Consider the following 72089-nt stretch of genomic DNA (forward strand, 5'->3'; position numbering starts at 1 on the left):
GCTTAAAGCCTGCATCACTCACAGTAGCACTTGTGCTTTTGTCTTTTTTTGTTCTCCCCTAGCAGTTTGCTTGACCCAAATATAGCTCAGCTAAGAAGCAGCATTTGATTTTTTTTTCTCTTAGTGAGATCTCCTTTTTGCACAGTTTTTACAGATGGGTTAACGGAGGTTTCATGACTAGGTCGTGCACTGAGTCAGTAACTCACAAGGTGTCACTGATGCCATCATATCGTCTCATTCTAACTGCCACATGCACATGGGTATGTTTCTGGGGGGAGGGGAGAGGGAAAGGAACTTAATGTAAAGTAACTCTTTCAGCACGGTAGTTTTTTATCAAGCAATTCAACTGCATGTGTCCTTTTAAAGGACCTCCGGTGTCTAGTTATTTTTTTAGACTACTGGTCCATCAGTGGAACCTTTAGCTTAAAATATCGTAGTGTGTTGCTACAATGTACAAGTCATTGAATAGAAGTATCATCTTGCAGAGAGTTCAGATCCATGGGAATTCAATGTAGAGCATCAAACATTTTCACATAACCATTTACTATAGCCATTTGACTACAAATGGAAATGGGATAACAGTCTCCTTTCTTTAATATTAAATCATGTGGAAGATTGAATTTGGTTACAAACTAAGTTGAGTTCTTTGATAATTGTATTCGTTAGGATCTTTATAAATGTATAGTATATACATTACGTAATCAAATACTGATCCAAACAAGCAATATTAATTTAAAGTTCTACTGATAGACCGGTGCAGCATGAGTAAGATTGTGTTTAAAACCTACCCAAAATTCAATAGGCTTATATAATGGAATGGTATGTTTTTATTATGAGCCTGCTGACTAATAATTGGTGCATTTTCTAGTGAAATTATTGATTTTTCAAGATTGCTCTCCGGAGTCTCATTGAAGTTCTTTTTAAGGCCAGCAGTGTCAAAAATGATGGGCTACAATGAGTTTCAATTTAATGCATTCCTTTGCTTAACTCCCAGGGTACTTTACACTTGAACAGATAGTACAGATCTTCTGGCAACATTTATGTGAATGCAAGATATATTAAATAATATGTAACACTTCAAACCTTCTTTGCTGAGCAGTTTCCATGGAGACCAAAGGCATCCACTGGAAATTAAAAAACAAAGGGTCTCTTCTTATAGGATGGGAATATTTGATACCGGGTTTTGAAATATGGTTGCAGGAGTTAGAAATTCCTCTGCTTTGTTAATTATGGCAGTATTAATTTTCCGTATGAGCTGGTCAAGGGTTAGAAACTAGAATAAGCGAGTTGCTTTATGAAACCTTTCTTTAAAGCTGTGTCGCAGGGCTTGTACACCTCATCCCAGCCCTCCCCCCCCCCCTTTGAGGGGTGGGATCCAGATGTTATGACCCCACAGTTAGGTATAACTTCCCACCCTGCATTTCAGGGCAGTTTTGCCTAGTGGTCAGAGTCAATAGGGTGACTCTGATTCAGAGGGCAACAAGGCCTAGTGGCCAGAATCAATAGAGCAGCCCTTTTTTGATCAGGGTGTCGTGGCCACATTGGGGCACCAATTTTGAGGTGTGTGTCAGACACTCCCTGCTCCTCGGAGCCGCAGCCCAGGCAAGGGCAGGGATGTTCACCGCTGAGTCAGTGGGGATCCTCCCGAAACACACTGACTGGTTCCCTGATTCCCCTACTGTAGCAAAGTTTTAGTCCCTTTCCATGGCGGCAAAGTCCGTAGCTCTCCCGGGTCTGTGGGGTTGTCAGCTGCTGCAGCCCCCAGTGACTCTGTTCCTTCCACACTTCCTTCTGGCAGTGCGGAATCTGCCTGGGTTGCAGTGCTTTTGGTCTGGGGTTCTGGCTGCTCCAGGGCCAAAGCCTGGACAGTGCATCCTCTCTCCTCAGCAGTCCATCCCAACTGAGTTTTTGTACGAGGGCTATAGGTGCAGCATGCCCAGTAAAGCTGAGGGGGTGTGGTTTCCTCCGCCCACAGAGTGCGATTAACCCCAGCCAGACCACTGCAGGGCTTGTAGACCCCATCACACGCAATGTGTTTTTAAGGACAAAATTCACTCCTCCTTGCACCGGGAGCAAGTATTGAGACTTCATGCTGGGAATTGTCCCACCCGTGCACAACCACGCTTTGGGACTATAGCACTAATTCTTTGCCTGTAGAGTGGAATAATGGCTACAGTGCCTACACAGGGATTCCTGGCGGCTGGCTCTGCATCAATGGATGTAGTACTGTCTCATCCTCCCGCTCCCTGTCCACACCAGCCTTGCTACACCTACTACAGGGCACCCTTTGGCAACATGCTAAGCTGCATCTGATCCACCTACACATAGCCTCAACTTAGGGTTTACATTAGAGGTATACAACAGCCCCATGCTTGGGTGAATTTCACTTGCAATAAACCAGGCTTAACATAAGGAAGCTAAAACATGTGTTGCTTCATTCAGATAAAACTATTGACCACTGAGTCTAACTCTCAAAACTTTGCTCCATAGCCTTGGATAAGAACCTGGATGCATATGATTATATGGCTATGCACAGAGTTGCCTTACAGTGGGCATATCTCATCTGCTCTCAGGAGCATGCTTTTCATTGGGCTTCTGAAAATGTAAATCCCGCATCTAATCCCTGATATCCTTGTTTACATTGTTTTGGGTAAATGGTAATTAGCACAGATGTTATGCCACCATCAATAGAAGGCTGGGTGTAGGCTTTTAAAATGCTACCAAATCCTTTTTGACTTTAGCACATAAACACAGCAGAAAATTCCAAGCTATCTTGAAAGAGGAGAAAAGAACCATTAGAAGTGGTTCTTCTGCTTGATTTAGGAGTTGATTTTTGGAGAGTGAGGTGCCTGGCCGCTAATTGATTGATCCCCAGAAAACATGCAATATAATGGACAGCATTTCATAGGAAGACTAGGAGAACAAATGAGGCCATACTGATAGCAGTGGTAATAAGTGATTTGATTCACTTTGACACCACTATTCCAAGGGAAAAAAAACGCAAACTATAAAAACAGATGGCAGAGACTTTTGGAAAGGCCAGGTTTTTCAGAATGAAGCTCTTTATCTCAGTGGAACAGACCCTTGTAACTTAGTTTGAAAGTTGTTGTTGTTGTTGTTTTTTTAAACCACGCACACTTTTATATTCAGAACAAGATGAACAACAGTTTTTTGAAAGGAAACAAACTAAGTATAAATAGCAGGAGATAAAAGGTCAGATAGTAATTAGACGGGGGAGCAAACCTGCTTATTAAACTTCAGGCTGCTTTAGAAAGACCACCATATGTAGGTAAGGTATCTTATAGCAACTTACCACCCGTAGCTATAGCTGACAGATGGGTGGGCAAATATCTCAGGATGCCTCAAATCTGCAGGTTTCTCTTTATAATCAACATTTGCTTTGCATCTTTAAGCCAGTGTAAGGCCTGACGCACTTGCCTTCACATCCCACCAGCCAGCGTTCAGTTTGTCTCTCTTGTTTGGATCCAAAGTCCCCTTGTTTGCAGGCCTCTCCCCCACCTTTGCCTCTCACAGCTGCTGATAGCCCCCTTGCCGGGGACTGGGCAAACTTTCAGTCCCAGCTCCTAAACTGCTGGGGCTTGTTTCCACAACCAGCTCCCTGCCTCCAGCCTACTCAGCCTCTGGTTGTGCTTCCTTTTCTGTTACTCTGGAGAGAATGGGGAGCAGGTAGAAGGACAAGTAGCACCTCCTGAAAGGAAGGACTGTTGCACTCGTTGAGTGGTTCTTTCATTAGTCCTCATGTCACAACCAGCTGTCAGCTGGAGCTCCAAGTAGCTCCTAGTATGTGACAGCAGCCACGTCCTGGGACACAACTTCAACTGTCAGGCTTCACTCGTGAGAGAGAGGAGCCAGGAGGGGGAAAGTCTATCCTCTGTATAGTATGTCTGCTTTGGTGGGATGGGCAGAGGAGACCTCTTGGTCCAATGTTTGGAAAGGCACTGCAGTAACATGTCAGGCTTCATGTATTCCATGACAAAACACAAAAAATGTCAATGGCTATCCATGGCAGGTAACGAAGCTCTTGAATGCAATGATCCTATCACACAGAATTAAGAAAGTTCTGCGGTGACAGGTGTCGGTGAACACAAATGTCTGTTTTTAAGCTGCACAGAGCTGCTCTTCAGATTTATGGAAGGACGCAGAATGTCTGAGCTAAAAAATGAACCTGGCAGGTTCACCGCAACCAGTGTATCATCCATATAACAGTCATTCTGCAAGAAAAAGATGAGAGCCCACTGTGGCAACCTAAGACATACAGACCCTAATGGAAAACGGGGCTAAACATCATGGCAAATCTTCTGCAGTAGGGGCCTCACAGACAAGTGCCCCATTCACACTTACTGTGGAGGCACAAGGAAGACCACCTAGCTATGCCAGAAGCATTAGAAGGACTTTTGAATATCAAGAGTAAGTTATGATCCTGGTCTGTTGCTTTTCTTTTGTATGGCATTTTAAAGATGTGGGAGACTGTACGTTCCTGTGTGACACCTTTTTCTGATAATGATTCTTGCAGATCAGGAGAACACACAAGATACCAAAGGAGCAAACCCGAGATGCCATGATGTTGCCGTACTCCGTTGGAATTATGAAATCCTGAACTTTGCTGGATGTTGACGTGAGTGGTAATATGGTCTAGCAATGAGCCAGCAGGTTCACAGCCATGTGGAATTTTTTGTTAACATTTGTCCAAAGCCTTGAGTTTTTTCTATGCATAATAGATTTGATTTTCCATGAACAGAATACTAACATATGGAGTCATAGCTGTATTTCCAACCCCAGGCATGAGAAAAATCTGAGTCAGGACATGCAGAATCATGTGTGTCCTGTCCCTTTAAATGTTCAGGAGGTTCTGTATTCTCCCCCTTCCCCATTGCAAAACTTCATTTTCCTGTTTGAGTTGTGCAGCCAGAATAAAGTCACCACAAAAGACAGACACAGATGCAGATGGAGCTATCTTTTTCTCTGTGGGCTCCAGAAATAAAACAATGAGATCAGCTTAAATCTTGAAGGACTTTTACAATGAAGTTCTCTTCATGTCCTCTGGTTGCTGAGTCTTTAATTAGCACTCAAATCACATTTTAAAGCTCTTCTCCAGAAGTTCTTCTCCATAACCATTAGGCTTAGGGCTAGGAGAGGACAGGCTTTTTTTGTTTGTTTGTTTTTTGTTAAGTAAAAGCTGAGCTTCTGATGCAGTTTCTTGACTTCCAGAATTTGAAGCTTTAGGAAAAACACCAAAGAGTTTGAGGGTCGCAATAAAATCATGAGTTGGCAACACCAAAATCCTGAGATTTAAAAAAAAAAATATGAAATTTGAGTGTTTTCAACTTCCGATCTTGGAGCCTTTATGTTATATGTAGATCACATTTGCAAGCTTTTCTCCACAGCTATGAAGCATAAGAATTTATTCTTATTTATTTTTAAAATGAAAGTCTGAATGATCTTACACAAAAACACCAAATATCTCAAGACTTGTGATAAAATTGTGACAGTGGCATCACTGTGACAGTCCTTTTTTAGCTATTTATTCCTGATAACAAAATGGTTGCCATCTTTCTCTTTTTCTAAGACAATTCCCCTTTCTGGTCAATACAGTTTAGACATCAAGTGGCTGCATAGCATAACTGCAAGTATGTAACTACAAACAGCACCTTGCATCTTGCTGCTTGATAATGGTGAGATTTAAAAAAAAAAATGTAAAGCTTTTGTTACTGGATATGTCTCATGAAAACCTGCATCAGAGCCCCATTCTGCAAAGTGTGTAGCTTCCCCATGAGGAATTGTCCGAGGGAATGGAAAGCTGTAAAAACCTTGACCAGACATCGCAAAGAAATAAACATTCCAGACATCTTTGAATAATTAACTCACTTATTCAAGGGTCATGATAATGACCATCAAATTCTTTTTACAGTTTGCAAGGACATTGGATTAAAATCTAATATCCATTAGTAGTCTGGGGGTGTGTTTTGAAAGATTAATAACATCATTCAGCGTGATCATATTGATCAATGGAAGCTATTGATTTCAATATTGCCCATTGGCAACTGTGACAACCTCCTTTCCCCCCTTGGAGTTATTCTCTTTGATTATGCTGTCAAGGGGGGGATGACTTTGGATATAGAGCAGCATCAAGGATCAGCGTCCTCTATCCCAGCAGTGGCTCCTGAAACCCAACAATCATAGCAGCTCTTATCCATTTGGAATTCCCTAAAACTGTGTTGTGTTGTGCTGGATTTGGTGCTGTGGTGAAATTTGGTTGGGTTTTTTTGTTGTGTGTGTGTTTTGGTTTTTTTTGGTCTTCCTGATAGGAGTGGGTCTGCTCTTATCTACTGTAAATATGGAATTTTGTAGTAAGCATGAAGAATCAATAAAAATGAAGTCCTACGGTAAAAAGCTCAATCCATTGTTTTATGAACCCTGTTTCCTGAGTAATGCACCTCTGAGACAAAGTGGGGTGCATTTTAGTCCCCCCCCCATAGTGGGCTAAATGTGAGTCCAACAGTTAATGGTAGAGGTGACAATGTGGCTCAAAAGTTTTTTCTTTTTTAGAAGAAATATATCAAACTACACCACTGGTGGAATTTTCCCTTTCATATATAATATGAGAGCTTTATATGGATCCTTATTTTTAATTTATTTAGAAATGCCTTTTTGAAGGAGAAATTGCCTGTGCAATCACAAGCCACAATCCTATAGTGTAAGTTGTTCCAAAATGGCAGTCCTCCGGACCTACATGGAGCTCCCTGCAGGCACAGAGGCTGGCTCAGATGGAATCAGTTGCCCAGAGTAGCTCCTCTGTGTCCACAAGGAACACAGCAATCATCCTTAAACGCACATAGAGCTTCCTTTTATTTTAAATTCCTAACTACAACCATGTGTGTAATGGTGCTGTACACAACACAGATTTACCATGTAATGTCTAAAACAGGTCAAAAAAGACTAAGAAGTAAATCCCAATCTATCCCAAGTTTGGGCAGCAGGAAAAAATACATCCGATTCAATTTAGGCCTATATTTTATTCAAAGGCTGAAAAAAGAACTTACTTTTGTCTAGCAAAGTGACTGGAGAATCCAACAGAGCCATTTATTTGTCAATCTGAACCACTCCACTTCCACTGCAAGCTGAGAAGCTACATATGGTTTTGTTAGAGCTGGTTGAAATCCTTTTTTTTTTTTTTAGCTGAACCATTTTCCATTAAAATACTTTCACAATGAAAACTATTTCTTGTGAACATATTGACTTTGAGGGAAAAATATTCAAAACTATTCAGGATTGAAATGAAATACTCCATTTCAGCTTCTGTTTCCTTTTTTTGTTTTGCTGGTGCTGATGCTTTCAAAATGCTTTGTCATTTTGATGTTTCTAAACTTAAAAAAAAAAGGAGGGGGCATTTCTAATCCACACAAAGACTTTTTGTCCCAAATCAAGATACAAAATGTCAAATTTCCCATGTGACAAATTGTTTTCCAATTAGTTCTAATCCAGTATAAAATCCAGATCAGTCTTGCCTTTTTCCCACAGGAAAGGCTTGCAGAGAGGCCTCTCAGCCCTGGTCTACACTTACCTGGAGATTCGGCAGCAGTCGACAGGAGTTACACAAACTACGCAGAGTAGCTTGCGTAATTCCCATCAACTGCTGTGCTTCCCTTCTGCGCGCTGTCTTCACTGCACTGGCTGATCGGAACTGTGTTCCCATTGACGCCGCGCTACGCTACTTGTGGAGGTGGTCTTAATATGTCTATTTCTGGATCGACTGAGTGGGTCTACAATGACCGCTCAATCAATCCTGAAAGATCGATCTGGCGGTGGCGACTTTTGCCGCCTTCAGTATAGACGTACCCTCAGTCAGTTCCCTGCTTTTCCTTTCAAAGGGAATTGGACCTCTTCACTTTTTAAATGAAAAATGAAGGAGCCCAGTTGCAGGCTACACCTTCAATAAGGCCATATCCGCCTCATTGTCCAAGCAGTTAAACTTGATGATGATTGGATGAGTTCAATGTAGGTTATTGCATCTCCTTCTTACAAAAGAAACTATGAAAGAATAACACTAAACAATCTATTCTTAGCCCAAGGTTTCTGCTCTCTCAATCACAGTGCAGTAAAGCAGTGATTTCTTTTTTTTCTTTTTTTTTTTTTGGTAGTTGTTGTTGTGTCTCCTTCCCTCGCTCTGCAATTAAGTCTGTTATTTTCCTGTTGACTGTTGCTTTTTAAAACAACAATCTCACTTAGAGACAGAGATGGGACCCTGTGGCAAATACTACCTCTCTTAAACATCTATACAGATCGGTTGTCTGTTGTTTAACTTGTACTGTAGCAGTGCCTGAATTCCTCAAGCAGGTTAGGCCCCACGGTGCTGGGCCCTGTATGAACACACATAATTAAATATAGTTCCTGCCATAAAAGACAAAAGGTGGCTGAAACAAAGCAGTGAGTGTTAGGAAGGAGTGTATAATATGTTTTATCAGTGGTGAATTGAGTGCAGAGTTCCTAGCCAATTGTTAGCAGCAATTGTACCTGGCCCCCTGCCCCTGTATGCATAAGAGTAGACAGAGGTGAGTTTTGAGGGGGGACTTCAAAGGGCAATAAGGGAGTTGCTTAATGGATTTTGACAGGGCGTTTCCCACTCATAAGGGGTAGCATCAGAGAATACGTGAAGGTGATAGTGGAAGAAGTGGACAACTGGGTGTTCAAGGCTGGCCTAGTTGGCAGAGTGAAAATGGGAGGTGACCTTGTGATAGGTAGAGCAAAGCAAGACTATGAAGGGCTTTGAAAGTTAGAGAACTCTGTGTTTTGATACAGTTAGAGGAGGAGCTAATGGAGGGATTTAGGGCAGAAGTGATACAGTGAGCGAGACAAGCCAGGATGATAATCATAGTAGAAGCATGTTGAATGGACTTGAAGGGGGAAAGTTTGAAGGCATCAAGGCCTGAGGGAAGGAGATGGTCGAAGAATGGACAAAAGGTTTTTTTGGATGATTCTGGAGTTTGCAGTACAGGAGAAATGGGCATTGATGTGTTAAACGCTGAGACAAACACAATGTGGTGCTCAGTAATCCCAACAAGTGACAAACCACACACCAGCACATGCTTTGCTAATGCATGCATTTGCCTTGTCTTTCACTTTTTCTTTCTTTCAATCTCCCTTCAATTTTCCTTCTTTGAAATACAGTTTCCATAGTAACTAATGTCAATGGTTTGGGCAACAATATGTTAGTGGGACAACATGTGCAGTAAAAAGTCAGCTCAGTAAATGGGTTTTTACAAGTATCAAATGACTTATGAACTTGAGGAGTTTAATGTGATCATGTCCGCACAGGGTCAGACATGAAATCATTAAAATACACTCTGCATATACTGTGGTAAACGAGTCTCTTTAGATTTACACAAGGGCTACAAGAAAAACTAACTGCTGTGTTTGGTACATTCCAAGGGTTTGCTATAAATGGAGCATCAAAATAAGGCTGTGTGAGTAATTCCTACTGCAGACAAACTGCGGAAAATGTGCTTTCATTGTTTCTTGGAAACTCAAGCACCTCTTAGCACAAATTTTGAGACAAACCTATTGGGGCAGGGGAGGATTTGTTTTTAACAGTTGTCATGGGGAGCCCAGCACTAAGCTTGTTGTTGTGAACATGAGGAAATTTTGTGCTAGAAAAAATTCCAGAAAATGTACAGCTTTTTCCCCTTTGCAAATTTGTCATCATCGTTGCAGCCAAAAAAACCCAAAACCTTGCTCACTAGCAAAAGTAATTGTGATGGGGTGACCCCTCCACAAAGGACTAGAAAGGGGTTAAGATGCCCAGGCAGGCCAATTAATTCCAGAGGCTGCATCTGGAGGAAGAGCCAGGGAGCAGGGAACTAAATGGAAGCAGGTTCAGCTGTGCAGAAACAGGAAGGGCAAAAGCCCGGGGATTAGTAAGCAGTAAAAGGGGGCTATTGGGAAAGGCTGTAGGAATCAGTAACCCCCCAGCAAAGAAGGTCTTGGAATGAGGACAGAGCAGACAGATAGAGAACCAGGTGTGGTAGGAAGCAGTCCAGGGAAGGAGCGGTGAGGGATGAGAGAGGAAAGCCCAGAACTGCTGAGCTGAAGGTCCCTGGATTGGAACCAGGAGTAGAGGCCAGGCCAGGCCCAGTTTCCCCTACCTGCTACTGAGGGAGTGGCACTGAGGCAGTGGATGGGAGGACTGCCTTGGACTGCTAGGGAGGTGGGATTTAGCTACTCTGGAAAGGGGGAATACTGACTAAGTTGGCTGGGGGGCTGAGTCCCAAAGAGGATGCTGTGGTTCTGGAATGAGAGAGGGGCTACAGACCAGAAGGAGAGACAGCAAGCCTCTTAAGGTGGTGGTGACCTCAAGAGCTAAGCCCCCCAGTGACAAGGAGGAGGTTCCAGACCAGTGGTGAGTGGTGTGCCCTGAGACAGTAATATTTCCCCATGGTAGAGTATTCAAATCACCAGAAATTCATCTGTAGATGAAAACCCTATATTTGCAGGGAGAAGGATTGGAAGATCTAATAGTTCTTTTCTTTTTTTTTTTTTCCCCCCTCAACTTCTATAATTTTATCAAACATTTTGTTCTGGAAAATCTCAAATTTGTATCTAAAATAATTAGATTTAAAAATATTAAAATATTTGTATGCTTCCTTCATCTCTATAATAAGTCATAGAACTGCATAAAGTCAGGATTTGGAGGACATAATAGCTACAGGCAATGTTTTAATATCTTGCATTCTACATTATGGGTGAAATTCACTTCTGCTCAGAAGGTCTACACAATAGTTATGCACCACTTACATTTACTCCAGAAAACCTCCTATAGAAGTACTGATATGAGATTAAATGGAACTTCAACAGGACCAATGCTGCATGCTTCAAATGCAAAAAATCAAGGCCCAACAACCTCTGTTCTCTGTCTTTTGAAAGATTAAGTATTTTTTGCATATGTAAAATGGCAGGAGATTCATCCATCTGAAGTTTATCAAGAAAAGCAAAGTAGAAATCTTAACAGGATGTTGGGTTGGTTGGTTGGTTTCTTTACTTAGGATATTGCCTTCAGTGCAGACCCAAAAGTTACCTGCTAGAATAATTGAAAATCAGATTTGAATGACACCCAATATACCAACCTAGTTATTTGCTCATTTTAAATGTGAGAAAGTATCTTTTTTCAAAAGTGTAGGATTTTGTTTTTTAGGATTTTTTTTAAACCAATGTTCCTTTATTTGCAATAGCTTCTCAGCACTACGGTATGAAAATATGCATTATTTTCAATGTCAGGCTTTTACACTGGTGGAAACTAATTTTTTTTTTCCCATTTTCTGTTTCTGGAATTGAAATGAATGTACTTTTTTTTTTAACTTGCCTGATTCTGTCTATAACAATGAATAGAGTGGGCCAAATGTTGCTTCTGATACACATAGGTAGTTCCCATTTGAAGTAGATGTGAGCTGTTTGTATGCAGCTGGGACTAAAATTTGGACCAGTGTTTGCTGCTGATAAGTTGGCAGAAAACAGTGCAAAAGAGTATAACATTCTGGGATCAGATGAGAGCAGCTATTTTTGTTTCTTTATAACATTAGTTGATTAAAAATGTGTGTTTAAATCCAAAGCCTTCCCATTAATTTTCCTGCTTAAAAATCTTCTAGCAAGTCTGCTGCAATCAGTTCTCTTCACCAACCCTGCCCGTTTCTCTTATCCTCTTTCCCCTAGTAAGAACAGCAACTAATTTTGGCCATTCCAAGCTTTGTGACTTAAAATATAAACCCCAAAGAAAATGAAATCTGCCTGCTAGCAGTAAAACTTCCCTGACACTCAGCTGCATTCTGATTTGTTTGCCCCTGGCTTGCTGTCCTGCATGCCCACCTACTTCTTATGGAAATGTAAACCATTTATTTTTCTCTCTGAATCCTAGGCTGACTGCCATTTATTGTCTGCTGTTTCTTATTTTCAGAAGTAGCATAATGCCCAAAAATAGCCGCTTTTTTTTTTTAGTGGCTACCAACTAACTGGAAGAAATATTTCCAGTTTGGTGCTGGAAACCTAAACTCCCATCAACAGAAATTGGGGCCAGAATTTCATTCCCTATGATCTAGAGCTATCTTAAAGCCTTGCTCCTCTGAGGGTGACCTACATGTTTGTGCAGAGGGCTTGTGGAAGCTATAGGCATCACTAAAGGGATGAATTACACCCTCTGAAAACCAAATCCTGGAGAAGTGGACACATTGACCAGGTGGAGACTTTTATTATTTTTTAAATACTAATACTGAAGGACAGGGGGTGAATAACAGCGTGTTATTCTTTTGAAAGATAGGATGGGTTTAAAAACCTGTTAGTGACAAAGAAAGGAAAGGCCGTCACTGAAGTTTGCAGAAATTACTGGTTTTGTATAGGAGCTATTTATCTTGCATGTAAATAGGAATCTCCCTTCCCCCTCCCCCCCCAAAAAAAGCCTTGTTTCTCTCTTATACAGATCTAGGTACTCTCAGTCAGAACCAGCCTTCGGGACAGGAGACCAGGGTGAGTGCCAACTTCTGGGGGCACCAAATCATCTGGGAGGGAGGGGGCAGAGTGGCACATCTCTCGGTGGTGTGTCAGTGTTTGTGCTGTGGTGGTTTTTTGCTCTACCCGTGTGCGTGGGGAGGTCGGGAGAGCACCAAAACCATTTTTTCCACCTTGTACAGAAAAACCCTTATGGCTGGCCCCTGCTGACAGTGAAAGCATATTCGCTGATCTCAGCAGCTGCAAGAGGCATAGGAAGGAGAAACTTTCTCAAGGGCCAGGGAACCAATCCATGTAGGTCTTTGTAGATCAATATCAATAAACTAGCAGTAAATAGAACCAGCATATGCTCTGCGTAGCACTGGTATAATAGGTTGTCTGGGACTGACACTATAAAGCAAACAAATGGCTGCATTGTGCGCTATTGCAGCTCCAAGTACTTTTCAGGAGACATAATAAAGTGATGAGCTACCAAAATACAAAATCACAGAAGGCAGTTAAGAACACAGAGCCAAATGGAGTTGTACCTCTTCATCCAAAGTCTGTTTGTGGTCCAAAGTAAAAAGAGAAGGAGAGAGAAGAGTAGGTAACCTGCTGCTATCAAGTTATCCAGTAGCTTGAGATCTTTTTTTGGGGTGTCAGACTAGAAAACTATGTAACTAGCTGTATGGGCTGGGGAAGATAACAAAGTTGCTTCCAGGTGTTTATTAATAGATTACATTTATAACAGAGTATATATGGGAAATCCTGGATCATTGAGAAAGAGTACACTTTTATGCCCATAGTAGATCGAAGGAAAAATTGCCCTGGGTTCCAATGAACATGAGCATTAGGATCATCTTTACCGATTGAAGGAATGTAGCCAGAATATCGTATTTAAATGTGTTACGGAAAAGACAACAGCTTGCATTATTTTGTTTATAACTGGATCAAAATGAATCTCGGAGCCAATAAACAATCGTCCTGTGGAGAAGGCACATTTTGGTAGCCAAGGGGGTGAAGTTACTCTTCCCCGCCTAGAGGTGGATGAGATTCTTGCTGTGGTGTGATAGGCAGATTTAGGGTGGCAAGCTCTAAATGACCAGCCCTCTTCACGTGAGCATTGACTATCCGTGTGAGACTTGTCAAATCTCCACAATGCTAGGCAGAAATAATGAGAATATGAGGATCAAAAACTTCCGCTTTGCCTGTGCTCACCTTCCAGTCCTGACCCTCATATATTTGTACAGAAATGGGTATTGTCCCATAGAGGACAGCTTGTGGTCCAGCCCTACATCGCCATACAGCAGCATAAGAGGGCCTCACTCTTCTGTACAGCTTCTCGGAGAGGCTGTTCTTGGCACAAGTGGACAGTAAACTATAGCTCATGGGACTGTCTTCTCACCTGCCCCTGCTACAGAGAGGAGGGGATGTGTGGAACCTTGACTGTGCAGACAAAGGGAGGGCAGTAACTATACTAGTCAGGACCAGAAGTTGATTCTTTCCACACATTCCGCTTGCTTTTTGAAGGTAGTAAATGTGCCCCTGTGGTTCTTTCCTAGGTAAGCACAGCTATGTACCACCTCTTAGGCAGGGCTAGGAGCTAATGCTCCATCCATCCATAAATGTGGATGGACTATGCTGCACATACCTGGGAAGGCAGTAATCCCTGCGTCTCCCTTGGAGCATTGAAACTGCACAAAAATACACAATGCCACAGTGCTAGGCATAGGGAAGAGATGGTTACAAATACCCCCCCGCTTCCCTCTTTCTACTAGGACATATGCCAGCTGTCAGAAGCCATCCTTATGAGCGCCTGGACTTTTTGTTTTTCATTTGCCATCTAAGTATTTTCCAAAGTACTCTTAATGTATGTATCTTGGCATGCTTCCTTGGGCAGAACTAGCTATCTTGAATCATAAAGTTGATATGGGAAGGGAGCTTGCAGCTAAGACAGATCTTCATTGAGGAGCATGCGGCAGCATAAAAAAGCAGCAGGGCAGGGAGCAAGATATCCATAAAATGGGCTGTTAGAGGAGTCAAGAGTGCTGGTGATTGGCAGTAATTGAAATGAAGGACATGGGTATAATTTTGCCAGTTGTCAGAAATGCCACTAGAATTTATTAAGGAGAACCACAACTACCTAAGAGGAATCTTTTCTATCTATGTATTTCAAATGCACCAATCACCATGGAATTAAAATTGGTAGTGATAATTTAGTAAAAGAGACTTCAGAGGTAAAGATGAAAACATGCCAGCCTTCGAAAGATATGAAAAACATGTATGATGATGAATTTCAAGAGGGCAAACTCAGGGAGTTTGTAGGTAAGATCCCCCGGGAAGCAAGACTAAGGGGAAAAACTGTTCAAGAGAGTTGGCAGTTTTTCAGAGACATTATTAAGAGCACAAGAGAGACTTATCCCTCTGCGTAAGAAAGATAGGAAATATGCCACGAGACCATTTCATTTAACCAAGAGATCTTCAATGAGCTGAAAGTCAGTCCTACAAAAAGTGGAAACTAGATCAAATTACAAAGGATGTGTCTAAACAAACAACACAAGCATGTAGAGATAAAATTAGAATGGTTACTTATTATCCTGTAGCCTTTCTACAAATACATTAGAAGCAAGAGTAAGACCAAGGACAGGGTAGGCCCATTACACATTGAGTGCGTGTAGGGGAGTAACAGAAAATATGGAAATAGTAGAAGTGCTTAACAACTTTTTCTTTCAGTTTTCACCAAAAAGCTTAGTAGTGATTGGATGTTTAATATAGTGAAAGCCAGAGGTAGGATCTGAGCCTAAAATAGGGAAAGAACAAGTTAAAAATTACTTGGACACGTTAAATGTCTTCAAGTCACTAGGACCTGATGAAATACATCCTAGAATACTCAAGGATTTGACTGAAAGATTTGAGCCATTAGCAATTATTCTCAAAAAGTCAAAGACTGGAGAGATTAGAGGGCTGGAAAAAGGCAAATATAGTGCCAATGTATCAAAAGGGGAATTAGGACAACCTGGGAAATTAGGAAAGTCATCTTAGCTTCAGAACCCAGAAAGGTAATGGAGCAAATAATTAATCAATCAATTTGCAAACTCCTAGAAGATAAGGTAATAGTCAGCATGGATTTGTTAAGAACAAATCATATCAAACCAACCTAATAGCTTTCTTTGACACATAACAAGCCTTGTGGATGGGGGAAGGCAGTAGATGTGATATATCATGACTTTTTTGTAAGGCTTTTGATACTGTCTTTCATGATCATCTCATAAACAAATTAGGGAAATACAGCCTAGATGGAGCTACTATAAGGTTGGTGAATAAATGGATGGAAAACCATTCCCAAAGAACAGTTATCAACTATAGTTCAGTCTAGCTGTAATGGCATATCAAGTGGGGTCCCTCAGGGATAGGTCCTGGGTCCAGTGCTGTTCAATATCTTCACCAATGATTTAGACAATGGCATAGAGAGTGCACTTATAAAGTTTGCAGATGATACCAAACTGGCAGGAGTTACAAGTGCTTTGGAGGACAGGATTAAAATTCAAAATGATCTCGGCAAACTGGAGAAATGGTCTGAAGTAAATAGGATGAGATTCAATAAGGACCAATGCAAAGTACTCCACTTGGGAAGGAACCATCAGCTGCGCATATATAAAATAGGAAAGGATACCTAGGAAGGAGTATTGCAGAAGGAGATCTGGGGGTCATAGTGGATCTCAAGCTAAATAGGAGTCAACAGTGTAGCACTGTTGCAAACAACATTCTGGGATGCTTAGCAGTAGGAGTGTTGTAGGTAAGGCACAAGAGATAATTCTTCTGTTCTCCTCTGCACTGATACAGCCTCAACTGGAGCATTGTGTCCAGGGCTGGGTGCAACACTTCAGGAAAGATGTGGACAAATTGGAGAAAGTTCAGAGGAGAACAATAAAAATCATTAAAGTTCTAGAAAACATGATCCATGAGGAAAGATTGGAAAAATTGGATTTGGTCTGGAGAAGAGCAGATTGAGGTGGGACATAAAAGTTTTCAAGTACATAAAGATTGTTACAAGGAGGAGGGAGAAAAATTGTTCTCATTAACCTCTGAGGATAGGACAAGAAACAATGGGCTTAAATTGCAGCAAGGGTAGTTTAGGTTGGACACTAGGAAAAACTTCCTGTTAGGGCAGTCAACACTGGACTAAATTACCTAGGGAGGTTGTGGAATCTCTCATTGGAGGTTTTTAAGAACAGGTTAGATAAACACCTATCAGAAATGGTCTAGACTCTAGATAATACTTAGTCCTGCCTTGAGTACAGGGGACTGGACTAGAAGACCTCTTAAGGTCCCTTCCAGTCCTATGATTTTATGACTGACAGATATGGTTGATTGGTCTTGAAGCAATTTAAAAAAAAATCATTGTATTATTGCAACCTTTCAGAGGTTACTTGCTAAAGCTGTCATGGAGCAGCATTAAAGTGTAAAGATTACCTGGCACTGCAGGTCACTTTGACACTGAATTGGATGACTAGAAAACTACTCCACTAACAAAAACAATGCACAAATGAAATCTGTTCTCTCATGTATGTCTCTACCTACTATTTGGGACATTAAGTATACCCTCAAGCCATGCATCACTGTTACAAGTTAATTGTAATTGCTACAGAAAGTATTTTGCATTCTACAGCTTTTAATACACCTGGCTTTATAACTTTATCTCAGATTAGATATGAGTTTATCTCACTACGTCTCAAATAACTGTATCTGCAACTTCTTTTGAGCAGGGTAAAAAACTAATATTTGTCTTAGGTGTGCGTTTGGACTTCTCATTGTTTGGACATCTTAAAACAAAAATATTGCTAAAGCAATATTAATATATATACATGTACCAGTATTATAGTTGTTACTTATCTATATAGATATAGGTTCCTCCTTCTCACCTGTATGTCCCTTACCTCTTCCATTTCCTTATCTTTCAATTAAGCTAATCGCTCTGACCTAAGACTCCCATGATTTTTTTTGGAAGGAAAATGGGGGAGAAGGAACTAACATGACCTTTGCCACCATCCCATTTTTCTCTGTTTATATGTTCTATCCCTTTTCCCCTACCCATTGTCCATCTAATCTATTTTACTTGTAAGTTATTAGGGTCAGGGACTGTCTACTCTGATTTATATAACACCTAGCACGGGAAGCCTGATCTTGGTTGGTCTGTAGGTTTTAATAGTAATAATACTAAAGTATATTTATAACTCCTTTCTTAAAAATGGTCACAATGTTACCATTCTTTAGGTCACGTGGAATTTTCTCATTAACCCTAATTCTAATTGATGAAGTTTTTGCACAAGTGCTATTCCACCAGCTTTGAAGACCTCCAGAGGGATGCTATCTGAGCCTGCTGACTTGTTGTTTCTAACATGAATGACAGTGAGCCAAACTTCCTTAGAAGATGGGGAGCGGGTTCAGGAAGAGGTTCTGTTACTGGATGCTGAGAAATGGACTCAATGAGACTTCAAATTCACGGTTAAATAGAGTCTCGAAATGCTCCTAACATTGCTTGAGAGCTACTTAGTCCTTAAGAAGGGTGGAGCTGTCCTGGGATCACAAAGGGGTTATGCTGTGTGAACGTGGCTCATAGATGGCTTTTGTTGCTTGAAAAAGCTTTTCATATCATGTTGATCAGCGAAACTCTGGATCTCCATGGCCTTTGCTTGCCACCACTGATTCTTGATGTCATGCCGCATCCTTTGAAATAGAACTTTAAACTGATATGTCTCTCATTTTTGCTTGTTAAAGAGTTCATTTTGCCAAGTGGAGAATGCGTGTCTCTTTTCATGAATAAGTGCTAGGATTTACTCATTGTTCTCATCAAACCAAACTTGATGGTGCTGAATGGAGTATCCAATTGATTCAACACATGCCTTGTGAATAATGGTCTTGAACTCCTCCCAATGTGTTTGGATGTCATTGATATTGTCAGGTTGGTCAGAGAGCCTTTCAATTAGATGTTGTTGTTTAAGAGTCTCCTGACTAGTGTGATTTCCCCACCCAAATATTGGGTAGACTAAGGTGCTCTACCAGCCTGCCACAGCACAAGTTACTCCACTTCTCCCACAAATTGTCATTGGCAGTGAACCTCTGGAAAATATTCAACATTTCCCTTACCTTACCTCTCCCAGACAGCCAATCTTGATTTGGAGATTAAACATAATATCCGTTGTGCCAGCGCATCCTTTGGAAAGTTGCTCCATCATGTCTTTATTGACAGCCCTGTGGATGGAAATTAAGATCCAGATCTATAATGCAGTTGTCATCCCCACTAATCTTTATGGGTGAAGACATGGATGACAGAGTGGAGACTGATTGACTAGGCAGCAGTTCTGCAGAAAAGGACCTAGGGGTTACAGTGGACAAGACGTTGGATATGAGTCAATAGTGTGCCCTTATTGCCAAGAAGGCTAACAGCATATTGGGCTGTATTAGTAAAAGCATTGCCAGCAGATCAAGGGAAGTGATTATTCCCCTCTGTTGGGCACTGGTGAGGACACATTTGAAGTATTGTGTCCAGTTTTGGCCTCCCCCCTACAGGAAGGATGTGGACAAATTGGAGAGAGTCCAGTAGAAGGCAGCAAAAATGATTAGAGGGCTGGAGCACATGACATGTGAGGAGAGGCTGAGGGAACTGGGATTGTTTAGGCTGCAGAAGAGAAGAGTGAGGAGGGATTTGATAGTAGCCTTTAACTACCTGAAAGGGGGTTCCAAGGAGGATGGAGTTAGGCTGTTCTCAGTGGTGGCAGATGACAGAACAAGGAGAAATGATCTCAAGTTGCAGTGGAGGAGGTCTAGGTTGGATATTAGGAAAAACATTTTCACTAGGAGGGTGTTGAAGCACTGGAATGGATTACCTAGGGAGGTGGTGGAATTTCCATCCTTAGAGGTTTTTAAGGTGTGGCTTGATGACACCCTGGTTGGGATGATTTAGTTGGAGTTGGTCCTGCTTTTGAGCAGGGTGTTGGACTAGATGACCTCCTGAGGTCCCTTCCAACTCTAATATTTTATGACATATCAAAGCCATCTTAAGCGTCTGGAGTGGTACCAACAGCACTGCCTCTGGAAGATTCTCCACATCAGATGGGAAAACAGTCACACCAATGTCAGCATTCTCTTTGTAGCTAACATCACCAGTGTTGAGGCAAAGATTATAAACATCAACTTTGTTGGGTTGGTCATTTTGTGTAGATGTCTGATACTCCTCTTCGGAAGCAAGTCCTCTTCTCAACTTACCCATGGGAGGACAGTTAAAATGCTATATGGACACCGTGAAAGTATATCTTAAGAAGGGAGGCTTTCTTTCCATGGATTGGGAAGAGCTGGCTGGCAATAGACTGTAATGGTATCACATCATACATCAAGCCTCATCCTGTTTTGAAGAGAATTGCCTTGCTCAAGAGGCTGAGAAACGGAAGATGAAAGAACTTGTACGGCATCCTGGCCAGCTGTGTTATGTAACAGGGTTGCTTGGAGAGATCACATGTGGAAAACTCTGTAGAGCACAAATTGGACTTCTCAGCCGTCTTAAGCCTCATCAATGACTTTTCCCTGACAGACATCATTGTACCAAGGGATAGCTGATGATATTTATAGCAAGATAGATTGGAGGATTATTTGGGCTGGATAACTGAAATATAGTTAGTATTACTTGGTCTGTTCATGGAATCTTTTTAAAAGAAGCCAAGGGCACTACAAGTAGGGCAATCCTTTTGTATGTCTAATAATCCTGTGATGATGAATTTGAAGCAGTATGCCAAATGAAAATGTACTATTGTACAACTGAAAATTCATTTCACTATCTCTCCATCCCCTTGATATAAGCATGAAATTAGAAATTTTTGTTACTATCTGTAATAGCGTATATGAAATCATTTGGATGGCTCTATCTAGCTCCCAGGGCACAGACATCCACATTTAAAAATCCACCATTGACTGGATCTAATTGGCATAACTGATAGCAGTTTTAGTAAAGGCAAAGGACTAATAAGGATGTAGGGAAAAAACGACATATCCCTAACTTTTTCACATGTGTACTTTCAGACTTAATCAACTCATATAAAGCATTTTTAGATCTTCATAACATTCCTTGGAGGGAAGGAATGATGATTATTCCCATTTTAGAGATAAGAAAACTGAAGAACAGATGTTGAATGATGACCAGGATAGTTGAAATGGGAATATATATGAAGGTTGTGTTTTGTCATGGCCATGCTTCTATGACGTAAGTCATGACAGGTGGCAATTCTCATAACTAGTTCATGATAAAGTTTTCAAATGACCTAAATCCCATTTTAAAAAGTGACTGAGGCATCCTAACAGCCTGTTTCATTTAAAGTCAAAGTGACTCTTTAAAATGGGCTGTCATTGTATAAATTACTTCGGTCTTAAACACTGAGTGGAAATTGGGCTGAAGTGCTTAATGAATTTTTTTTCCTCGTGGTCTTTTGTGAGAACATTTTAGTAGCTTCAGTGTAAAAATGTACATGGTTAAGTAAACTTAACTAAGCATTTATCCATGCCATGTTTCTCAAGAATTTAGTTTACTTCAGCTACACAATATAAAGTTTAAGTGGATAATTTTTACAAATGTGTAAATTATAGTAATCAAAATGGAACTTATTTATCTTTAAGAAATTATAGAAAGTAAAGTGGAGATAGTTATATGGCAATAATTACAAAATTTAAATGAATGAATTTACTTTTTGGTTGTTAAGACCCATTTAAATTCTATTTAGAGATCTTAGGAGGTATGTAAAACCTGTGTTGGCTCTTGGAACAAGGATAAATTTCATTTATGGCCAAACCCATTCCCTCTGTCAATTAATTTTTTTTACCATTGGTTTCAATAAAACTATGATTTAGCCCTATTTAAGTAGGATATTAAAATGTTTTGGGAAAGAATGTCTAATATCCATTATCTTGTGGAAAAGGAATTATAGTCTCTCTCAAAATTCATTTTGTTTTTTTGTATCTTTCTTGATTATATCAAACCACAAATAAATCAAGATAATGATGCTATGGCACTTGAATTAAAATGAAAAATGGCTTGTCTCGATGCTGGCTAAGACATTTGGTTGAATACATCACAGCTGCATTTTTACATTTCCAAACCAATGTTAGAGCAAAAACCTTCAGTAAAACAAACACTAATTGCATCTATTCACTAATAACTTGTAAACCTTATCCCAGACCTTGAAATCAGCTGAAAAGCAATGGATACTCTGCCTTTTTTAGACAAAATAACCAATCACGGGGACAACCCATTAAATCACCCACAATTTACTACTTTGTCATGCTATAGCCATGGCCGTGCCTGAGGAAATCATACCTATTATCTAGAACTCTTCTGCTTATTTTTACCACTACTTCCAGTGCTTTGTACTTGAAAAGTTCTTTTTAGGGAACACTACTATAAGAGTGCAGTACTGGGAAATGTACAGGTCTAGGTCTACAATTTCCAACTTCCAGGTTTTCAGTTGTAACTGCTACAACTAATACTGGGAAGTGTTGTCCATCCAGATAACGAAGCTTTCCTTCAGGTCTGGGTCTGTGTGAGCCCAAAATCTTGTCTCTCTCACTAACAGAAGTTGGTCCAATAAAATATATTACTTCATCCACCTTGTCTCTCTATTTTGGTTGTAGATTTTGGCCTTGGTTGTAGATTAAGGTTCTCATAGGACATGTTGGTCCAGCTGTGACAGATGCTAGTCAGTTTGTTTAATGCACTGCTGGAGAATGCATGGGTATTAGTCATGAGGGCAATATAAGAATTTAAATATAATAGACCTTTCGTACTCCACCACCATGTTCCTCTTACTAGTTAAATTTTCTGGAAGACCAAATCCATAATCAATCGTGTCATCCACCATTTGGAACATCATCTCCCTGAATCTGAAAAAAGCCTTTCACTGCTTCACTTTAGTCAGCTTGGGACTTGTTAACAGCACTAGCTACAAGACCCCCCTTCCTCAAACTGCTTGACAGCGTCACTAGAGCCAAGCCACACAATTGCCTCTACACCCATGACTCTTCTTTAAGGCACCTAGCTCTCATAGAAACAATTATTGATAATTTCTGCGGTGATCTGATTACTCCACACGGCATGATGTTTTCAGTGAAGATGTTAGGTTTGCCAGTTCAGAGCACGGTGGTTAAAGGATCAGGGCCTATGCAGTGTTTAAGGCATAACTGCTGCCTGTTACACTCTTCCCAATCTCTGTTATCCGAGTTCTGATTTGTTATTCTGGAGCAATCCTAATATTGGTACTATCGCGTTAAAGGGAAAAAGAATACAGGCGGTGTTTTTTTTAGTACACCTTCTACCTCTCCCCACCCAGAAATGACACACCCTGAAACATAGCTTTGCTCACTCAGCACTGAACTGCTGGAAATCTTCTTCATTGTGTTCCTCTGAAAGGGCCAGGAGCAACTTGGCTTTCCTCTAATAGACTTGAAGTAAAGTGCAGACTATTTAAACAATCCCTCCTAAAATGCAAGCTTTTCATTTTCAATTGCAGTCAGTTATTGGAACTATGAACCAGCATTCATTACAGTTAGTTCAGGGAAAGTGCACTCACTAGGGGGTGGGATGACATCAAGCAAGTATGCTTTGGAGGACTGAATACTATTTAATCACATTGCTAGGCGTTTCATTCTCATAATGAAAAAAATCACTTGTTCCTCACCTTCATATCTCCACACCCATATTGTCAGTATATTAGTGCTAGTGCTCACCCTATAAGCATCCAGTACTATGCTGCCATTCTCATAGTCCCCATTAGCTACCAGCTGGCCCTTTCTGAAAAAGGGAGGTAGGTAGTCCTTTTATTTCCCACCACCACCATCCAGAACTTGGTGGAATTAGAAGGCGAACTCTCGTCTCCTGAATTCTGGGAATTTGATTTTTAAGACCAGAAGAGACAATTATCATCTAGTCCTGCATAACACAGGCCATATTGCCTCCACCAGCAACTTCTGCATCAAACCCATAACTTCTGTTTGTGCTACACCAAACAAAAGACATCCAGTCTCGAAGGCCTGAATCTCAAGTGATGGAGTCCCATGTCCCTTATTCAGTGAGTTAGTTGCCCTCATAGATTAAACAATCATGCCTTATGTCTATTCTGACATTCTCACTTCAGCTTGCAAGCACTGGATCTCATTATGCCTTTTCTGCTAGCCCACTGCTATCAGAAACCTCTTCCCCATGTAAGTACTTGTAGACTGTGATCAAAGCACCTCTTAACGCTCTCTGGATAAACTAAATAGACTGGGTTTCTTTAGCTTTTTACTACAAGGTATGTTTTAGCTTTGATGGTGCAAAATCAATTTGTTCAGCGCTTATTTCTCTGCCTGACTTTGTACAGGAGATCGGACTTACTCAAAGGAGGGCGCAGGATTATAGACTAACCTCTTGTAAGGTCTACGAACCCCACCCCCTACACCTTTCCATGCTTTCTTCAACCTGCCTGTATTCATAAATAAATCAACAAGTCCACACGCTAGTTAACCCCCAGGGAGAGGAAGGGAGAAAGGTAGGTGACAGATGCTAGCCACAACATTCACTTCAGGCCCTGCAGGTGCTCAAATGCTACAGTGATGAGTGCAGCAGGAGGCCCTCACTAGAATGGAATTGTTTGGGTGGCTTTTCTCCAACAGATATTCCTCCAAAGCCCAAAGGAGTAAAGAACGTCTCAGCCAGAACGTTTCTTCAGGCAATTATATCCTTGTATTGCCCTTTCATTGAGTCTGTCTCTAAACTTCCTCCGGACCTTTCCCACGTGTCAAGATCCCTCCCTCCCCCCCCCCCCCGCCCACCAGGGTCTAATGCAGTGATGCTCAGACTGAGGCGTGGGAGCCACAAGTGGCTCTTTAATGTGTCTTGTGCAGCTCCTTGCAGCACACGATGTAAAAACACTCTGATTTAATTATTAACCAATCAGGATGATTTTACTACGTTATTAACCAATTGCAGTTGAGAAAGTAACACTTGGTCTGAATAGCCAAGAAAAAAGTAGTAAATGAAACAATGAATCCACACTACTGTGGCTCTTTTGGGAAATGTTCATTGCTAATTTTGGCTCTTCAACCACTGAGGTCTGAGTATCAGTGGTCTAATGCAAGGGGGAGGGGAGCAGAGAGTGGAACTCCCTCTCTTTTGCCTTCCTTGGGTGAGAAGAGCGCCCCTCCTGCTCCCCCTCCAATTTGGCTGCAGCTCCCCCTACTGGATCAATCTTCACTTGTTTAGCTGTTTTGTCTTGTTTTAATTTACACTTTCCTTTCCTCCTTTAATTATTTTGTCATTCTGTGTCTTCCTGTTCTATTATTTTTCTTCCCCCATCTTCTCTTTTATACATAGTCTCTTTTAGGCTTTTTATTTTTGTTTCTACCTATGTTTTTCTTGGCCTCTCACTGTTTCCCTATGCACACAAATCCACACACAGCTTCTTCTCTGCTTTGCTTTTTTCCTATTCACTACACTGAGAAATAGGAGAACAAACTCTGTCTGCAATCTATCACTTGTCTTAAAAATACCACAAAAACCCTAATGTTCTGGTCATATTTTTATCCAGGAGAATGGGTGCCCAATGAAAATGGTCAATGTTCTATATCTTGTAGGTCAGAAAGCAGAGTTAATCTCAGTCTGAGCCATCCTTTCTTAAAAGAAGTGTGTGTGTGTGTGTGTGTGTGTGTGTGTGTGTGTGTGTGTGTGTGGAGGATGAGAGAAAAGAAAAGGAATGTGGGCTTGGAGGAGAGAGAGCTGTGGAGGCAGTTCACATGGAGTCAAAATAAACACAAGACTGTTCCATATGTAATTTACGGTGGTGTACTTGTTTTCCAGTCGTTCATAATTTTCATCATTCTCCAATAACAGATGAATGGATTAATAAACAGGATTAGAATAATTTGTTGATCTAATTCTGTGAATGTGATGTAGCAAAATTTCAGTTAAGCAGCCCCCCACCAGAAACATACAGACCTTTATATACTTTTTCTCAAGCCCCAAAGTTTAGCAGTATTTAGGCCACAGCAGTTTGTCATCAGAAATGAAAATATGAGCTAACTTGATAAACTACAGTGGGGTTACAGACTTACCAGCAGTTCCATTTTCTCCTGTTGAAATAACCATTTCATGTTCCAGTAATAATTTGGCATTAATTACAGGTACATGTAGCCGTAATAATTAACAAAAAATAATTTTATTGGGTAAACTGGAATGTGCTCAAGTCCTACTTTCAATGAGACATAAGTGCGTAAATCACTGAGGGATTTTTGAAAATGTTATTCCTAGTTCCTATTTTCTACTGCATTGTAAGTACTTTGCATGAAATTCCATCTCCCTTCCCCCCCACCCCCAAAACCCCCACAGCAGTAGGCCAAGGCTCATGAACCACTAAGTCCTACTAGAGCCTTCAAAACAGAGTTTACATGCTGCTTGGGCTTTTTGCCAGCCTCCTGAAGAGGTCTGGTAAAATAGCTACAGGTTTAAAAGTAACTAACTGTATACAAACTTAGTGCATAAAACAGCCACACAAAAAATCTGTTGACGTGTATTTCCCATTGATGCTGGTGCTGAACTCCTCTCAACTTCTGTTACATCAAAAGTGCACAAAATGTACATGTAAACATAGGTCCTGGTCCTGCATAGGCTGAATTCCCTACTCAAAGATTGCATCCCAGGGCATGTCTGAGTATCTTCACATGCACAGGAATGCCAAAAGGGCTGTCCAAAGATCCTCATTATTCCTGCACAATGACATCTGCTTTAAGCAAAATGTTTTACCCCTGTAGATATGGTCCGTCAGGTATGAATCAAACTTTAGCTGGCATGTAAACATTCTGTTTCTAATTTCACTGGACAGGGCTCTAGGGACATGATCCAATTCCCAGTGAAAGTGGTAGGAATCACCTGCAGACCCCAGCTGAATACAAGGGAGTTCAGTGAGAGCGTAATCAGTCCCTAGGTTCTTATGAGAACCAGGGATGCATTTGCAAACCACTGTTAGGTTTCAGTCACATGTCTCCACTTGATATCACTGAATCAGGCTACTCAATCATAACTCAATGTTTTGAAGATTCTCCATTAATCATCTTGATCGTGACCATTTCTTCCTCTTGTCCATTCAAGGGCCAATTTCGTAATCACAAATGTTAGCATATAAGGAGTTGAGGGGTTTTTCCGCCTTATTCATAAAAAAATATTTTGAGTCAGTTAGGAACAAAGACCATGTTATTTATGCTAAAAAATTGTGAAGTGTTCTTTGTGTGAAGAATATGTTTTCCTGTGGCATAAAGGTGCCTCTTCCAATTATGCAAATGAAGAAACAGCTTCAAAACAAATGAGTCATGCAGTGCCAAAAAGAGGAGTTTTGATATATTTAATGAATATAGCCACATTATGAATAAGTGTGCTGGAAAAGTGTCTTGGATTTTTAAGCAGTATGAATAATTGCCTCACCTACCTTGTTTTTCCTACAGCAATCTTAGACTACTGTACCTGCACTTGTTTCAAAAATTAAATTAAAACCACAGATTTTTTTTAATCACATTTGTTCTAATGAGAAAAGTGTGACTTTTGGAAAGAAAACTGTCCTGAACTGGAGGTCCATAGCTTTCTATCCCTGCTTCTTAAAGCCAGTAACCCTAAGGTCTTGGAGCAGAAATTAAAATTTTCCATAGCTTTCTGCTACTTTAGATTTAGGGCCATATTATTAATGGGCTTCCTTAAATGACTCCACATGGCTTAGAGCTGGGGAATGTGTACTAGGACGTACACACAGCTGTACTCACATGTGCAAATCAGGTTGTTAGACAAGGAAATGCCACTGGAATGCACACATGAGGGTGTTTTCAAGCATTAACAAATTTGCCTGCAAATAGTATAAGTAATCTCTCAGTATGTATTTGAAAATGTAGCCGAAAACATTTAAAGATGCAAAACCAGTAGAGCTGAGAGGCACCAGTGGTGACACTACAACAGTTGTAGGATGTCCCATCCAAAAACAAAATGAAATGTGCGTGACCCTCACGAGGCAAAGGAAATGCAAACGCAGGGAAACTGCAATTTCTCTTGGCCCTGTGACAAACATATTACCTTGGTAATAACCAATTGTCGTAGATTTACTTCAGTAAATAAATGGTATGCTTAGTCATTATTTACTTGCTAATTGAACTAAACAGTTCTAATGCTCGTTACCAGGTTTCTATTTGTACTGAAAAACAGAACACAGGTGAACAATTATACCACATGTTTATGAAGTGCCTGTTTGCTGATAATAGAGAAATATGGTCATTGCGGTAGCACTAGGATTGTTTATTAAGATGTTTTAGGGTAAACATGTTTGACAGCATCTCTTCCACCCTGTCTTTATTCCTATAAAACCTTGTCATTGTAGGCACCAGAGGAAGAACACCCCTATGGAGGCCATCAAATCATCCTGTTTCATTATCCTTTCCTGAATGAAAGTTGAGTGGAAGAATATTACAGGGATCAGGGAGAAAATATTTGAGAATCTGGAAGCGAATTAGACAATGGTGATGAGTTTAATAAACATAGTCCAAGGATAGCCTTAGGAACAGAAGCCTGTATACAAACCCTTACATCAGAGGGCATAAGACCATGTTCCTGATACCCTTGCTTAAGTGGAGTAGACCTTAGTCTTCAAGAAGCCTTATTGATTTGCCAGAAGGTGCTGCTTATCGAGACCAAGGGTATGAGAATTTGGCTTATATTGAAGGATAATTCTTGCCCTTTACCAAATGGCTGGAACTCTGATGAGTTAAGGAAGGTCTGAAGAATTCTGACTTACACTGGGATGTGGATATTACAGATGAATCTCAGTAAGGAACTGTATTTCCAGCCAATGATTCTGACCTCTGCAAAAATCCATTGGTAGTGCCTTCATACAAGGATCTTTGACTCTTGGGGAAAGACAATCTCTTTAGATTATTATTTTTTTAAGCAGTTGTTACAGGAGTTAATTCTGTTTCTAAAGTGATTGAAATGTCTCTTCATGCTGATAAAGTGGACGGAAGTTGAAAATACATGAAGAAAAATGGAAATTTGATTACAATTTGAAATACTTTGATAACTGTAGCTCCATCTATGGTATATTAATTGTGAAAATACTCTACATTAACTGATATTTCTCATAGACACTGTTGTAAAATATTCTCCCTTAAAGAATTAGGCCTTGTCTAAACGAGAAAGTTGTACCACTTTAATTATTCTGGTGGAGCTAAAGTGACACAGCCTCCTCTTGTTTGGATGCAGTTATAGCTATTCAGGTATAAGCATCTTTATACTGCTATTTATGAAGGGGAAGGAAAATAATGATTTATAATGGTATAAAGCACCTTTTACCACTATAACTGCATTTGCACTACGGCTTGAACTGGTAAAAGTAGATTGATTGATTAAAAATGCACCCCTCTAACCATTACATCATAGTGATACCAGCATAACTTTCAAGTGTAGCGTAGGCCTTAGCCTTAAGAAGTGAATTTTTTTCCATCCTATTTCTCCTGAATTTTCATTTTAACCTCACCACATTTTAAAAATGGGCCAATGTCAGAACATTTTTTCCCCTACCACATGCTCTAAACTTTGGTTCCAATAACTTGGAACCTGGATCCAAGTGTGTGTGTGTGTGTGTGTGTGTGTTTTGCAAACTCAAATATCAACCAATGAAATTTTCCAAAGTCAAAACCTTCCCCCACCATCTACAGGACTGTCTTAAACTAGAAAATAAAACTTCTTTCTCTACCAATTTTCTCTTTTTTGTCCAGCTGTGAAGTGGGAATTTTCTTTAATACTTTTATGATTTTGATGCGTGATTCTGTTTCCCTCTGTACTTTGCTACCCAGTGGTTGCAAAGATGATTTAAAAAGCTGCTCTTGAGGCAGAGCAGGAGACGTGAGGTGATTGTGTCACGTAACTGTCTCGGCTTGTTAGAGGACTGGCTGAAACCAGCCAATATCAATGGAGGATTTGGAGAAAATATGGGAGCCCCATGAACCTATCTACTGGAATATCTGGCAGATAGAAAGTGTGAACTCAGCACAGGCCAGGAAGAAGGGAAGAGGCTCAGCAGTTCTCTTGGGATTGACAGAGGGAAAGACTGAAATGGATTCTGTAATAGTATTGTCTGACTGATTCCATGGGCATAGCCAGTAAGTACCATGCCTTAACCTTTGCAATTCTATGCTCACCTAAGATCTACTCAGTGCTGTGTTCCAGTCAACTAATAAACCCTACTTTGTTTTTGAAAAGGCCGCCTGGTGTCACTGCATATACTGCGTTGCACCTGAAGGGGTGTAGTTCAAACCATCTAATGGTGTCTGGCTTGGTTGGATTTGCTACAGGGAGCCGTAAAAAACAGGTTCTCGGATACCCAAAAGTCCTGTTTCAGAATCTTGGAGATCATGGAACTGTGTGGTCCTTGGGATGCAGAACGCTAAAGGGGTCCCTCCCAACTGACTGGCTATAGGCTGTGGCATGTGAATCCAAGACACTAACACGTTCCCGTATGGATCAATTACTCAACCCAATTCAGGCATATAACTGTACTGATTTCAGTAAGAACATAAGAATGGCCATAATTAGGGATATGTTTCTGTCACAAGGGTCACAGATTCTGTGACTTTCCAGGGCCTGCAGGACTTCTTCGGGGGCAGGCCTGGAGCAGATGTCAGCCCGGGGGCTGCTGGAGCTTGAATAGCTGATCAGAGGCTGGCCTCGGGGGCCGCCGGAGTAGTGGTCCCTGGCCTGCTGGAGCAGTGACTGGGGTGGGTCATCTCCCATGGGGCTGGAGCAGTATTGGTCAGCCCTTACCACAGAAGCAGCAGCGGGGCTGGAGCAGCGATAAGCCCCGACAGTGCTTTGTTTGTTCGTCCTCCACCAGGGTGTTTTTAGTAAAAGCCAGGGATAGGTGATGGGCTTCCGTGAAATGTTGTTTATTGCCTATAACCTGTCTCTGACTTTTACTAACATGACAGAATCTTAACCTTAGCCACAACTGATAAGACCAGTGATCCGTGTAACCCAATATCCTGTCTTACAACAGTGGTCAGTGCCTGATGCTTCAGAGGGAATGAACAGAAAGGGGCAAATTATCCAGTGATCCATCCCTTGTCATCTAGGTCCAGTTTCTGGCAGTCAGAGATTTAGGGCTACCCAAAGCATGGGGTTGCATCCCCGATCATCTTGGCTAACAGCCATGGATGGACCTATCCTCCATGAACTTATCTAATTCTTTTTTGAACCCTGTTATGGTTTTGACCTTCACAACATACTCTGGCAAAGAGTTCCACAGGTTGACTATGCATTGCATGAAGTTGTTTGGTTTTAAACATTTCTGCCTATTAATTTCATTGGGTGACCTCAGGTTCTTGTGTTATGTGAATGGGTAAATAAAACCTCTCTATTCATTTTTCTCCACATCATTTATGATTTTATATATATATATCTATCATATTCCCCTTTAGTCATCTCTTTTCTAAGATTGAACAGTCCCAGTCTTTTTAATCTCTCCTCACAGGAAAGCTGTTCCATGTGCCTAACAGTTTTTGTTACCCTTCTCTGTACTTTTTCCAGTTCTAATTTATCTTTTCTTGAGATGGGGTGACCAGAACTTCACGCAGCATTCACGGTGTGGGTATACCATGGACTTATATAGCAGCATTATGATATTTTCTGTCTTATCTATCCCCTTCATAACATTTGATTCGCTTTTTTGCCTGTCACTTCACATTGAGCAGATGTTGTGTATAATTCTCTGAAAACAACTTCAAGATCTCCTTTTTGAGTGGTGTCAGCTAATTTAGATCCATAATCATTGAGGTTTTCAAGTTAAAAAGACCCCATTTCTCTTAAATGTTGGCCATGTAAGGATAAGAAATTAGTGGGGCTTCAAGACTGAGCTGATGTTTGAACAGTGTGTAGCACAATGGAGCCTGATCCTGATCAGGACCTGTTGGTACTGCTGTATTATAAATATTAAATAATCTCTAAATAGAATTAGCATTTTCCCCATTACTGTCACCAATTTGTATGACCTTTGCTTCTCAGCCAAACAAAATTACAACTTTTGCGCATGCAAACTGATGGGCTGCTGCTGCTTCAATGTAATTTGAATTGATTTGTGTTGCTTTAATGTATAGTGTTTAATATTTAATGCATCCTATCTACAATGTCATATCTAAGTTAATTCAGAATGTCCATGTTCTCAGGTATCTAAGCTAATTCTTGTAGTTTTACAATATATATTATCTAAATGGTGTGGGGTTTTTTATTGTGGCATAAATCCTTTTAATTGGTTTTCTGGAAAGTAGGGGGGGGGGGGAAATACAGCTCTTAGATAAGAGCATAAAGATGGTAGCAGTTCATTTCTGCAGGAAACCTAATATTTTCTGTCTTTAAAATCTCACTTTTCCTCTCCCACTAATCTTCATCAAAATCTTTGATTAGTATTTTCTTTTCATTTACATCTAGAACCTCCAAACCCTAACATCATCAGCTTGCCACAAGTGGATTAAGGTGGATGAAGATATTATTCCCCTTTATATGCCTTCTACCAAATTTCATGAAGTGCTTTCATGACCAGAATGGATGAAATTCAGAGATGATATTCCATATTCATGTCAATAATCATGATCTCTTTACTCATAAAGAAGTTAAACAAGTTGAATATAAAACAGGCTCAGCTCTGACCATGACTTTCTGTAATTGTTTTCAGACTTCTAAATTTGAAGATTAGCTTCATTCACAACAATATCATATACATGACATTGGTTTATTTGTGCATGTTCAGATTCACTAAACCATATGACTTCTGAATGATTTATATATAATCATTTGAGATACTGATGCCTTAGGTGAATGACCATTACTGTGATGAGTCAGATCCTCATCTGCTATAAATTATCACAGTTCCATTGGAGTCAATGGAACTATGTACATTTACACTAGCTGAGGAACAATCTGTGAGTACATTTTTTTTTTCTGTATTACAGAATGGGAGGTTGTTTTGCTTTGTCACATGGCCAGGATCAAGGCTAAAAAAATGTACAAATTAATAAGATTCATTTCTGAAGGGGCAGAAGAGTAATAATTTCTGTGACTTTCTAAAATGACGTTCCACAAAGTCCATTTAAGATAACTCAGCTGTCCTTGTTAGAACCTTATCTCTAAGTGTGTTAGCTTGCACTGCCAAAGAAAAGGAAGAATTGAAATCGGTAAATGTTGGAAACTTGTAAATCTCCTTTCTGCTTTAAAAGGATAAAACACTACTTCACAGAAAGGAATTAATATAATATATGACCAACGACAGTCGCATGACTGAGTGTTTGGGGCTGCATCACAGACAAAGTAGCAACCATGTGGTGATTCGGTTGAGAATCTATCAGGTATATAATTTATTTATATAATATAATTTATATCTTTATATATTTAATTTACATAATATTATATATTTATATAATATAATCAGCAGTATAATTTACTAGGAAATGATGCAATCTGCTCTGACTGAAGAATTGTCATGAGAAAGTAATTCCGGTATGAGACACCGTTTGGTTGACTAAATATTTGTCACGATTTCTCTATTGCCTCTATCTGCACAGGAGGTTGGAAAACCCTCCCTCCTTTGGTAAATGTATCTATCTCCTTGAGTGTTCTTAATCTTGATCAGTGGCAGAGCCCATCTGCTCCCAGTCACAGGGGGACTGGACCCTTTAGGAGGAAGGAATTGGTCCAACCCACCTGTGCCTCATTAACAATCTCTGATAGTGGATAGCTGATCTCTACCAAAAGCCAGGGAGAGGAAGCTATGGTAGAGTGAAGCCGCAGAGAGCTAGGCTGTTCCTGTGGAGAGAGGAGGCTGTATGAGAGTCTGAGATTTCACGGACCAAAAGGTTTCAGCCAAGTAGGGCTGGAGGTGGCTGCCAAAAGCAATAGAAGACCCCATGTGTGAAAGCCTGGGAATGCCCATGGGGAAAGGTCGATCCCCTTTTTGGGAGAAGCCTCAAGACTGAGAGTTGTTTCTAACTGTGTATTAAAAAAAAAATTGGACCCAGAAGGGAAATGTTTTAAGGACTCTGTACTGCTGGAATTTATTTAAGGAGCCATGAAGAGGGGAAACTGAGGCAGGATACTGTAGCGCCACCTCAGATCAAAGGGTGCGCAGGTGGTGGTGACTCTGATAAACAATCACCATCCTCAGTGGTTCTGTTGTCTCCATTATGGCTGATGGGCCCTGCCTATTTGGGCTCTTTGGGTTGTTTGTAGGTGTAACCCCTTTACTTACTGGTCGTCTTGAACTATACTTAATAAATCCTTTGTTCTCAACCTGGGATTGCAACCATCCTGCCTTTCTGATATTGCTTAATGAGTAGGGTCCTAGCTAGATCCCAGATGCATAGAAAAGGGAATCCTAGTGTGGAGAAGATTAAGAACAACTGGTATAATATGTGCTGCCTTCATCTCCTGGCTGGATGAATAAATGAATCCACTTCTCCCTATGACATCAATTATTGTACTTTAAAAGAATCCAGGAATAACTGGTTGTAAGAAAAAGTAAATACCTAGTAACCTTTTATAATATCAGTGGCTAATTGTTACAGTTCCTTTGTTAATCAGTATAAACTCACAATTAGTTTGTAGGGTAAGAAAAGATGGTTTTGTGGTCCAGTTGACTTGACAATAGCCAGCTAGATATCAGCAGGAGTTCCCAAAGGTTCTGGACTTTTCAGAATTGCAGTAATATCTTATGCACAAGTGAAAGAAATGAGGCCAGCTTACTCTTAGTTGTGTGTGTCTCTCTTCATCCTCGCACCAAACAGTAAGATAGGCAAACAAATGAATTGGTCAGTCAAAACTTTTACAATATAGTTTTTCAAGGAGAGTTATATTGTGTGACTTTACAGCAATCACTGTATTTCACAGTGACCCGTTCTTGATATAATGCAATAATTGTTTGGTTGATATAAGTCTGTTACATGATTGCTATCATGGGGATCAGAGGAATGGAAGATAGGAAAAGTCCTGGGTTCTGATTTGGCAATCCCATGTGCAGGCAAACCCTGTACTTTTGCAGAATCCCATTGACTTTAGACATCTGAGAGATCAGATTGCCAGGTCAGCGCCATAGTGTATAAGAGTGATAAAAGACTGTTAGATTTACCTTGCTTTTTAGTTTTCACAGCACAATATGAAGGTGGTACCATATATCTGAGCATTCAGAGGTATTCAGAGTACCAGGGTGTGATGGGGTGTATTCACCCTCTACTGGCAGTGAAAGGGTTAACAGGATCCTGAGGGTTTAGTTAGCCCACTATGTGGTACCTGGAGGGTGTGTTTAGGTACAATTTGTTAGCAGACCCAGCTGGGGAGGAGTTGGGTTGTTTTCATAAAAAGTGTTGCTCAGAGCCATGGGGAAGAGATCCAGGAGGGAGAAAGCCTCCAAAGGACAGGAAGGCCTTGGAATCCTCCCCTGGGAAGAGAGCTCTGGCAAAGGGCCTGGGTCAGGATTGTGCTGAAATGCTACACAAGTTGCATTGGGCTTCTGTGGTGGGCCTTGACAAAGGAGCAAGACCTCAGGGAGGCAGCCCTGTGGGTTGGTTTTCCAGAGGAGCGGTGGGGAGCTGAGGAGAACTTAGAGACTAAAAGCTGAAACCTGGGACTTACGTGGTGTTTGGTTCTGTCTAGGGTTTTCTGAGATCTCCTCATCAGCCCCCAACAGAAGTCTGGGAAGCTCCTTCCTGTGCAAGAAGAGTGGGGTGGAAGACATTGTATTGATGACTAGTGTTGTGTGGGAATTGAGAAGGGGTAGCTTATGTGACCTGGCCAGAAGGCTAAGTCACCACACCCAACACGGGTGCCTTGAGGACAAAAGGAGGCAGAAGTGCCACCTCACCAGGTTTTGCAATGCAGGGCCTCTCCAGAACAGTGAATATGTTGCATTAGACTTTGTGGATGTTTAAAAAATACACATCTCAAGGTTTTTATTTGCTTGTGACAAACAGCAAACTCCCACTGGACTGTCTAAGAGACATTGTAATGCGTCATCACCCTAAAAGACAAGGCCAGAACTTTAAAAATACCAGCTTGTTCAATTTTATGTTTGAAAGTTTGTGATCAGGAACAGAATGTGAAAAGTCAAATTTGAATTCAAATAAAGCTTTTTCCTAGATTCACTGAGTTTAGAATAACGCGCTATACAATAGTTATTGTCGTCAGCAAAATGTTCCACTGTGGGAGTTTACAGTACAAAACAAAGTCAAGAGCTGTTAATATTCCTGAGTTTCTTTTACTATATGGAAAATCAAAGCTACGATTGTGTCAAAAATTAATAGAGACATATATGTCTCCATGCATCTGGTTCAGGTAAGGCGTTGGCAGTATGAATAATTAATTTTTGTCTACCTTAAAAACTCTGTTTAAATTGCTGAGTACTCTTTTTCTATGCTCATCACATTTCATCTTCAGTGATGTAATTTGTCACTTTTAAAATGCAGAAAAACAGAAGTCGTGACAAATGAGCTTCTGTTGCTCCAGGTAGTTTGAGGTCTTATTCCTTTATGTAATCAGCAGAGTCACTCTTCTCTTATAGTGTAGTCATGTAAAAGCTATGTGCTTTTCCATAAAAAAGTCCTGATACTGGATAATCATATTATGAAATAATTGCCATAAGTGAACCAGATGAAGAATTAAAACAAATGATTATTAATTTATGTGTGGATTAGGTTTTAAAAAGCCCTCTGTGTGTGTTTGTGTGTGTGTGTGTATACACAGACACAAAATGGCAATTAAAATATTAAACACTCTTTAAATCCTAGTCACCTGGCCAATAAAGGCACCTTATATTACAAAATTTATGTTGTTTGCAGTGGTGTTGCCTTGTTGGTTACAGGATGTTTGAGAGACAAAGTGGGTGAGAAAATCTTTTATTGGACCAACTTCCGTTTGTCAGAGAGACAAGCTTTTGAGCTTACCCGGGTCCTGAAGAAGAGCTCTGTGTAAGGTCAAAAGCTTGTCTCTCTCACCAACAGAAATTGGTCCAATAAAAGATATTACCGCACCCACTTTGTCTTGCTAAGATTTGTTTCAATTATGGGGATCTACTGTGTGTACTAACAGCCCAGATTCTGCATCTACTGAAGGCATTTGCAAAACTCCCTTGATCTCAGTGGTACAGGATCTAATTTTACAGGAGTTTCACAGTACCCTACTGTTAGAGCTGCCTAAAAAGTGTTCTTTAAACTTTTTTCAATGAAAAAACAGCTTTTTTGACCAAAGTGAATGTTTTATTGCAAAAACGTTTTGTTTTTGTTTTTTAAATCCAGATATTACACACACACATGTGCGCAACACACACTGTCTTTATGTGGGTATGGATTTTATCCCTTCTTGGATGAATATTTGCCTCTCCGTGTAGTCTAGGTTAAAGGTTAAGGATCATCATGTGAGTCTTACATCAGTGTAAATCTATTTTCTCCACTATAAAACTGCTATAAATGGAGGATTCGGTCTAATGTACTCTATCGTAGATCATCCAAAATGTAGAATAGCTTGTTTCACAACGGGGGAAAATCCCTGAAAATATGTATAGAGTCCCTGATTCTTCCTACCTCCAGCTCAGATAGAAAGTAACAGGGTCTATTATATGTCATATTTACAGACTTAATTAATGTCCTTTTTTTTATTAGACTATCTTGACTCATTTTTAGAAGAGCAATTCTCGTAGTTTACTCATTTACCTTTTATTTTAAAAACTCCTCATGCTATGGACAGTGTTTCTTATTTCTGTCACAAAACATAGTGCAGACTGTCATAAGGATTGGAGATCCCTTTAGAAAAAATTGGAGTGTGGTACACTCTTTAGAAAAAATCAATCATGTAAGAACTGGATTTCATTATGTCTTGTGGCACTAAGAATAAATGCTGTCTATAAAATGAGAGTTTTAGAAATATATATTGCAATAGTTGGAGGGGGAAGGCGAATCCATCTGGGGAAGTTCAAATTTCACTTTCCAAATACAGGTTTTTACATTTCCTTAGTGTGTAAAGTGACTCAGGGTCAAATTCTGCACTCAGTTACAGTGGTGTAAATGTGGAGAAAGCCCAGTGATTTCACTTGTATCTCATCTTCAGGATAATTGCTCTGGATTTACATCAGTGTAACAGAGCTAAATTAGGCTGTAAATATAGATGTAGAATTTAAGTGACTTCATTGTAAGTTTGCAGCTGTCTTTCATGTTCTGGCATTTCATGACCATTCTATGTATTTTAGAAAGAGTTTTCCACGTAGTTGAATATGAACTTACTGACATATTGCAACACATCTTGCAATCTGTAAATGCCCTTTTTGTCTTCAAGAATCTGCATTTTAAATTTTGCTTGAATCCCATCATCAGTTATTCCCCCTACATGCTCAGATGTTACAGTGATAGGGGCTATATTAGAATCGAGATTGTTTTGTGGTTACTTTTCTCTGAGTTTGTTGTTCAAAGCTGATACTTTGCTTAGTTCAGTTTTAAGGTTGGGGGTTTCTTCTTGCAATTTCCAGTGCTGCCCTAGATGACTAGGTCATCAAGGTACTGTTTCACTTAACCTTTCTAGCATCTGGGACCCTGTTTGATGAAATAGTTCTGGTACTGAACATATTCTCAAAGATAATCTCAAGAAACAATATCTGCTTGAGAGTGTATTGGAAGTGCAAATCTTGCAGCTCACTGTGTCTGTGGGAATTTGCCAAAACCCTGAATCTAATTTGCTGAAGAGTTTAGTTCCTGTCATCTCAGCAAGTGAAAATATTCTGTGGTAGTCTTCAGCTCTTTGGCGTCTATATTCCCCCTTTTTCTTCTACAATTACTAAAGAGTGAACCTAATCTGTAGTATTTCACTGATGACTGAATTGGGTTTTATTTACTTAACAAGAAATAACCTATAGAAAAGAGAGAAAATGCTGCAATTAAAGCTGGTGGAAAATATTCCAGGGAAACACTTTTTCTGATTGGAATGGCCTATTAGTCAAAATCCACACGTTCCACAGGAACATGTCAATTTTGACAAAATTTTGGTTAGAGAAAACTTTGCAAGTTTTGGGACATTTAATTTTTTTTGTTTTGAAATTGCTTTTCATTTTCAAATGTATTTGATATAATATAAATAAAATATAAAACAAATATTAAATGAAATATTAAAAAGTCAAAATCTAAATGAAAGTTTGACTGTATCCAAACTCAATATTCTGATTGACTCCAAATGAGGGGTTTTTTTCCCCCCAAAAAACTCATTCTGCATAAAACTTCAACATTTCAGCTTTTTGTTCCCATTTGGAACATTTTTTTTAAAATGATGGAATTTCATGTGGAACAGAAATTCCAGTTCCCAACAGCTCTAGCTGTAATCTAGCCCGGCTGTATTTTCTGTCTCAGTCTTGGCAAACAGGCCCTCTTTCAGTACATGAGCATGTCAGTATATTATATCACAGTGTGATTCTACATAATATACTGCTAGAGGTTGTGGCAACTTTAGCACTTCAGGATTAAGCTTTATAGCAGAATGAAGTTGTGGCCCTTAACTGCTTCACTGCCCATCTGTGGATGGGGTCTGTACACTCCTAGTACAATCCTACAAATTACATCCTAATAATATTACACCAAATAATATAAAGTTCCTTTTTGACTGTCACAGATGTCCTCAAGAATAGTCAATAACACTTTGAGTAGTATAAGATGAGGTCAAACATGCCTGTCAAATTGGTGGAATTTTCTGTAAGTGGAATAAAAATGCATGATCTGATTTTATTTTTTCATCTTTTTTCCTGATAGAAAGAAAAGGTGAAGTGTAAGAGGATGGGCATCAAGTAAACTGATTTCACCCAGTCAAAACAGTGTGAGTCATTCATTACCAGAGGACTCTTCACTTCTTTGACAAACTAGCATGACTTGGTAGAGATTTTTCCACTCAGCTAATTGGGCATACATTAATCATAGTCAATGGTCAGAACCATAAATACGATAAAAATCTTGTTTAGGTGGATTACATTGGCATGTCTATAAAAGTTTTATCACTACCAACATCTCCTGGAATGTTTATGCTGAAATGTGGAAAGTGCAATATATAGGGATACAGAATAGAAATGACTAGCATCTGAATCATGGTGACATGGTTCTCACATCTGGTACAAAAAGTGTATCACAATCTTTGATTTATGGTAAGCCTTAAGGCTGTGTATTTCTACTACATTTTCTCGATTCTGACTTGGTCTTTAAAGACCAGCTCCTAAGCTTGTGTGAACTGGTGTAGGTAAATCAGGGTAACGCAGGTAAATTTCTGCTATGCTGATTTACACCAGCTAAGGATATGGACCCAGGTCTGTAAAATGAATCTGTGTGGTTCCACCTCCATTGAATTATGACACATTCATTGGTACCAAACTAGGCACCAGGAAGAATTACCCTGAAGAACAGCTATTTGAAATACACATGATTGATGAAATAACAGGATCTTACTTTGTCCGCTAAGAATAGGACAGTCCAGCTGTTAAAATGAAATGATCTAAGAGCAGCTAGCTCCTCAGTGTGATAACCAACTAAACGTATAATTACAGAGTAAGTATTCAGCATGTCCATTGATCTAATTGGCTGGACACTTCTAAATGCTTTGTTACAGAATGCACATTTTCAGCACAGCATGAGAAAGGAAATAAGCATAACTTGCATTCTTGTTGATGAGTGTTCTGTGCTCAGTTCCCAAGGCATCCTATTTAAGTTATATACCATACCCCTAGGAGGCTGTTTTAGCTTCCCTTGCGGAACTCCTCGGAAATACCTGTACTGTTGCATTAACAATAATTTTGTCACTGTTGTGGCACTCTGGATATTGGTGAACGAGAAGCACAGTGGAACTGATCTTATTCTATTGTGATGGCATGTACTCAGAAGCAGTATTAAGGGGAAACTGTCCAGGGATGAAATCTTGGCTTCTTTGAAGCCAATGGCAAAACTCCCATTAAATTCAAAGGGGTCAAGATTTCACCCCAGATTTTCAGAAGAGCCCTGGACCAGATTTTAAAGTATTCATCTACAAGCAGGACCAGATTTTAGAAACCACTCAGCTCTTATTTAGGCACCTAAAAATGGTTCAGATTTTTTAAAATACTGAGAATTCAGCAGCTCCAATTGTGATTTAATTGGTCAGGTTTTCAGTAGGACTTAAGCTCAGCATCCTGGCCACTTGTATAAGTTCCTGGCTGAGCACTCTTGAAAATCTCACCCTAATTTTGTCTCTGTCCTCAAATGTGTAGGATTGCTTCCCTTGGTAATATCCTGTATCTAAAAAATTATCATTTGCTAGTATGACTACAGAAATCTGTGGTTAAAATACAGTTGTATTATAGGTTGTCTTCAAGGGGAAATTGACCACCATTTTTTCATGGTGAGTAAAGCTTATTAAAGTTTATCTGTCTCTCATATTTTCTGGGGCACATGTTCTCATTAAGGACCTTGTAATTGTATATTTGTTTGCAATATGTGGTCCAGCCACTTTGTGATTCAGAGTTCCAGGATGGATGTGGTCCTGATAAATAATGAGACAGCTGGAATCCAAGCTGTGTGGAAGATTGTTTAATTATTAATGGAGATTCTCTATATCTTAGTAGGGAAGGGAGGATGAAAGAGAATAATCTATGGGTAGGATATGATGAGAAACAGTCAAATGAAAAATAGTCCCATTCAATTACATCACATAATGGCAGACAGCTAAAAAGTGACAATATTTTAAAGTGCTTACATACAAATGCTAGAAGTCTAAATACTAAGATGAGTGAACTTGAGTGCATCATATTTAATGTGGATATTGACATAATAAGGATCACAAAACTTTGGTGGAATGAGGATAATCAATGGGTACAGTAATATCAGGGTACAAAATATATTGGAAGGACAGAATAGATCATACTGGTGAAAGAAAGCATAGGGTAAAATGAAATAAAAATCTTAAATGAACCAAACTGTGCCATAGAATCTCTATGGATAGTAATTCCACGCTTGAATAATAAGAATATAACAGTAGGGATATACTACCAACCACCTGACCAGGATGGTAATATTAACTGCAAAATGCTCAGGGAGATTAGAGAGGATATAAAAATTAAAAACTCAATAATAAATGGGGATTTCAACTATCCCCATGTTGACTGTGTACATGTCACCTCAGGACGAGATACAGACATAAAGTTTCTGACACCTTGAATGAGTGCTTCTTGAAGCAGCTAGTCCTGGAATCCACAAGAGTAGAGGCAATTCTTGGTTTAGTCCTAAGAAGTCCACAGGGATTAGGTCCAAAAGGTGAATACAGCTGAACCAGTTGGTAATAGTGATCATAATATAATAAAATTGAACATGCCTGTGGGCAGGGGGACACCAAAACAGCCTACCACAGTAGCATTTCATTTCAGAAAGAGGAACTACACAAAAATGAGGAAGTTAGTTAAACAGAAATTAAAAGGTACAGTGCCAAAAGTGAAATCCCTGCAAGCTGCATGGAAACTTTAGACACCGTAATAGGAGCTCAGGATGGCCGTTCTTATGTTCTTTATAAATGCCTCCTCTTCTAAGAGGGACTGTGACCCTATACATTGTGACAGATCTGATACAAAGCCAATTAAAGTTAATGAAAATGTAGTGAGGCCAGGCCCATAAGGGCCTGATAAAATGATATGCTAAGCTCGCTCAACTCCTGTTAATTTTAGAATCTGTCCCTAATTAAGGACACATTCAGAATGTCCCTCAGTACTTCGCTGTAGCTGTCAGGCTGTTTGGTGACTTTCTGGGCCCATCCTTATAGTCATGAAGTTGTTGGCTCTGTATGTTCCTCCTGGAACATGCTCTTCACAGTCAGGGAGGATATAGCTCTGTGTGGATCCTTCCTTAGGAAGACAGAAGCACTGTGCAGTTAATTTAACCGCTGTGACTTGGCTATAATTTGAAGTAAATGTCAATTTATTTCTCATTCATTTTCAATGTGGCCATACCCCAGCTACTCCACAGGCAAAATCACTGCTGCTGTTAAGGTAACCAAAAAAACATCCGAGTGGAATAATAGTTTCCATGCAATAATAGTTGGCATGTCTTTCAGTCTTTCACCTGAAATCTCAGTGATGAATATGCATTAAGGAATTAAGCCTCATAACATCTCTCTGAGATCAGTGGATATTAATATTGCTATTTTTAAGGAGGGGGAAGCGGAATTACCAAGAGGTAACATGATTGATTAAAGTCACACAAAAATGGCAGCACTGCAGAAAAAACCCAGAACTCCTGACTCCCAGTGTGCTGTCGATTCTATGCTATTATAAGGTTGTTTTAGTTTTCTGAGTACTGGATTTGTGAGAGGCCCATTGGCCTTCTGCACGTTATCCTTGCTGAAAGGGTATGTTTGTTCTTAGCCTGTGGAAAGACAAAGCACCCAGCCTTCCGAACCACTGGACGGTATACCCTACCCAAGGGTTACCTGAAGCAAGAAATGATTTTGTATCGCTTGTGATAGCTGAGACATGATGTCCACTAGCTTTGAAATGGCTTGTGTAGTAGCTTTTCTCCATTCTTATCTACTAAGGAACATGAGGGATTGAAACACTTCACAAACTGCAGGGATGCAACTGATGCAGTACTTCGGTTTGACCTACAGGAAGCTATTTTCTCGGTGCCACAGCCAGGCAAAGGACGAGGATGGTTTGGTAATGATATTTATATTTATCGTTTGTATCACAGTACAACCCACCAGGATTGAGCTCTGTTGTGTAAACACAGGGAAAGAGCATCCCTATCCAAAAGAGCTTGCAACACAAGACACACCAAGTGGCCGTAAACTGGAAGCAAGGTGGGAAAGGAATGGGGGGAGGATGAGGGAAATAATATTAGGAACATAGGCCTAGGATGCACAAAGCCAGAGGGCTTTGTGTCTTTGCTTTAATTAGATATTTTAAACAAAGCCAAGTATTCTATTGAGGGGAAGAATGTTCCTGGGGCTAAAACACTAGATTAGGACTCAGAAGAGTATGCTGCAGCTCCTGACTCTGCCACAGACTCCCTGTGAGTCCTTGGATAGGTCATTTAATCCTTCAGTGTCTCAGGTCCCCTCTGTAAAACAGGGATATTAATACTTCCGTTCTCCCACTCCTCATGTGTCTGTCTTACTTAGATTCTAAGCATTTTGTACATGGCTGTCTCATAGGATATGTCTACCCTTATGGCAGCATGTAGAGGATAGGCATTACATGTGTAGCTACATAGTGCAGTGAAAGCATCTTGCAATGGGGAAAGGATCTGGCGATGGGGGGGCAATGGGACACTACACCATTAAACACAGCAGTGTCACTGTGAGAGGAATTGCTTGGGTGTGTATAAAGACTGTGTGGGATAGGTACCATGGGGATTCAGGTGTGTTCGGCTCATACCATTTGCCTAAGATCTGCATCTGCGTCTACACTGCAATTTTTACCCAGGCTAGCTGGGTGTGCAGTGTCTGTACTCTGCACTCTAGTGTAGATATACCTTTACTGCATGTATATACAGAACCTGGCACGATGAGGCCTTGATCTCAGTTGGGGCCTCTAGATGTGACTCTGATACAATTAAGAAATCATCACTTTCACGCTGTATCTCAACTTCCCAATTTTTGCAGTTGGGGTTAATGAGGTTACAATGGGGTTGTAATGGGGTTACAACCTCCTTTGTAAAGCACATGGAGATCTACTTGTGTAAAGTGCTATTTAAAAGAAGCTTGTAGTATTATGTGTGCTCTATTAGTCTGTTGTAAAGAAAATTAAAAACTCATATGATAGATACATAGCAGAGATGCTTCACACAGAATAAGGTTTTGTTTTTGTTTTTTAAATATAGGGTTTTAGGCTCATGTCTCCCACAAGGGATCAAAACAACATTCTGAGTGCTCTTCTTACAAAGTTGATCACTCAAATTAAAGAACTGGCAGTAGAGAAAACATTGATGCGGTTACTTAATTAACACAAAATAAGCTAGTCATTGACGATTGGTCTTATCTGAATCCATCAAAATCCATAGTATATGGTGGGATTAGCAAAACAGGATGTGAAAATGACATCCCATATGATGTGAAAGAGGACATATAGACAAGGAAATAATGAAAAATAACAGCAGCTAAGAAATAAACTGATAGCATCCAACTAATTACAAGTGGGTGGAAAATCATTGCATTAAATCTGTACTTTGTGAATTCATTGTTGTCAGAGGTACAGAATACTTGCTTCTTAATAGAAATTGGCTCAACATGCAGATTCTTAGAAGGGAAGGCACCAATATTTTTCTCTGAGTATAATTCATATCAGGTTAAGATGACAGAGAACTGATTCAGGGACTGTCCAGGAAGATCAAACAAGAAGGAAAATAGTCATTCAGAGGTATGAGATGATATAGGGTCCAATGAAAAATCATTGAAATCAAATGAGAATCTTTCATTTTAGTGTGTTTGTGTGTATATATAGGTTAAAATAAAAAAGCATCAACGCTGATAAAACAACTGTCGGGAATATCTGCCAAGAGTAAAATGTTTCTACTGATGAAGCCAAAAATATATTTTCCACAATTTTCTATCTCTCTGGGGAGGGATGAAAAAGCCATAGAGCAAAATAGAAAAAATCAACCCTCTGTCTTCCTGGAAACATTCTCTTTTCAAGGAGACCTAAACAGTAGAACTATAATGTTAGGAACACATAGAGCGCATTAGTGAATATAAATATAAACTTCACCTTGGAGAATACACTACAATAGTGCCATTATTGACACAATCACTTCAGTAGATGTTTAGTGGTGTTGTAATCACTATATTTCCCATAGGCCTTTAGGAGATTATGTAGTGACTTGTGCTTTCACTTTGGCTTGACTGAGACACCAGGTGTTTTTGAAAATCCTGCTGGGCATCTAAATATCTTCTTAAAAATCTGCCTTTCATTGACTTCAGCTCTCAGTTCGCATCTTCAGATATTTAGATTAATGTACTTTTGAAAACTGTACCCACAACTTTGAGCAAGGGGTGGTGTGTAAAATGCATCACCCAATCCAGAAGGCACTGTGGTTGAGACACCTCTGAGCCACCATTCCCCATGCCTTGAAGGAATGTGGATCACCTGTTAAACTGTGTCAGAACACGTAGAATACACCCTTGATACTGAGTTAAAATGAAGAGAGCTCCATTTCTCCTATCACTCATCCCACTGCCCTGTCGAGATATGTATTATGTAAAATATAAAGAAGCAAAATCTTTTACACTTTTCCAATGAAATTTTAACTTCGCGTGTCCCATTGCTTCTGATTGGACACACCATGTAGTTAAAGTGAGATTTCAGACCCTTCAGACTGCAGCACAGTCTTCTTACGGCTACTGGAACAAGCAGCGTCACAGGAACTAGCAAACAGAGCTGAAAAGAGAAGCGTTTGAGTGGGCCTTACGGGCAGTGAGTGAGTTCTGTGGAGTTGTGTGTCTTTGTTTTTGTTTTGTTTTGTTTCATTTTTTTTCCCCTTCAGTTTGCAGGAGCTGGTACTGGGTGGTGTACTGAGATCAGCTGACCCTAATTAGGGAGGAAGGCTTCCCTAAACTGAGGGCCTATAAAGGCAGCCACTCAATCAGGGAGTGGCACAGCTGCAGAAGCACAGAGGCACAGAAGCCAGCAACCAGAGCTGAAAACAGGGGAGTTGGAGTGGGAGTTTGGGGAGGGAGTGTGTGGTGTTCTGGTATTGTTGGGGTGCTGGTTGGGGGTTGTTTTGGTGTTTTTTGTTTTTATGCCTCTCATTGACAGGAAGTAAGGAGAAAGGCTATGACAGATCCAGAGGTGGTAGTGGTAGTCACTCAAGCAGTGGAAGAGACAATGAAGATGACTCTGTGTAGCTTGCATAACTCCCATCGACTGCCGCCAAATTGCCCGATAAGTGTAGACCAGGGCAAAATGTCTTAAAGTTGAATCTAGACAAATTCAGATGAGAAATAAGGTGTACATTTTTAAGAGTGAGGGTAATTAGCTATTGGAACAATTTACCAAGGGTCATGGTAAATTCTCTATCTTGATAATTTTTTAATCAAGATTGGATTTTTTTTTTCTCTAAAAGATATGATCTAGGAATTATTTTGGGAAAGTTCTGTGCTATACAGAAGGTCAGACTAGATGATCATTGTGGTCCCTTCTAGTTTTACAATCTATGAAAGAGTGTGAGTAATAGAATTTAGGATTTTCAAATCAAACCAGAGGCCTCTGCAGCTTGAGTTAAAGAATTGATCACTTAACTTTTAGTAGAGCAAGGAGTTCTATCTTCTTTGGGTTAGCTATTTCATTGCAAGATAATCACGGACACTTGAACATATCTGTTAATGGGCCTTAGTACTAAGTAAATACTAACAAGGACATTGCAGAATTATGTATGATTTACAAAATTTAAATCTATAATGTCTTTCCTCCAAAAGGATTTCACACTGATTTACAAACTCTGTAGCATCAATCTATATGGTAGAAATGGGAATGACCTTTTAGGTCATCTAATCTACATGTCTGCAAGCCAAGGTTTGTTTTAGGTGAAGGGATGGCTTTACTCATCACTGAATTGCAGCCCACCCTCGGATGGCATGCTACAATCTGCCACACAGCTGCCCATCATATCAATAGCTCTTGAAGGAGTAGATTAAAGTAAAGAAAAATTGGTATGTCTGTGGAGATTACCTCTAACTTTGACTTTTTTTTTTTAACATTCAAATAATCTGCTTGAGGAATCCACCTTGTAATTGCTCTCACAAGCTTTCCGTGAGCTGGGGATCTGGCCCAGAGGATGTATAGGGAGATCACTTGTACAATCAATAAACACCATGAACAGAGGGAAAACTCCCCTCTCCTTGAAGGAAAGTGGATTGGGCGGTAATGTGTTTGACTGCCCCAGATCAGAGTTCTGCTGAGTTACCTGCAATGCGTTGGTTGGTTTTAGTTTGGCCCCTTCATGTAGCTGGAAAGTGCCCGTTGCTTCGAATGGCAAAGGGGGGACCCTATTTGCATTACAAAAAAAGGACCCCAAAACCTGATATCATTTGTGTAGTGAATGGATGTTCAGGTCATTTGCCCTTGGTTATGTGTTGATGGCTGTTCCTAGCAGGTAGTAAAGAGGTTTATTGAATCATATTTTTCTATTCACAACCAATTGCTATGACTGTGAAGGGGGAGGATGACCTAGAAGGACTTTTATCAAATCCCATTGGTTAGAAAACAATTACCTGTGGAGTGGTCATTATTGTTGATGCCTTCCATCCCTGGAACTCCCAGTGCTATGCGGAGGGCTATATCCAAGCTAGATAATTATTTAGTCACAATCCATTAGTAGGGGTTAGTGCAGAGATTCACTGTCCTAGAAGGAGCTCCAGAGAACCTGCTTGAAATACTCTCCCTGGTGCAACCCCTAGAGGAGGTGTACATCATGCACAAGACATTAGGACATTACAGAATGTTTCCTCTGGGACAGAGTGGACGAGAACCATGGTCTGTCTCCCTCCTTCCGTCTTTAAACCATCTTGATTCTTAAGGTGTGGGAGGGTAACAAGCAGCCTTTGTGACACCAAGAACGCATCAAATACCCAGGTTGCTCTTGTGGGCTGTTCTTTAACATGGGAGAGGCAGGAGGATTCTTGGATGCTCAGCAGCTCGAGGGCAGTTCACAAAACTGTCCTTAAACCTTGCAACGCTGCTGTGTGATGACTGAGTGCTGTTGTATCTGCCTCAAAGTTAGAGAAACTGGCAGCATGGAGAGGCTGTGATGCAGCAAGCCGCTGGCTGAGTGCAGAAAAGAACCCAGATCTCTGGATTCTCAGACGTGTGCTGTATCCATTAGGCTGCGCTTCCTCTTAAAACTGCTTAATGACGTGAGAACAAGAAACCATGCCAGACTAATCTATACATTAGTTATTTATATATTTATTTGTGTATGTATTTATTTTCTTACTGGCAGACATAGTATACTGTTGTTTTAATAGAAAATGAACTTTTTATATATACAATATGGTTTGTGCATGATTAAACTAATATATTTAGTTTATATTATATATAATATATTAGTTTAGTATATATGTTTAATATATTATATATATATATATTCTTACAGCCGGACACATTATACTGTTGTGTTGATAGAAAACAAACTTTTTAAATTGGTTTTTAAAACGTGCAGTTTCCCTTTGTACTGAACAGTCGGTAATCTTGATGAGTCTGTGAATCTTGATGAGTCATGCCTCAGATTTCCAGCGTGTGTATGGAGAACATAACACTGTGTAGAGCTCTGATGGGAATCCTCCTCTATTTGTACATTTTGTTAGAGACATTTGATTTCAGTTCTTTCTTCAGTTATTCCCATAAAGCCCTTTTGACTTCAATGGCTCAGCTTTCAGGAATGATTGGGTGATCTTGGATGCCAAATGGAGGCACCTTAAAGAGGTTTGAGTTTCTGAAGTCGTGGAGCACACTCCCTTTGAAAATCAGGCCTTGAGTTAGATGCCTCAAATCATTAGTCCCTTTTGAAAACCTTGGTAACAGGTACAAAGCTGTACCTAAGAGCAGACCTTGATACTCTATCAGTATTCTCTGAACAAGTGCTCAGATGATAAAGTAACTGTGGAAATACTATTAGGGAATTTGGAACTTATTTTATTAAATCGTTAGCTCTTCAGAATGGTGGTGTTTCTTTGTTTGTTTTTAAATTATGGGAACCATAATTTCCATGTCATTATTTATTGATAGTTTCTCTGTTTTGTAATCTTTTGTAATTTAGATACTATTGATTGATAAAGACCAGGAGCTCTGAGAACTAGTTCATGAAAAAAGAATGTGTGATCAGAATGCTCTATGTACCTCATTACCATTTAGCAGGGAAGACGTTGTGTGAAACAATTTTGGATTTCTTTTTGTTGCTTTTGTTAACTAAGTAGTGTGTTTTATTCACTGCAGGTGGGATCTATGGCTTTATAACTTTATTGTATCATTACTTTCTTTCAACAATTGTATTGATAGCTTTAACCATCTGCAGATGCAAGTAGTACCTAAATAGCCAATATAAAGGGACTTGATTAAATTATTCATGCTGGTCTAATTAGAAATTTCAGAAACTGTTAAGAAACCCAATGAAAAAAATAGTATTTTTGGCTGGTATCTGAAAGGGCTCAAATATATATTACTGGAAGGCACTTTCAGCACACAGGTCATGGTGACATGTCAGCATGCAAATTACTGTGTCCGTGCCACATGGTGGGGGCATGTTAATAAAGTTGCACATACATATTCAGCTTCTACTGAAATAGAAGTCTGCAGATTTACTGAACACAGCTGGACAAGACTCGCTGAGTAAGACGCTCTGACTTTGTTGAAGTAGGAGGGAGATGGATAGGTTGGGCTGGAACAGGCCGCAGGCCTAGTCAGCTTTTAAAGATTTGTAGGTTGGGAGTGGGGGTGCGCTTCTATGTGTGGGGGAAACAGCCAGATTCCAATAGGAAAACCATCAGAAATTGAATGCTGTTTTAAGCAGTGCTAATTGCCTCCCTGGGTCCCTTTTAGATTTCAAATGTACCTGGTGGCAGAGTTGGAAAGAACAGGACTGTATAGTTCCCTAGGAAACCATGGTACCAGAAAGAGATGATGGCCAGAGAGTGCTGTAGAAGGGCTAGCTCCCCATGCTATTGCTGTGAAATCCAGGTTTCCTTGCAGAGACTAGGACTATGTCCAGTGTCTGATCTACGCACTCTCTCTGAGGAGATAAATCTATTCACTGCGGCCATGATCTGACCTGGTCTGCCAGCATCGCAACTTAGTCAACAGCAATTTATTGGGCAATGTGATTGTCCTGGTAGAAAATCTTCTGCACACATGTGCCAACTGGAGCTGATCAAGAAATTTATTTTAAATCTAAATGTAGATGAAAAAAATAGATATATAAAGAAGTTGTCATGATTTCCCCACTCTCTCTCCTGTTTTCTGGAAAAAGTCCAGTTCTAGTTCCAACTGTGCTGATTAAAACATTGACTTTGGTGCCATATTAAATAGAGTTGATGGAAATCCATAAACTCATAAATTTCAGTGAAAGACCATCAAAGGCATGTGAGTTAATCACCATAAGGACATTGCAACTAGAGAGAGTCATTTTATGACTGAATATTCAAATTTTGTTGTGGATGTTTTTTTCTGATATGATTCAAGGGGTTTTTTTTGTTTGTTTTTTGACACACAATTCAGTCCAACACCTCCCTGTGCTGCTTTGCGGTCGGTGAAGGTCTCAAGATGCGTATGGTTAGCGCGTCTTCGTTTTCCATCTTGTTCACACTTCAGGAAGATGTTATGAAGGTTCTCCCAGAGCTACATCTGTCTTTTACTGGATCACCTCACCTCTAGGTTAAATGGTTTGTACTTCTCTATACCCCTGACAATATTCCTTTTGTACAGAGAAGTGCAGGTTGACAGTTAATCTAGACACGATGTAATCCTTAGATTCCATAAAGCTTGAACACTATTAGAAGCAAATACGACATGATGCCTCACAGCATTGCGGTCAAGAGGGGAAAATGAGAAAAACAAACTATGGACAGCTTGGGCCTCTGACTCAACATGGTATAGCATGAAAATTGTGCCAATTTCCTTAACCTAACAGCACATCACTTGATTTTTAGCCCTTTTCTCGGGGCTAAGATCCATTAATTTCTCTGTGGTTACATTTGTTACACGAAATAAATGTTTTGTTGGAAAGCTGTTATTGCAGCACATGCAGCATAAAGAGGACTAGTATGTTTATTATTTTTTTAAAAACTCATCAGAAACTATTATACAGTTATATATAAATCCACTGTGTGCCCATATCTTGAATGCTGCATGCAGATCTGGTCACCCTATCTCAAAAAAAGATATATTGGAATTGGAAAAGGTACAGAAAAGGGCAACTAAAATGATTAGGAGTATGGAAAAGCTTCCATATGAGGAGAGATTAATAAGACTGGGATTTTTCAGCTTGGAAAAGAGACGATTAAGCGGGAATATGATAGAGGTCTATAAAATCATGACTGATGTGGAGAAAGTAAATAAGGAAGTGTTGTTTACTCCTTCTCATAACATAAAAACTAGGCGTCACCAAATGAAATTAATAGGCAGCATGTTTAAAAGGAACAAAAGGAAGTATTTCTTCTCATAATGAACAGTCAACCTGTGGGACTCCTTGCCAGAGGATGTTGTGAAGGCCAAGACTATAATGGGGTGGAAAAAAAGAACTAGATAAGTTCATGGAGGGTAGGTCCATCAATGGCTATTAGTCAGGAAAGGCAGGTATTGCTGTTTGCCAGAGGCTGGGAATGGCGGACGGGATGGATAACTTAATGATTACTTGTTCTATTCATTCCCTCTGAAGCACGTGGCATTGGCCACTGTTGGAAGACAGGATGCTGGGCTAGATGGACTATTGGTCTGACTCAGTATGGCTGTTATGTTCTTATATTCTTTGCCTTTGTTTGGGAATATATCTGGACATATATGTTTCTTTCTAGGTAGATATGGCCCTGAACCAAACTCTGGATCTGATCACACATGAAAGTTAATGTCATTTAGCTTTGGATTTATATTTTATGTCTACACTTGCCCATCTAAGTAACCTAACTGAAAGCCTAGATCCAAAGCCCTCTGAACTTTAGGCTGTCATTACATTAGTAGTCAAACTGTGTCTCAGTTCTTCCCCAGTTGATTGTATTTAGTATGTCATTTCTTCCTTCCTGTCACTTCTCTCTTCTATGTTGTAGCCCTTCTCTACTGTCTTTGCTTCTTGATCTTCATTTCTTAGGGTGTCTTTTTCCCAAGACCTAGTGCACTATCAAACTAGGAACTGTGATTTCTGAAAGGAAATGGAATGTAGCTCATCAAAAACCTCAAACCTAAACTAATGAAAACATGCCATTTATCTGAAATCTAAATGATAAATATGATGAGTCCAAAACTGAATGTGCCAAGTCCCTTTAGTTTGTATATTTGGTCAGCGTAGAATAACAAATCATACCCAGATTTGATTAGCTGATACTGAATTATTTTAAAGTGGAACAGAACAAAGTTATTTTCCTGTGTTTTTCAGTTGATTGTTTCACATATTTGTATGCTTTAATCAAACAGATCTAGATTGGAATCTATATATTCTGATGTTTCCAACCCTTTAGTCAGTATCATTACCTTATTCCTGGACTAGCAAGAAAGGGAAAAACAGATGGTAAAGGCTTGTTGGTCAAGTTTGGGCAGCAACAGGCTTAAACAATAAAGAAAGATTAATGAATATCTTGCAGTTCCACATACATGCTTTGTACAGTAGGATAGGCTTTGATCCAGCAAAGTACTTAAGCACATGCTTAACTTTAACTCTGTGAGTAGCCCACTGAAGCCAACTGGTTAAGTGCTTTGCTGTATCAAGGCCCAACTAGACGTTTGCTCTGCTGTGGTTTAGTTTCAATGCTACTCCTTCTTTGGAACAACCACCTCGGCCCAATGCATGGGAGACTGGCTCTGCAGTAGAACTGTAATGGTGTGACTTTCTTTCTTCAGTCTTGCTGATTGCAAGTGTCTTCAGTCTTACCCCTCTGAATGCTCAAAGGAGAAACCATGATGAGCTGCCAGCATCTGTACCACCTAATGCTGTGACCCCTTCGGATTTTAAAGAGTCAGCTGTTAGCAGTATTTGGATGGGAGAACCCCAAGGAGCACTTAGGTTCTTCAGTGGGAAGTGGTATTGGTGATTCAGTAGGTGGTGGTTTGCCTTTGTATTAGGATTGAACCAGTACCCTAACGTGATGCTAGAGCTGAGTGTACTGCAGATACTTCTCACATGGTACATAAAGTGTGGACTACCTGTGATTGGTAAGGATTGCCTGGCAATAATGTGTGATTCCAAGTAATTAAATTCTGCCTTCCGAAATCTAAATGGCCCCTTGCCATTTAAATTTCATATGATAATCCTTCACTTCCTATCCTAAACTATACTGAAGTGTTGCCACCTGTTGCAAAACAGCTGCGGTATTCTTTCTTGAGGTAGCTATAATTCAGTGGTGGCAAAGTGACTTGTGTAGCTATATATCCCTTACCTGTATCTCAAGAGATTTGAGGGGCTTATTTAATTATTGACTGCAAAGCTTTGAGTCTTCAGCTGAAAAATATTATTGTTTAATCTATTCAGTGTAGTTGTAGCTGTGTCGATCCTAGGATATTCTAGAGACAAGGTAATCTCTCTCAACAACAGAAATTGGACCAATAAAAGATATTACCTCACCCACATTGTTTAATCTATACAGTTTTAAAACATGATGCATAGAAAAAGCATGCATTTTCTGAATTGCATGACATGTAATGGATTGAAGAGATTCCTGATTCTTGAGGAATCATTGAATACTTTTAAAATGCCAATCATATAGCTTGCGAAACATAGGACTTGATTCTCCTCTTACTTACACTGGTTTTGGGTTAGTGAAAATCAACTGTCCTCAGTTGTTTCTCTTTTGCACTTGAGAGGATAATCAAATTTCAAATACAATCCCAAATAGTTTTCCGATTGATATGACTTTATAGTATGAAACAAATGGAAAATGAAATGACAAGTCACCAGGTCAAAAAAATAACCCATCTCTCTAGATACTTATATGAGCCTAATCACTGCAGTATCTGAGCACCTCATAATCTTTGATGGGTTTTATTCTCACAACACCCTGTGAGATATGGAAGTATTATTCTAATTTTACAGATGAGGAACTGAAGTAAGATGATGAAGTTAGATGACTTGCCCACAGTCACACACAGAATCTGTGGCAGAGTCAGAAAATGAGTCCAGGTCTCCTGTGTACCAGTCTGATCACAACCACGAGGTGATTCTTCCTCCATTTTCATGTAAATTATATAAACACCTTTCATAAACGTGCCACAAAATAGTTTTTATTTCCAAAGAATCAAAGGATTTTAAGCAAAACAACCACAAGAAGAGTGGACTGTAGTGACTCAAGAGAAATTAGACCCAGAATGAATAAATAAATAAATAAAAAGGGCTTAATAGATTTTTTAACAGCCCTTTTAAAACGACATTTCTTTATTTTAAAGTTCAGAATACCACACTTAGAAAATATTTGGCAGCCGAGTAGATTTCGGGACACCTTGCTCACATGTGTAGTTTTGTAACCCATCATATCAAGTACAACTGGGGCATAAGGACTTACAGTCTACACAAATGCAGTGATTGCTGTCACTACTTAAGAATATATTTTTGTTCTCCTGAGGAAAAGCAGCTTCGTAACAAAAGGCAGATACTAAATTTAGGGAGAGACAAGAAATTATGTAAATGATTTTCTGCAGCGCATCCTGGCATTAGAAACTCTACAGAGAAATGTTGCCACCTGTGTTATGCACTACTATTCTCACCCTGTGGATTTAGCAACGCAATCTCCCTGTGCTAGAGGACACCATTGTGCTTGAGTGGGAATTGCAGTCACTTCTGATGTTTTAATTCATGAATGTAGGAGATACCTTTCCCTAGTACAATTCAGTAATAGACTTTTAACTGGCTGTTGTTTATAATAGTTACATATTTGCATTTTGTACTTTCAGATGGAACAATCAAAACTAATAAAAAAAACCCTTGCACTGAATATCACGCCCTCTTCTCACCTATGAATATTCATACATTTATGTCAGGCACAGACATAAATGGCTGGCTATGTGCTGTGTGACTTAGATCTAGGAAGATTCATTTGTTGGGGTTCTGCCTGGGTCTTCCAGAAGAGCAAAGTTAGGAATGTAATAGCTCAGCTTTCTGACAGGAAATCTGTTCTAAAGAGTATCAAATGATACTTCAATACAAAATGCTTCTATACAATAATGTATTTTGTTTAATATAAGGCACTTTTCAAACATTGTATGTGTGTATTTGTCATCCATATGGATCTGTATGTGTTTATTACAAATATCTACACATACGCTTTTAACAAATGTTAATGTGCTTGATTTTCAGGACGCTTAGCACTTACAGCTGCAGTTGAAATCAATGGGAGCATTCAGAAATTGAATATCTATTTAATAAATGTGTGATTCTAAGTAGTCACACATGAAAGAGCGTGTGTGTGTGTGTGTGTGTGTGTGTGTAGTGTTTGCATAAAGGTGCCATTTGCATGATTTGGGAAGCCTGCATTCTTTCTGAGTGGTGCAACTGTGAGTGGTGAATTATTAATGTGGATTATTCTGCACCCCACCATGGATTTTGCAAACACCACGTATCTTACAGGAGGAAGAGAGAACCAACCAACCCACTATCTGAGAAATATTTTAATTTTAAAATGTTCGTGTAGGGACTATTTTATTTATTGATTTTGTATCTTTTCATTTGTCAAGACAAACTCCTTTAGTACAATGAGTACAAATGTACAGTCTTCATGGTAGAAGAAAAGATATCACTAATATACTCCAAAAAAATTTCCTAAGTAATTTCTGTATGGGGGTGGTCCTTCCAGTTCCCACTGAACGGATTCTGTTTAGTTTGTGTTACACTGTATTGTCTTGCTGACATGGAGGGAAAAATGTTCCACCTTGGGAGTACGCAGAGCAGTGAATTGACTGGAAGTAGGCGTTAGCTCTTCATACTGTCGTTAAGCCTTAGATATGGCAGAAATCATAACCTCTTAGGCATCTCTGCAAGTCTTCACTCATGCTTCTTGATAGCATTTGAGCTGGGCATGTGAGGGGTAAGGCCCCAGACTCTGGCTAGTGCCTGGATCTAGGTGACTGAGGGCCACATGAAAGCAACCTGGAGCTGGTATCTCCTGTAAGATGGGCTTCCATTTTGCACAAAGAGAGAGAGAGAGACTGGTAGGTAGGCAAGCAGGCCAGGCCAGGCAAGGCAAGTCAGGCAATCAATCTATCTTGTACAAGAATGCAGCTGAGAGATGCTTGCCAGAATTCATCACAGCTTGTAAAAAGAGCTATGAAGATCTTTGCATCAAAAGATAGAATGAGTTTGATCCCAGGGCTGGGGCTAAAAGGCTATATTAGGTACAGGCCCTGGAAGGATGCACGCAAAGCACCCTGGTAACTACAGTGTATTGAAAATTATAAACTATCACTTTAAATTCTCACGAGTTTTTCCTAGTCCGGTTAGTAGGCTATTGTATTCTTAGGGAGTGAGTAGTCCAGGTGTTTCTGAGGTAGCAGCAGAGAGCTAGCCTAAGACTGAAGAGGGGCGAGTTGTCTCTGCCTTAAGGAGCAGCCTGTTTTGTCTGTCTCTGGCTCTGGGTTCTTGTGTGCTAGGATTCTGAATTCTAAGAAATAAAGTAGTATTACATCGCAACCTTCCAGCAAGAGTATTTTATGTTCTTATCTAACTGCTTTGTGTATATGCCTTGAAAATAACACAGAGGAGAAGAGGGATAAGCCTGGAAAAATCAAAGGGGTTATTTAGGAATCCCAGCTGACAAGAAAAGAAACTGCTAATATTTATGGGGCAAGCGAGCTGCTTGTTGTGGGACCAGAATGTCTTCATAATGCAGCCCAACCCCACCCCACACTCCAGGAATGGGAATGTTAATTAAAACTCTTTTAAATTGACTGGATAACTAAGAGGAGAAAATGAGGCCCGGGATAATGGGATTGCAATACTGGGGGATGACCTTCTCTGGACCACACCTTGCAACAGTTTCCACTGAGAAATAATCATGGTGAATGGGTAACTCAGATTTCTCTTGCATTTTTTTGGGTAGTGGGGGGTCAAAAAAGGACATAGTAACACTTAGCTTCACAAATCTATAATGTAGTGTCAGCTATCTGGTACCGAGGGATCCACCATCCTCTCTAAAACAAAAAATGAGGGGTGGGGCCACAAGATTTCCATCATGCTTGTAGTACACATGGTGGCCAACTACAAAGTCAAAAGATTACTCCATCATCTGACCATTTCCTGTGCCACAGCTTACATTTTTGTTCATGTGGGTACATGTATCACTGATGGTTAGAGGTGATCAGGAATTCTTTGACTAATCTATTTTTCACTGGAAAATGCCAATGTATCTAAGCTGCAACTTTTTGTGGGAACTTAGTAGGTTTAACAAAACTTTAATCAGGGCAAGGTTTTTCAGGTTTTGGATCGAATTTCTGATCAAAACAACATAGACCCCAGAATAGGTTGGTGATTAGGATACTCACCTGGGCTATAAGAGACCAATCTTTAAGTCCCTGCTCCAATTAATATTTGCAAAGTCAAACAGCTCCAATAGGAGAGATTGAGAGAGACCCACTCCAGAATAACAACCAGGTTATTGGCTAGGGCACTTATATAGGATGTGGAAGTCCCTGGTCTGAATCAGGCAGTACCTGGATCTTCTACATCCCGGTGAGTACTCTAACAAAAGGCTATTGTCTATTTTGTGGTCTCTCTTTCTCTTTCTCTCTCTGAAAATTTTCAGAAGATCTTGAACCAACCCACATTTCAAAATCTCAATTTTTTCCCCCCAGGAAACAAAATTCTTGTTTTCCAGACAATATCCTATATGTGTTTGGCTTTGGACTCCAAAATTCTTATAATTTTGTTTACTCCTCTTGCCTAGGTATTCTTCCCAGTCATTTTGTTCCCCTCCAACCTGACTGGGGTCCTTACCACTTCATTAAAACCACCCACTTTAACCCTAGCTAAACTCAAGGTGAACATCTCTGGTTTTTCTTGACCTGCCTGCTGACTTCATCACACTTGATCAATCTCTCTGTCTCCCATTTCTCTTCCTCAACTTTGTGCTTTTCAATTTAATGGCACTTTGTTACATCTACTAAGAGAAGTACACTTGTGAGGTCAGGTAGTCATAAAATACTTAATCTAAACAATGGGCATACACAAGCTATTTAATCTTAGGATCTGATGTATTTTAAAAAGGTGTTCACTTACTTGTGCAGGATGTTCTGACCGTTAACGTGGAATGCATGTATTGTGCAATCTTCATTATGTGCTCCCTCTAGTGTGCAAATGGCATCCTCTGATTTATATATATGTATTATCTATCTCCAAATAAAAGTGTCCATAATTACATATTTGTATTTAGAGAAATGGGTAAAATATGAACATTCACAGGGAAATCTGAAGCATTCGGGGAAATCAGTGTATTTATTTAATTAGTTTTAAATTAGAAACAGAGGTTCATGTATAAAGATCCACAATCAATGGCGTAACTCACATACTTGGCTAGTTGACATTGTAAAATCCATCGTTTGCACTCAGCTGTTATGATAGTATTAGGGGAAAATAAAAGAGACTAGACATTTCTTATTATGTATCGCCCCCTGCAGTTAAAGGTGAATATAACAATAAATTGTATTCTAGTTAGGTAAATGTGAATAAACAGAACTCATCCATATAGAAGCACAAATCCTCAGATTACCCCTCCGAAAGTTTACTTCTGAGCTTAGAAACGTTGCATATAATACCAGGTTGGGGTGGGGGGTGTTTGTTTTTGTCTGAGTGCTGACCATAGCAAATGCAAAAGAAAAATGAAGGGTGTGTGGGGTTGGGGAAACAAAAGCAAATTCCAGCAGACATATAGTATAGCAACAGGTAAGCAATCTTTAGTGCTGTCAGGTTTTCTTCATGCTTTTTTTCTGCACAGAAAGGAAAAATAATCAATCATCTCAACTTTTTTATGAAAGCTATGTAAAGCAATATGCATTAGCAGTTTGGAGTCAGGAAGGGTTTCCTTCACCACCACTCCCCAGTATTCTGATGGTTTTAGCTTTGGTCTCCTTCCTTGGAGCCATCAGAAATGGCCATGGTTGGAGATGGGACCCTGGACAGGGTAGGACAGCGCTCTGAGGTGGCACTGAGCAGTCTCTCTCTCAAGTGCTTGGTTGGCTGGTTCTTGCTCATGTGCCGTGGGTCTAACTGATTGCCATATGTGGGGTCAGGAAGGAGTTTTCCCCCAGGTCAGATTGACAGTGATCTTGGGTTTTTTTTGTCCTTCTCTCCAGCGTGGGTGGTCCCTTGCCAAGGTTAGTTGGGTATATGACACTTAATCATTTCCCTGACATTGTAGGGACCTAGAACACTAGTGTACTTGGTCCCTCCTGTTCTCTCCTTGTGACACATGCTAGTCTTGTCTCCTGTGAGCTGTGATACCTTGGTCTAATTTAGGTTGTTGGGTTTAATGTGTGGGTGCTGGGTGGTGTTGCTAGTCTGTGATATAAAGGAGGTGAGACTTGATGATCTGGTAGTCCTTTCTGGCCTTAAACTCTGAATTTATTCTAAAGTAAAATAAATAGAACTTATGTGACAGGTAAAAACAAACAACAAATGTAAAGACAACCTTGTTTATCAGTAAGAGACACTACCCACCTCCAAAAATTGACATTTTATATGCAGAATGTGAACTTAGCAATGTGAATAAGCAATAAACAAACAACAAAACATTGACCTATAATAATGAATGTAAACACTACAAGAGAAAGTAGGGGCAGCAAGCAATACATGGTGATGTTGTAATGAATTAAATCAGTAGTTTTAGGTTAATACATAAAGCAAACATAAACTATAACTATTGTTTCTCTAAAGACCCATCTTGGCAAACTTGGTTCCACAGGGTGGACAGAGTATTCATTAAAATATGAGTGTTCGTTCTATTCCAATTTATGTTAATGATTCTGCAGTAACTGGTCCTGTATATACCTTCCATTGATCGTTGCTGTGGAGTCATTCATTCTATATAGTAGGAACCCGGGAGACAGAAACAGAAGTTTGTGCTGCCTTTCTTCATGGCACTGTACCTATTGTTTGTAACTGTGATCCTTGAGGAAAATGGATTTGAAGTCTGGAGTCTACCTCAGGGCGCCTCACTGCAACCTAAGTTTCCATCTGGAATCCAAACTAAATAAAACATCTGAATTCAGTTCAATTCAAATCAAATTTCAATGCCTGGAGTTTGGACATTCTTTGCTGATGGTCCCCAACTGTGGAATCTGTTTCCTCTCCTGTTCTATCACAGACTTGTTTTGTGGGACTCTGGGACAAAGTGTAATGAAAACTGTATCATTTTAAGCAGCTGTTAATCTGTTTATTGGTGCTACAAACAGGGGAAATCCCTTGGCTGCTCCTGACCTCAGGCCTTCAGTGCAACCTCCTATCTCTGGAGAAGTGTATTAATGGTCTCAATAAAAAGATCTTTATTTGCAAGAGATGTAGTCTTTCCAATACTTCCACTGCCGAGTCAGAGATAAAAAGGAAGCTTTACCACCTCATCCATGTTAGAAACCCAGCAAAGGAAAAAAGATTGAGGGGGGACCCAATAATAATCTTCAAATATGTTAAGGGCTAAAAGGAAAGTGACCAATTGTTCTCCATGTTCACTTAAGGTAGGACAGGAACTAACTGGCTTAATCAGCAGCAGGGGAGACTTAGGTTAGATATCAGGAAAAGCTTTCAAACTAAAAGGAGAGTTAAGTAGACTCAAAACAGGCTATGGAATTCCCATCACTGGAGGTTTTTAAAAACAGATTAGACAAACATCTGTCTGGGATGGTCTAGGTAGAGTGTCAATACAGGGAGAGGGGGGTGACTAGATGACCTCCCAAGGTTTCTTCCAACCCTACATTTCTATGATTCTGTAAAATCAGTCACAGTTGCTGACTGATATGTAGATAGCTGTGGTATTATCTGTGTTCACTTTGCTAGCTCAATATAAAAAATAATTTTAGACTAGTTGTATTTTCTTCTGTGTCATTAAGAAGAATATCCTGGCAAAACCAGTAAGAAGAAAAAAGTTTTAATTGATTTTAAAAAGCAACCTATATTCCCTTCAGTTTTTCCTTCCCTCCTCCTTGTAGGCAGATGTCAAAAGTCAGTGTCCAGGCTCCATAACCAAAGCTTCGGTTTCAAGGAAGTCTAGGTGTTGTAAACCACCCTACAGATGTCGAGTTGCGCACTTTTCCACCACCGAGTCTACATTGTCTACAAAGCTTCCCCACAGTCACAGCCTGGACAGGAAATCAGGCCATGACAGTGCATAGTTGTAGCAACTCTGAGAACCAGAGAGAGTAGTTTATGGAACCTGGTCCAGGATCTACGATCAAGTGGACAAGGAGACAGGCACAGCGATGGACTCCTGAATTTACTTAGTGTGTTCTACTCTCTCCCTCTTACTCCTATAAAAAAATTAGTTTTGAGATCCCTGGTGGTGCTGATTGTTTATGAAGTGAGCTGAGCCTCATGAAAGCTTATGTCTGCTAAAATTAAATGTATTAGTCTTTAAAGTGCCACCGAATTCTCGTTGCTTTTGCAGTAAGACTCTTGTTCACTGGAAATGTTTTCTATTGGATAGAAGAGAATTTCAGCCAAGCCATGGACATTCTGGCACTTACGTCCATCAATGGAGACTAATTTTCCTCCCCTAATCATATTTGACTTCAAATTTTGCCTTTTCTGATATTTTTTAAAAAAAACAACGCATAATTTCCCTAACTTCCAGTTTCCTTAATAAGTGGAGACAACATCTACCCTGAAAGTTAGAAGCTAGAACCCAGAAGAGTTTCCAAGGCAGGACAGCTGCACCCAATTTTCAAAAAACCCTATGAAGAGGAAAGCCTCCTAGGAAGGAGACTGCTGGTGTAGAGTAAAGCTGCTCTAGTCTGCATAGTATTAATATCCCCAAACCGGCTACCATTCCCAAAGTCCTGTTCCAATATTCATTGGGCTCAGTGTATATCTAAATCATAGGGAACATCTTTCCTTCAGTTGGTCCAACAGCTTGGTCAGGCATGTGGTTGGGGTGCCCTATCAAAGAAGTCTACTGTCTCCACAGCCTGCCTAGTCTCAAATCAATTGTTCTCTTTCTCTTATCATAGGGTTTGTTTGTAACCATTTAAATCTTGATAATAGCAACAGAGTCTTAGATACACATCCCTATTCATGTTTTATCAGCTTGACATACACGAAAGCCAAGTTTGTTCCAGTTTTTAATGCACTTATCAGGTGACAGTGCTATATTTCAGTGTTGGAATGACTTTTCAGTCAACATGCAGTATATTCAAAAGAACTGTATGTTGATTTATTCTTAGCTAATATTCCTAAATGGTCTTTCATTGCTCATAATATATTTATGTAGTTTTGGCTTACTGGGATTCAAAAGAATAAAAGTGAACACAGATATGGTGGTTGTTTAAAAGAATCAATACTGAATCACTGGAAAATACCCGATTGTAAAATACTTGTTTAAAAAAGCAGTTATTTTAATCTGTTTAGTTTTTTTAAATAATTCTGTGATGCCACATTTAGCTATTCTTGATTTTTTTTATCTTTGTTCAGTATTCATTTAAACACAATTTAAAAATTATCTGATGCTCATGACATGATTGCTTAACTTCAGATAATATTAGCTAGCACACTTATGGCAATTTATTATAATTAGCCACGGAATCGCTTCAGTATTTAGAATCTGCACTGAGAAGAATAATTCTCACTTTCTGCTTTAATATAAAATGACTCAGTTCCAGGCTATATAATTGAAAATTACTACATCTTCTGAACACCAAGTTACCTTTAAATCACAAAATACGTAATTTTAAAAGAGAACACTCCATTTTCAGTGACATTATTCAAGTTATTGAGCCTGAGTTTAACACATTTTTGTGTAGAGAAACAAGTTTTCACAAAGATTGCTTTTTGTGTCTGCTAAAAGAAGAAAACATGAGATTTAAACTGTCTTGTTTTTTTTTTTTTCTTTTTAAAATTGTCTTCCTTCACAAGGCATACAGACATGGTTTTATGGCATGGCCTTAAATTTAAAGATACACCAGTAAGTAGAGTATGTGAAATGAGTTTCCTACAATGTGTCATTTTGATGTCTTTTGGCAAATGAATTTGTGGTCACCTAGTCCACTTTGCATTGCAATTAGCACCAGTTGCCACTTAACTAGCAATCTGAGATTATTAAATTTGAATAATTATGGAGAAAAACTACTTTCTTTCTAGAAGTGCTCCTTCCCAGACCATGTTGAGATATAATGACAGGCTATACATCTATGGTTAAAGGACTTCAATTTCTAAATCTGTCCACCTTCTCATTAGATTTGTGAGTTAAATCCCAGTTCTACCTGGTTTTGTGGTGTAGAGCTGGCAGGAGATGCATAAGGCTATCATTTTCTGCAGCTGTGTTGGCTATTTGTATCATTAAAGAGAATCTAGGTAGCGGTGTGTCCACTAAATTTCTCCCTAGGTATGGCAGCTTGGTGCTGGTGATGGTATTTGTAGCAGGCAGTGCTTAAGCCTGAAATTCCAGCAAGAGACATTGTAAGGGAGAAATGAGTTTTCCTCAGGAGGACAGATTAAATAGATGATGTGGTTGTTGGGACTGAGTGATCACATAAATCCACAAAGGGAGCTCTTGACTGTTCTGAAATGGGAGATGAGGGTGCTCGGTACCTCTGCAGTTAACATGGAGAACTTGAAAGGGTTGACTCCTGTTTTTACAGCAGAGCTTAAATGACTTGCCTGATGCTACCCAGGAAATCACTGGTGGAGCTCAGATGAGAAACTCAGAGTTCTTTGCATCCGGTGATGTGGTTTAGCCACTTGCAACTACAGCAAATGCACTACAGATGCCAACATTGGCTGAGACTGGCCTACACGTTATTACTTCCTTTTCCTGTATTTGCCATTAAACACACAATGGAAAAGCTACTCCAGGTTAAATTTGAAGCTATTCCACAGTTAATTAAATGGAATTTGCCGCGCCCGTAAAACTTGCTGTCTGGAAAACACGGAGTGAAGCCCTGCTGTCGGTGTATGGCTGGAGGTGAAGATCGCTGAAATGGAGGAGAGATGAGATCAGAGGAAAACAGAAGAAAGTTAACAAATGGGCAAATCTAATCCTTTTTCCTTCCTGACAATGCCTTACCAGATTCATAATCAATAACAAAGAATCTGGATATGAATTATTAATTAAAGGACAATATATACCAGTATAATTCCATTGGCTTTTATGGGAGGAGATTGGAAAGAAAGTGAGAGCATTTTTTGATATTAGAGCTGGGGACCTTTATAACAAAACACGCTGAAAAGAGACAGGCATAATCTTCATCCTGGAAAGGTTTAGACTGAAGGTCTGGTACATTAAACAAACACCAGAAAAACTCCCATCAATAGCAATGTGATTACAAAATCAACATGGTAGAGGTAGGTAGGCAGGGATACATTTTACAACCCTTCAGAAAGCTCCCCAAAACCATTTTTATTATAGAAGTTTCCCTTCTTAAAATGAAAAGCAGAAAAGCAGTGTTGCTGATTTATTTATTTGGTCCAGGGCTTTGCTTCATTCGGTTGGCAAAGAAAATTACACCTTTGAAAAATACCTCTTTAATATGTAATTTACAAATTAACAGCAGAAAAAAGAATGACATCTTATCTCACGTGTTTAAAAGTGTGTAATTCAGTTAATACTGTCACAAATCCTTTATTAAAAAGAAAAAGCGTGGTTATCTGTTGAAGGGGAAAAAACCCTAGAAGTTCTGATTTGCTGAAGGGCAAAATTATGCAGGAGAAATTCACTAGCAGCCAATAGATAAAATGACCAAATAGAATTACATTTGCCAAGTATGACAGATACACAGTATTAGGCCGGCAAGGATTAAAATGTCTTTTATTTTTGAGTCTGGTGGCTTTGGATGGCTGTGAAGAGAATTAGAAGCTCAGGCAACCATATGTAAAATCCTTTCGACAAGTATTCTGTATGCTTGGTACTAATGATTTACGATATGTCTACGATGACACAGCTGCAGTGTTGCAGCTACGCCGCTCTAGTGTAGGCACTTAATACAGCAACAGAAGGGAAGAATTCTTCAATTGACCTAGCTGCATGTAGAGTGCGGGTAGGTCAACCTAACTACCTTGCACAGGGTCTGAGCAATGTAGCTAGATCAATCTAAGTTTTAAGTGTAGACTAGGCCCTAGTCTGGATTCTGGAGGCTTGAATAAAAAAACTACTGATGCTCCATAGTTACAATACATTTGTCTCTCCCAGGAATGCTGATAGGAGCATGACTTTAGTCCTTGGTCTTGCTTGCATGGGTAAAGATTACAAAATGTTGTGCCAGTTACATGGCTGGATCAATACCCACTGATTCAAGTGGCTATTGTTACTGTTATTGTCGTAGTAAAAAATAACCAGGAATCAGTTGGATAACTAACAACAAAGTCAAGCATTAGCATTGAAAGGCAGTGTAGTGTACACACAGAGCTATAAGGAGAGTTAGGAGAGCCTGGTTCTATCCCTGGTTCTGGCATGAAACTGCTGGGTAAACAAATTATTTCCCCCCACCTTTTTTCTGTTATGTCCGTTTAGATTGCCTTTTGCTTTTTTTTTTCCACGCCGACCCCAGTGGGGCTCTTTTCTTGTTTGGGACCTCAAAATGGTACTATAATATTATTATTATTTATTAGTATTTTATTTTATTATTTATTATACGGAAAGAGTAGAATAAATATGGCTCATTACTTACCAACATTCAAGATTTGACTTAGATTATAAAAATATTGACAGAAGGGACTTATATTCCTTTCAGGTTAAAGTCATTTGAAGAGGCCAGTACCCAGACCACATGCAGTGTTTTAGTCCTCTGTTGTCTTATGCTTTAGGTTCACCTTGACTCAACCCTGTTTAGTAGTCATTTCAACAGCAGTAGGTTTATATGTTTAATATTACTATTAGCTCATAATTTCCTTGAAGGTTGATTCTTGTTTAGATTTAGCAGAAAGCCTTTTGATCAAAATGATAAATTGGTTTCACATTAGCTGGGATAGAAGTAAACAACCAACACCAAACAAAAGCATTTGCTTTAGTATGGGATTTAATCTGTAGCATATAAATTAGAGCTAAATGTGTCTGAGTGCAGATGCAAACTTTTATAGTTTTATGAAAAGATGAGTATCTCAGGTGAATCGCAACATGTGCTAAATACCTCAGACAGAACAAAGAAATTGTACGGTATGTGCAATCAATTCCTGGAAAACACGAGAAGCTAAGCTAGACTGCACTAACACTTTGAAATGGAAAACCGTGCTAGAAATTTTAGACTGCATATTGTATCACTCAGCAGCTAAGTGGCTGTCTATAATACCTATGAAAATATCTATTATATCTAAACACAGACTCCACCCCAGATCAGTGTAAGGTCCTGTCTAAAGTAAATTTAAAACATGGAGCCAAATTCCTCTGTCAGGGATGTGTTTGTAATTTCATTGTCTTTTTTCAAGACTTCTTCAATGTTTAGCCAAATGGTTGGCCGTAGCAATCATTCACCATATGGTTTGTTCCCGTGCGGCTGCAAGGTCTTGATGGGCCAAGAGTCCACTAAAGGAATAGACTTGATGAACCCATGTAATCTGGGCCACCTCCACTCCTCAGTTGATGGAATTTTATCCCAGATGTTACAAGCCACCCAGAGAATGGTGTTTACTGGAATGTCTTGTGGCATTCTTGGGATGTGTCTGAAAACTGTAAGACACCATCTACAGACAATTGCCCCAGTGGTCTGTAGACTGGCACAACTGTAAACATCTACATTACAAATGAAATCATTCCACTTTATGCCCAAGACACAACGTTGGCATTTTGTGTGGAAAGCCTCCAGTTTTGCCTAGTCTGAGCAGCATAGTGTCCATGTTTTGCAAGCATACAACAGTATGGAGAGGATATAGCGTGAATAGATCCTGAACTTGGTTGTCATGCCGAGATGATGCCAATTCCATATTTGTTGTAAATGACCCATGGCAGACACTGCAATGCCAATCTGGTGGAAAATCTCTGTGTGAGAGTTGGAGGAACTGATGAGTACAGAACACAAATAGCAAAAGCTGGAGACTGGTTTAACAGTTTCTTTATTCAAAGAGATTGGAGTCACAGGTAGACCTGGTCTTAGGTTTTACAGCTTTGTCTTTGACCTCTAAACACAGAGGCCAACCTTAGGCAAATCTTCCTCTATTTGCTGGAGCGCCTGGTGAAACCTGTTGGGGTTCTGTACTGGAAGAACCACATCATCAGTATAGTCAAAGTCTGAGAGTGAGAGATCGCCGATCATGCCTATGGACCTGATGGAATGCTGCGTTATGAAATCCATTGCCCGACAAAGGGTGCAGGGGCCAAGACACAGCCCGGCCTGACACCAGATTCTGATATAAAAGGTGCCAATATCTGATTCCCCAGATGTACACAGGCAGTGGTTCCATTATGCAGCTCGCTAATCAAATTCAGCAGATCAGTTGTGACGCCTACGCCCTTTAAGGCCCTTTAAGGTCAGCTGAATAAAACGCAGTGTTAAGACAGACATATGTTACATGCGGGGGCTTCTTGAACAATGTATCTGTGACAACAAGCGGAGGGGTAAAATGGCATCTAATGTGGACCTGTTCCTCATAAAGCCTGACTGTTGGGGGTGACACTTTTGATGTAGCAGGGGCTCCAAACACACCAGCACAACATGCACAAACACCTTCCCTGGCATAGACAAGATGATTGGACTTTAATTCTTAGTGTCATTGCACGGTCCCTTGGTCTTATAAAGTGAGATCACAACATAGTCCTTCCGGGGAGTTGGCAAGGTTCCAGTTCTCCACCCCAGACGAAACATGGCCAGAAGTTATTCTGCTACAGGGTCAATAACACATTTTAGAAGCTGTGCGTCCTTTTTTCAGATTGCAGATGGCGCACTTCATCCAACGTTGGTATGTCATTACAAGTTTCTGGGTCCGAAACCACAGTTGCACGAGGTGTATAGCAGCTTTTGCATCCCCCACTTCCTGGGCTGGATCCCTGACAACAGGGCTGCCTCAAACCGCTGCAGGATCAAGGGAGCAGTTGGCAGCACGGTGATGGCAGGTTCCTTTAAATCTTTTGGAAAAGAAGACTTTACTCCAATTCTCGGCTGTATTTAGTTTTATAGGTTAGAGCAGCATCCCCTCCCTGTGCTTGATCAGCCATTTCCCAGAGCCAAAGCTATTCCCCACACACACACCTTCCCCATCTCTATGCATCCTCTTTTCATTCTTTTTCTTCCTCCCACTTCCTTTGATGACTCTTTCCTCTTCTCCTCCTCCCTTTTTTCATCCTTTCCTTTCGGCTTTTTTCCCTCTTTCCCTTTGTTCACGCCACCCTCCCACCCCACGCTGTCTGTGGAATTCATATTAAAGCTACACGGTCGGATCAGACGTCAGAGTGAAGTATTGTGGGTTCCACCTTTCCCATTCAGTAGTATTTGTCAGAAAATGGATTGGAGGCTGTGACCGTATTGTCAGGGGGGGTTAGAATAATGGGAAGTACATTGCACGTATAGAAATACGACAGCACTTTCTCTTTCTGCTTGTCTCCGCTTTGGGATTAAACTTGAAACAACTACCAGCGTAGTGATCTGCTGTCAAGGGAATGAACCATTCCTCTCTCACTCACGCTCAACACATAAACACACACGCTATACACTGAAACAGAATAAGTACACGAGCTGGGGGCATTTCCAGCCTGCTTGAAAATGGTCAGTGTTAACAGGGAATTGACCTTTTAGGGCAAAAAAAAGAGGTACAGCAAAACCTCAGAGTTACGAACACCAAAGGACTGGAGATTGTTCATAATTCTGAACAAAATGTTATAGTTCTTTCAGAAGATTACAACTGAACATTGGCTTAATATGACTTTACTATGTAGAAGAAAAATGCTGCTTTTAGCCATCTTAATTTAAATGAAACAAGCACAGAAACAGTTTACTTGTCAAATCTTTTTTTAAAACTTTCCCTTTATTCTTTTAGTAGTTTATGTTGAACACAGCACTGTACTGCATTTCCTTTTTTTGAAGGGGCAAGGGGGGATCTCTGCTGCTGCTTAATTGTGTGCTTCCGGTTCCAAATGTGGTGTGTGATTGACAGGTCAGTTCATAACTCTGGTGTTCATAACTCTGAGGTTCTACTGTAGTTTGAGAGGCTATTTATCCCATCCTGGGTGTGTGGTATAACCTAAACAACTCACCCACTTTGCAAGGCTCCTGGTCCCAATTCCTTAAAGGAACAACACCTGGGTTTTTCCTATATCTTCCCCCTCCTAGAGACTGACTTGTCCCCTAAACGGTCTCCCTCTCACCTAGTGTCTGTTTTGGTTATTCAGGACACCTAAAATGGGGTAAACGGCCTCTCAAACTACCTCTTCTGACCTTAAAAGCCAATACTCTATTACAGTCAGTAACACACAGTGTAGGATCAGACGTGATCTACTTCCTGGACTCTGGCTTTATCAAGAAATTAAGACAAAACAAACTCCAGTCCAAGTTTTCTCCTCAAGGATGGCTGTTCTTAAAGTTTCTCCCTTAGGACTGCTCCGCCTTACACTCTAAATTCTGCTGCCTGGAATATTTGCAGTGAATAATTTAACCAGTTCTTATTGCCTTCATAAACCCTACCATATACTACACATACGCACCTTACCGTGGAGCAGCCTGGATGGTGACTCGTGTTAGATAGTCTGTTTCTCCGTTGCAAGTAGTGTGCTTGTTATCATAATAAAATTTCAATGACACTGTCCAGCCAGGTAAAATGTGACTTTAAAGATTGTTACATGCAATGTAAATAACTCAGTTTAGATGATATATTTTATCCTAGGAAGGACAGAGTGTCTCGGTACAAATGTTATTTTAAAGCAAGCAATTAGCATAATCCAGTCGTCATGTTTCATTAGTTAATAACTTATCCTCAGTACGTGAGTGACATTCAACAGGGCATCACATTAACTGAATGGCAGATAATCGTGAAATTTCCTTATGATGATATGCCTTGATTAGTGGTTGATGTTTTTTTTATCTAAATCCTTGCACTGTATTTCATGAACTGTCCATGAACATTCACAAAGACGTGAAGTCCTCCTCATTTGAGGATCAACCTATCTATTAAACAGAACATGTTGATGAGATAACATATTGCCTCAAACGTTCTATTACTGTGACTTTATTTCCATTATATCATGCACTGAAGTAGATTTATATGTTTTATTGGATCGATATTGATACCATGAAGTGAGAGTTGCTCACAATGTCATTAATAACTGATCCCCTCTAGCTGGTGTAAAGAATAGACCTATAGAGTCAATAGCCAATCAGAGAGAAGTTACCATAAAAAGTGCATTTTTCTTTTAAAATATTGTACTTCTGTGAACTTGTGCCCTTGTTTCTGATTTGGTTAATCTTTTAACTTTTAAACTTGAGTGCCCTAAATTAGGCATCTAATCCCATATGTATTCCCCTAAATACAATTGGACTCATTTTTACAGACGTGTTGAGATGAGAATGCTCAATAGTTCTGACAATCAAGCAAGTTTTAGATTGTAGAATATGGATTTTGATGCCTAGCATTAAGTACTCAATGTAGGACCTCATGCTTGTTTATTTTTTAAACTCTTGCATACAGTAATGGCCAATAATCAGATAATCAGAGGTCATGAATACGCAAATAAGAGTAGAGAAGACTAGATTTCTATTAAAACCAAGCCATAAAAAAACTAGTGTACTGTAATTAACTTAGAGATTCTGAAAATAGAGAATGGTAACAGCTTGGTCTTGTATTTTAGAACTCCATCCATAGCAATCCATGTTTTGCTAAAGCTTCATATTTGAAAGTGAAGACTGGCAAAGATTTTATAGCTATTACTCTAGTAAAGTATTGTACTAATACCGCTTTATCATTTAAACAACATTTACTACACTTTACTTACTAGTGCGTGTATAGCATTATCAAATAATTAGAACTGAACTTTGGTAGACACAACTAAATTAGGCAAATGGTTGCTTTTTATTGTGTGTGTTGTCTTACTTGGTATATCACAAAACTTAGTCCTTCACAATGGGTCTTACAAGCATTTTTGTGAATTAATGAATTTCACTGTATTTGCTGTTATTCTTTATCTGCTTTAAATAGGCTAGACAGTGTACTAGAAATTCCACAAGAGGGCATAATAATGATACAGAAAAACACAGAGCAATGTAAACCTTATAATAGCCCAAGGCGGTGTAGCATTTTCCAACAGGGGTCTCTCTCTTTTCTTATGTATCTTTTCAGACATCACAAGAATCAAACTTTGTTCCGACAGCTGAATCATTTCTAAATGGCTTGGATACAGATGTCACTCTAGTATTTGTACATATGGGTCTGGTCTCCCGAATCATTGATAGTTTGCTATTCAGCTGATTTACAGTCTGAATAAGCTATATTGTTTTTACATGGCTGATGTTGCCATGTCAGAAGATATCTTTTGAAGGGTTTCATCATGTTTTAATGTTGTGGAAAGGGGAATTTAAACAAGACGGAATAAACTAAGGGTAAAGATTCTGGCCTCTCTCTATTATGCCTAGGATTGTAGCACATTAGTAAAATCATCTGCCGTTCTTCCTGTCACTGCCAGGAGAGTATAGCTACAATGGTATTACGTATATGGGCTGGATGGCTATAGTGATTATTAGTGAGTTACA

The sequence above is a fragment of the Emydura macquarii genome, unplaced genomic scaffold (assembly GCF_026122565.2).
Source record: "Emydura macquarii macquarii isolate MOO-44397 ecotype Brisbane River unplaced genomic scaffold, CSIRO-AGI_Emac_v2 contig_1253, whole genome shotgun sequence".
Classification (NCBI taxonomy): Eukaryota; Metazoa; Chordata; order Testudines; family Chelidae; genus Emydura; species Emydura macquarii.